Genomic DNA, 72,089 nt, shown 5'->3' with positions numbered 1-72,089 from the left:
ACAGAAATATAGTTGGTGTGAAGCAAATATCAAGCTACTGCTGAGCAAAAAACTTAGTTATAAATCAGTCAATAAATAAGTGTTATCTCTGTTGTCCCATTCTGGTTTGTCACCAGGCCCTACCTGATCATCTTTAGCTGTTAAACTTCCTAGGTTCTCACTGTCTAACTCACTACATGGTTTGATAGCTTTATGAATGACTTCTTGTTCAGTGAAGTTTGAGTAGAATATATAAAGAGAAAATAAAATGTGTTTTTAACAGTTTTGATAGGCTTATCATTGTTAATATTGTTGTTTTTCCATTACCTTTGAAACTTTGAGGTCATTGCCCCAATTTTTCATTCAAGGCTGGTTTTTGAGTCATTCAGCTTCTTCATATGCTTGAACAAGAGGCACTAGACTGTTTCTCTCAGCTGCAAACATTTCCTGTTATGCAGCTCTGATTTTTCCTACTGTTGTCACCCATGTCCATGTATTCTGGTGTTTTTCCAGACAGCAAGGCTGCTTTTTGGCTCCTTCATTTCCTTTCCATGTGTCCTTAATTAACAGTGACACCCACAGAAGTAGCTAGAGTCCTTTATGCAGAGCACTTAAAATCTTGGGCTTTAAAAGTCACATGTAATGGAGCAGGGGAGTCTGAATAGTTGTCTGGAGAGTAGAGTCCTGGATGGAAAGTAACAGAAGTGCAAATGAAAAGTTTTTCTGTTTGTTTTAGTAATTTATAGTGTGGAGTCAAACCCAAGAGATGGATTTAAACTTTAGCGGTAGGACATCTGTGGTCTGGTTTCCAACTGTAGTAGCAAGTCGTTGTGGCCAACTGACATCCAAAAAGTTAAAAATACTATTGCAATATTTTTGCATGTGGTAAAGAAAAGCACACTGGTTTAAAACCTAATCTTACCATCTGTGATACTTCAACACGGAGGGCATCAATTATAAATTTCTGTATGTTCGTTAAAGGTCTGATTTTTTCTTTCTCTCTCCTGAATTTTCTGCAGCTGTTTCTACCAATACAGAGTAAGTCTAAGTGAGAGTAAAATACTGGCAAATCAGAATGGAGGAGTTCCAAATCCACTTTTTACAAATGTAGTAAATTACACAGGGCAAAAGTGCATCCACCCCCTTTCCTTATCTGCGTTATCTTTTAAACGCATAATTTAAACTTGCACAAATCGTAAAAGTCAGTACTGCTCCAGTGAGTAGAAGACAATAAGGCATGCCTGTTCTTCTGTCTGGTAAACAATTCTGGAAAAAATAGCAGTTGAGAGAGGAGATGATAAGATGCTTTCAGAGGCAACATACACAGTAGTCCTGGCAGAGTTCTGACTGCTACTGCTTCTGGTTTTGGTAAAAATAGATAATTACAGTAGGTGATACTGGATCACAGAGCTCTTCAGGAAGGCTAATTGCTAGGTGTCTGATTTGGAATATGAAAGAACTGTATTTAGAATAAAAAGTTCAAGATATTTCTTGCATTTTTCTCTTGTTGCATTCAGAATGTTTCCATGTTTAGTGTGATCTCATTTTCTTTAACTGTATTGCCTTGTTGGATGCAGGAGGATGAAAACTCAGAAAAGAAGTGGTGAAGAAAAAATAGCTGAGGAAATCATACTGTCCATTTTAGATTGTGAAGAGTGATCTACATTTTTCAAGTGGTGAAGTTTTTTAAAATTTTCGTCAATGTTAGTGTTCCCCACCCAGAAATTTATGACTTTTATATGTCCCTAATGGCTTATAGATATTTAGCTGAATGACAATTAGTAAGGGAGCTGTGTTGATCTGTTTGTGTTCTTTTTGACATATCAGTCAATAGTAATAAAAAACCAGTAAGATCAATTTCAAAACCTCTTAGCAACCACATAAAAAATAGGAACTGTATTGATTTCTTTGATAATTGTCCTGGAAGAACGGTAGGAGCTTAATGGTATGAATGTAATGAAATGCATTTATCAATAGACTATGTGTTGGCTATACTGCATTAGAAGCCTACAGTAAGATGCTGTCAGTGAGAGGTCTAGATGTAAACTTTCATGGCATCTTTCACAGACTGATGAAAGTGCAGAAATCATGAAAACAGGAGAGATAACAAATATTGCAGAATACCTGTAGCAAAAGGCAGACATTTGAAAGGAAATGCAAGAGTAATGTCCTCTTCATTAATCTAGAAAGTTCCTTAAAAGGACGTGAAACATAGTCTGTTGTACATATGTTCTAGATTTTATAGAAGAGACTTTGTGAGAAATATTTTCAGAGCCTGCTGGGATATAGTCAGGATTATGGCAATTTCCCATAAGAACATGTGTTTACCAGCTCCAGCTTCCTTTTGAAACACTGTAAAGAATTGCTTTCATGAATACTTTTTTTTTTTTTTTTTTTCTGTTTGAACAGCAGGAACAAACAGGATATCTTGGTCATAATGAGCAGCATAATGAAATGATAAGTACATCCTAATTGCAGCTTGTTTGTATCATGATTACACAAACAATTATTTTGATAGGTATTTCTGTTTCCACACACCCTAAAAAGTCCTTAAACAGTATTGTCTCTTTTTTGTTCTTTTCTCTGTTAAATACTTCACTATATAAGAAGGACACTAAAATGACAAAGCATTGAAACCATGCCTACCTTTAAAAATGTATATAAAATACAAAATTAGTCTTCATCTCTGCCTTGGGTTTAGGTCTCAATGTTGGATATCCTACATTACTAGCATTATGATATCCGGTGTTTGAAATGTAAACTTCCTTTTATTTAGTTTCACACAAATTTGTAAGCTAGCAAAATAATAGAAAATAACTGCTTAGAGAAAGAAGTCATTGTTAACGTAACAGCCACCAATACTAGTCCATACACCTCTTCAGAGATCTGCTTGGAAGAATCCCGTGGGTTACAGCTCTGGAAAGAAGAGTCTGAAAGCACTTGTTGATACACAAGGATCACCTCCAAGCTCAAGAAAAGTCCATCCCAACAAGCAGGAAATCAAACAAAGGTTGTAGGAGTCAGTCCTGCTTAGTGCACAGATGAGGCAGGAGCTCCTGACTGAACTCAGACATGAAACGTACAAGAGGTGGAAATAGGCGCAGGTGACCCAGGAGCAGTGTAGAGTTGTTGTCTGATCTTGCATGAATAGTTAGGAAAGCCAGGGCTGACCTCGATCTGAATCTGGCAAAGGATGTGAAGGGTAACAGGAAAGACTTCTACAAGTACATAAACAGCAAAAGAAAGACTAGGGAAAACATCAACATGCTGCTGAATGGGGCAGGGGAACTAGTGACAAAGGACACAGAAAAGGTTAAGGCACTCAATGTCTTATGTCAGTCTTTACCAGTATGACAGGCTGCAGGAATTGCAGGCACCTGAGATTAGAGGGAAGGTCTGGAGCAAGGAATGAGGAGGACAAGGTGAAGGACAAGGTTAGGGACCACTTAAACTGGACACACATAAATCCATGGTACCTGACAGGCTGCACCTGTGAGTGCTGAGTGAGGTGGCTGACATCATTGCGTGACCGCTCTCGATTACCTTTGAAAGGTCATGGTGATTGAAGACTGTAAGAGACCAAATGTCACTCCTGTCTTCAGTAAGGGCAAGAGGGAAAACCTGGGGAAAAACACACTGATTAACCTCACCTCAGTCTCTAGTAAGGCGATGGAGAGAATCTTCCTGCAAAGCACTTCCAAACACATGAAGTGCAAGAAAGTAATCTAGAGTAGTCAGCATTGATTTATGAAAGTGAAACAATGCATAAACAACCTGACAGCATTCTGCAGTTAGGTGACTAGCTTGGTGGATGACGAGAGAGCAGTGGATGTTGTTTACTAAGGATTTTGACACTGTCTCCCATAACATCCTTATAGACAAGCTGACAAAGGTTGGGTGAAATAAGTGGACAGGGAGATGGATTCAAAACTGAGTGGCTGGGGTGGTCTACCGCAGCGGTTAGTACTGCTGCTACTACTGCTTAAAATCTTCATATTAGCAGTTAAACAGACCTGGACAATGGGACAGAGTGCAGCCTCATTGAGTTTGCAGATGATACAAAACTGGGAGGAGTTGTGCTGCCATTCAGAGGGACCTGAACAGGCTGATGACCTGGGAGAGAAGAATCACACAAAGTTCAACAAAAGGAAATCAAACGCCTGCATCTGGGAAGGAATAACCCCTCGCACCAGTACATGCTGGGGGCCAACCAGCTGGAAATGAGCTCTGCAGAGAAGGACCTGGGGGTCCTCATGGACACCAAGCTGACCATGAGCCAGCAATATGCCCCTGTGGCAAAGGCAGCCAGCACCCTTCTGGGCTGCTTTCGGCAGAGTGTTGCCAGGAAGTCAAGAGAGGTGGTCCTTCCTTTCTATTCAGCCCTGATGAGGCCACACCTGGAGTACTGGGTCCACTTCTGGGCTCCCCAGCACAAGACAGATATGGACTTACTGGAGCAAGTCCAGCACAGAGACACAAAGATGATTAAGGGACGGAAGCCTCTTCACATGAACAGAGGCTGAGAGAGCTGAAACTGTTGAGCCTGGAGAAGAGAAGGGTCAGGAGGAATCTTACCCATGTGTATAAATACCTGATGTGATAGAATGAGGATGAGGGAACAAAGCTTTTCTCCACGGTGCCCACTGACAGGACAAGAGGCAATGGGCACAAATTGAAACATATGAAATTCCATCTGAACACAAGATAACACTTTTTTGCTGTGAGGCTGGTCAAACACTGGTGCAGGTCACCCAGAGATATTGTGGAGTCTCCATCCTTGGAGATACTCAGAGTCCAGCTGGACACAGTCCTGGGCTTAACCTGCTATAGCTGACCCTGCATGAGCAGAGGTGTTGGACTAAATGATCTCAGGTGGACCCTTCAAGCCTGAGACATTCTGTGCTTTAACCTCAACAACTCTGTGCTATTTTGGGAAGTAATGTTGATCTATCTGTGAGTTATTTCTGAGGATATATGAAGCTGTCAGAAATGTCTTTGCTCATTTTTTCACTTTTTCCTTTGAGAAAATGGATTTTCCTTTAAGAAAATTAATTTTCCTTTTCTGAAAATTGATTTTTGTTGATGGATAAATATTTTTTTAAATCCAGTCTTTGCTGTTAATAGTTCTGCTTGTAACTAAACTGTTTGCCTCAGCTGTCCATTTTTTTGAAACCATTGGAACATATGAGAAAATCAAGTCTATTTCATGGGGAAAATGCTGATCTTTTTTGTGAGTGGAAAAAGTGGCCCTTTCATACTTGAATGATAAGAATGTCACACTTTAAATAGCTTTCTTTTCTTTGTGACTATTTCATATACGGGGTTTTAAATTTACAAGTAGATAATTCTAAATGGACATTAATATTTCCCCTGTAACAGAGATTTGAGAACTACTACTCTACTTTAAGCAGAAACATTTTGCCATTTTAGAGTCATGCTGTCAAAAAATTTTTAGTGGGAAGACTGAACAAAGTCATTTTGAGAACGAGCTGTAACTGAAGATAACATGAGGTTAAATACATATTCATAGAACAGTTTAAAGGAAGAAGCAGAAACTCGTTACCATTTAAAGACCCTTTTTAAACAAGCAAAGGGAGCAGCTGTCATGCCCAAATAGGGTCAGTGGCTGGCAGGAAGTAGTACTCCACAGCTTAGGTAAGTGGGATGCAAGTAGCAGTGGAAATAAGTAGAACTACAGGGTATTTTCCACACTCGACTAGTTTAATGCCCTTTAACAAAAAATGGCTAGCAAGAATGGACATTGTTTCATTTTATCTTCCCTCAGAGGTAAAATTTCTTTTTTATATGGAAAATTACTAAATAAGGAATGAGCTTATAGAAATTAATGGTTAATGTTACTTTGTGGTCCCTGTGTGCGGGAAGTATAGCAACATGTCACAGTGGAGAGGCAAGGATGCTGCTGCAGTGTGCACTCAGTCAGTAGAAACTGTACCTCTGTGCGTGGTACCTCAGTTAAAGCACTGCTTTTCTTAAAAGCACAAGTTGGCAAGTGGGTAAGTGGCAGAGCCAGACCAGGTTCCACTTCTAATGCAAAAGTTAAGATGTTAGAAGTTGGAGTAAATCCCACCACCTCCTTTTCTTACAGTTTGGCTGTGGATTGCATCCAAGGCAGCAACCGTATGTTCCACTCCAAATGCACACAGAGCATCCAGTACAGCTACTCTCCTAATCTGGCTTCTGTTGTCACTAGAGCACTACAAACAGTGGCATTATAGAAATAAGTTACGGTAATGGAACAGCATGTATTCTTGCTGTGTGTTCTAGTAAGGTTTATCTCCGGTCTTTCCCTCTATTTATACATATATTTACATATGTCATTTACAGAGGGGGGTTGTTTGATCTGGTTTTGATCTGCATGTCGGTGAGTCCTAATGCCCATAGAATTAGCTGGTGTGAAATAAGAGAAACAGTTGCCATATAAGCTAGAGTACAATGAAGTAAGCATATTAATATTGTATGACTGTAGGGTATTTCATAATAAGAGCAAATGGCCTTGTAGTAGTTCGAAGGGAATAAAACCATAAATTAATCAAATACAGCCAATGAAATACCTCTTTTTCAACAGATGAGTTGACCTCTTATTTGTTTTGATCCTGTCATTATAGTTAAGCAGACACTGCATTAGCTTTTGTACAGTGCTTGAATCACGTATGCTGTTTCAGTTTTAAAATAACAGCTATTAATTTCCAACTCCAAAGGTTTCTCCTTCAACACTAATTGAAACAAACAAGTTTAATTTTCTAGGCCTCATTCCAGAATGCTCAAGTGCATATATTCCAGCTGAATACTTGGAGTCCAGTTTTCTTTATGCTTGAATCTTGAAGGAAATACAAAACTGTGGGGTGGAAAGGATGGTTTTATTATGAGAAATCTGGGGTGGTTTGCAGCGAGCACGTCTTTCAAGTTGTGCTACAGTAAAAACAACTCTTCAGCTAGTCAGATCACTCAGTAGCCTGAATATTGATTTCTTTTTGGTAGGTTGCTGTTTCCTTTTGAGAATGAAGAAGTAGAATCACTGTCTTCTAATACTAAATGTAGTGGTTATTCATGAGAGCACTAAATGAAGTAGTATTTAGAAAAGCAAGAAGGAAGTACTTCCTAACAGCCAAATAGACACTCCTTGCCTTAAGGTGGGTGATATCTTAGTTACACAGATATTAATGGCAAAGGTTGCTTGTACTTTAATGGAGCTCAGATGTCGTCTTTGGAGTAACACTTTGCTTTTGCAGTAAGTTATGTGAAGTACTATACAGTGTGCTAAAAAACCCCAACAAACATGACAAACTGTTTCTTAATAAGCATACTTTATCTTCACTCTGTGCATCCTGACACACACGTTACTTACAAACTACATAGTGTCAGTCATTGTAATTGTTAAAAATACTTCATGTTAAAATGCCTCAAGTTGTGATGAATTTTCCATGCAATTCATGGGGGTAGAAGACAGTAGGTGAACATACAGTATTACCTACCTCCACATGACTTCTTTCAAATCATCTCCCTTAAGACTCCATAGGATTGCTTTATATGCAAGCAATATGGACGAATATGTGATCTTGAGGTCTAGGTAGATGACTAGGAGAAGTTCGATTATGTTTGGCCAGAAACAAATACATTTGTTCTTATCTAAAACCAGTGCTGAATGTGCATTGACTTCATTAGCAACAGAACTGGGCTCAGTATTTGTGCCTCTTCAGGGCTGCAGGTGGATTGTTTCTGGATGTCTAGAATGCAGAATTTTTCTGAAGTTAGATTTTAAAAATAGCATGTTTTGGTCTTGGAAAATTGTTGTGCTTAGCTGCATTCCTTCTTCCTGTCCTATCAGCGTAGCTTGTGCACTGATGGTACTTGCATGGTGATTAAAAGCAGTGCTTTTATTTTGACTTGCTTTAGAAGTATCATACTATTACGAATTGCTGCTCTGAACTTTTAAACTCAGGAAAACTTCTGACCAAATGTGATAAGGGATAAGGTAATCCTGGTCTCAGAATTCATTCCTTCACTGAAATAAATCACATAATTTTTCAGCCTCACTGTTTACTTTACTTTTTTTTTTTTTTTTTACAATAAATTGTTACTTAAAATTCATCTGTACTCTTTAAAATCTCCTGCTGCTCCTATTGAACCTTCCCTTTATATTTTTATATTTTAAATCTGACTGGACAGATAGATAATTTCCTTTGCATGATATATTTTTCTTGGCTTACATAGAAGGAAGAAAAGTGAATAAAACAAACTAGTACAAGAGAGGTGCTCAGTCAGTAAGAGACAATCTGGACACTGAACATGACAAGTAATAGAAAAAATGTTATTTCACATAATTAGAAAAAACACATTGGGAGCCCTAGAAGGTAACAAAAATTTGTTGCACAATGTACTTCAAACTGCATTATAATATCACAAACCCTTATCTGACTTAACAGTGTCAACATAGTCTAACCATATGTCAGGTTGTCATTTTATTTGAATGCATGAAGCTAAAGTGGTATGCTTGAAAAGCAAATGAACCTCCATTTGAGCTGCAGTGTAGCTTTTTACATTCTTAAAGTCATGTGCTTGAATATTTATTGATTATATCCAAGTAATTTCCCCTTTCAAGGTAATGAAGAGAATGTAAATGTAAATGAGAAGCTGGGGTCTTCTAAGAGTGCATGTATGTATAGTATTAAATTTAAAGTATTGCTCACAACTAGATGATAATTGTAGGTTCCTTCCAACTGAAATATTCTATTCTATTCTATCCTATTCTGTTCTGTTCTGTTCTATAAAGATGAAACTGCAAGCAACTTTGATGCTTTCTCCTTGTGTTCTTCATTTATCACCTGCAGAGGCACCATCAGTATTTGGTGAATAAAGATTTTCAGTTGTCCTGGGGATCTCCTACAAAGCTTCAAATATGACCTCTTCCAGGGTCCATTGCAGTGTATTCACATCATGTTTATTATTTAATTGGATTACTCTCGTGCCATGGAGCTCTGTTAATAGACAAGGATACCGGCTATCCAAAAAGCCAGACAAATGTAGAGTGACTACACAATACCCATCTCAAAAAACATGTAGTCTTTAATATGAGACAACACACAGCTAGGCACCAGGGAGCATAAGAAGCAGTAAGAGGTGTGATAGCTGTAGAGGCAGTAGTGCTAGGCCAGACTAGTTTTGTCAGGATCCAGTGGCCAGCTTTCTTGCTTTCATTCAACAGTGCAACTCCCATATCCCCTAATTATGGCAATGCTCCTGAACATACCATAGTGCTTTCCTTATACTGTGTAGTAAATAGGGTTACAAGTCCCAGTTATTTTTTGGTAGGACTTCACTGTTACAGTGGAATATGAGGATGGAGGAACTGAATTCAAAGTTCTGGCTATTTCCTACTGCTGACAGATGATGTGCCTTCCTGAACTGGAGGTTTTAATTGGGTGCTGGGCTTTTCACTGCATGCTAAATAGATTTAACATAATGTAGCATTGCACTGTTCTATTTGTTTGAAAGTGAAGAAACTTGGTTTTAAGCTCTTGGTATTTCTTAATGTTAGGGAATAAAATTCAGATGCTTGCCAGATTTCAAGCATTACTTGAAACACATACTGTGTGCTTAAATTAAAGATGTAAAGGCTTTCCTTTCTGCCCATGAATCTTGTTCATCTTGAGCTACTATAGCCTCTGATGCTTAAGAAAGGGCAATATGTTTATTTTGTTATCTCAGACCTATAATTGTAAAATGTAACCTTATCCCCTAATTAAAAAGCAACCATCGTGGCATTCTGGCATTTAAGGCCTAAATCTTTAATATTAACTGTGCTTAAGAAAGCAGCCTTTTGCCAACCACTATAGAAGTATTTACATCTGATTTACTTTATATTTGATTGAAAGTTTAAGTAAATCCCCAAATATTTTGGTATAGTAGTTCTGAGATGTAGAAAACAAAATCTCATGTGGCATTTAGTAGGATTTCTTAGAGTTACAACTGAAGTAGACATTTAATTGACAGCAGATCTTTTTATTGTTATTTGTTCTTGTTATTTCTGTATCCATAAATAATTAAAATGATGCATTCTCAATTACGTGTTTTGTTTTGGCTCAATAAAGGACATTTCCCCTGTGCTCCCTCTTGGATTTAGTCTTTCATATGCATCACTGAGAGTGTTTTTGGCTGAGGTACTGGATCAGATTCCTTTCCGAAGCTACCGAATTTGTTACAACCTTCTTGTAAAGGGGTCACTACAAATCAGTTATGCTTTTTTACTCCATGCAAACAGAACAAGAAACTGAACCTGATGCTTGCTTACTTTCTGCCTGCCCTACCAATCTCTTCTTTCACTCTGTTAATTGACAGACAGCAAATGCTCACTTGTATGGCCTTGTTCATGCCTGATGTACATCAGTGTGGATAAGGCAGTGGCCATTGGCTTCACAATACAGTCAGCAGCAGAACTGACTTGTAAAGCATTCCTGCCGTTCTCACATTGAGTCTTCTTCATCCTCAAAAGGTACACCAGCCCCTAGGGATTGTTGTTGGTTTGACTGTTTTTTGCGGCTGTGTGGTGAGACAAATCCAAGGCTTAATCTAGCTTAAAAAAGAAATCTGTGAACAATGTAAGCATTTCACCTGTAGGTAATGCATGCCATCTGTCTAGAGTGGAGTTTTAGTGTTTGCAGAAATTGATGGATTTGTTACCTGTATCTAATGCTTCATTGCCTTTTTTTTTAATTATTATTTTACTGGGAATTGCTTTCTTTGCCCCATTTTTAACTCATTCACCTAATTGTATTGAATGTGTGTCAGCACCAGGATTTGAGTTGAGACAACTAGTTTTAGCTGAGAAGGACAACAGCACAGGAAATCTGTGTTTCTCAAAAACACTAAAGATTGTTGCTGTTGTTTGAAAAGGAGAAGGATGATTGGGGGTTTTTTTGCTTTATTTTACAACCTAATCACTGTTTAGTATCTGTTGCAATGCAACATATGCAATATGTTATTATACCAATACTACTATTACCACATTTCTGTGTGGTAATTTTTAGCTGGATGATTTCTCCTGGTGGAACTGTTTCATGAAATGATGAAAAGCACTTTTTCTTGAGTACATATGGGTGATGTTTATGTGGTTTTCTTCTTTTAGCTGTGAATTCTGAGAGCAGGCAGGATTTCTTTTACCTGTATAAAATGTATATGTATGTATGTGTGTGTCTCTCTGCAAGCCGAATTGCCAGACAAGAAACGCCCTTTTTTTCAGTTAAAATGTTGTGGAATATTTAATGACTAGCTTCCAAAATATAGTTAGGAAAATTGATCAGTTAAATGTCAGACATTTCTGCTGGCACGCTAGAGACAATCATCTGTATTGCTTTGGTGTTGGTGCTGGAAATACATTGTTCATCTCATGTCATCCATTGCTGGCAGTTGCAATTTTGGTTGCAATTATTTTTACCTTGAGTTTGACTAGTTGTGCTTATGTTCTGCTTGTGAATGCTATTCAGATTGTTTATATTTCTGGTAATAGGCTGGATTCAGCCATTGCAAAGGTCTCAAAATAGCCACAACTCGAGTACTCTCCTTACCATATGGTTTGCATTATACATGGTGTAGTTCTACTATGCTAAATTGTTTCAAAAAAGTGCACCTCTTGAATAAGACTCTTAAGTATAATCATGGGAAATCTTATTTGGTCATAGTATTTGTCCTGAGTTACTGTCCAGTTTTACCTCATCAAGAAAAAAATGTAAATCTTATAACAAACAGAATGTGTGAGTGTCTTGCCCTTTCTTTACATATAACTGAATACAATCTTCAGAAAGATAAATTCTCCATAGAGAAAATGAGTTTGTTTTGGTTACCAACTTTCTCTTTAACCTTTGTGTGTTTCATATTCTTTATGTTTTGAGAAGATAGAAGATAGCATTTTGGGGAAGTAATGTTGCAAGACTGTGGACTGGCATGATAAGTTTTGTGTATCTCTAAGTGAAATGCAGTCCTTCTATCAGCTGTGCATGGACGCAGCATTTTTTTGCCTCAATGGCTTCTTGCAATTTAGAACTAAAAAATAAGTTTGAAAAGTTGAGATCTTTTTGTTCTAAAATCTTGAGATATGTGGTAACCAGGAATAGTAGTTCTTTTATTAAAGCTATGGAGTTTTTTTACCTGAATAAATCAGTTTTAATTGCAAAATAAAATCGTTAGGTCACTTCTGGATTCTGGCTTATTATGTGGCATGTTTAGGGTAGCTTTATTTATCTCTCCCATTGATTTTTAAACATACTAGGGGGAAGAGGGGGCTAATCCATTTAATTCCAGTGAAAAAACTGAAACTCAGTGAAGCTTTAGTTTGTTTTTAGGCTATTTGTATGTAATATGGTCCATGCATCTTTAACCTTTAAACTTTTATATTTTAATTCTCATTCTTACTTCATACATGTATCACCTTATGGAATGATACTGAATAGATTCTACAATCCTGTAATTTGTGTAGGATAGTACATGTACAGTTGGCATTTATCTTGCTTCTAAAACTGACTTAATAATTTAATTTGAGCTGGTATCAATAATCACAGTGATAAAATGACAGCTAGTCTTTACCACTGTGGAGGGACACTGTGATGGGTTGACCTTGGGTGGCTGTCAGGTGCCCATCCAGCTGCTCTCTCATTACCCCTCCTGAAGGGGAGAAAATAAGATTAAAAAGTTCATGGGTTGAGATCAAAACAGGGAGATCACTCACCAGTTAACACTGCAGGCAAACCAGACTCAAATTGGGGAAAACTAATTTAATTTATTGCCAATTAAAAATAGATTAGGATAGTGAGAAACTAACACAAAAACTAAAACATCTTTCCCCCACCCCACCCTTCCCAGGTTCAACTTCAATCCTTTGTTCCTGACTCCTCCACATCCTCCTCCCTCAGTGGCACAGGGGGATGGGGAATGGGGGTTACGGTCAGTTCATCACATGTTGTCTCTGCCGCTCCTTCCTCCTCACGCTCTTCCCCTGCTCCAGCTTGGGGTCCCACGCACAGGAGACAGTCCTCCATGAAATTCTCCAACATGGGTCCTTCCCACAGGCTGCAGTTCTTCACGAACTGCTCCAGCATGGGTCCCTTCCATGGGGTGCAGTCCTTCAGGAACAGACTGCTCCAGCATGGGTCCCCCAGGGGGTCACAAGTCCTGCCAGCAAACATGCTCCAGCGTGGGCTTCTGTCTCCACAGGTCCATAGGTCCTGCCAGGAGCCTGCTCCAGCACGGGTTTCCCACAGGGTCACAGCCTCCTTCGGGCATCCACCTGCTCTGGCATGGGGTCCTCCATGGGCTGCAGGTGGGTATCTGCTCCACCGTGGACCTCTGTGGGCTGCAGGGGGACATCCTGCCTCACCATGGTCTTCACCACAGGCTGCAGGGGAATCTCTGCTCTGGCACCTGGAGCACCTCCTTCCCCTCCTTTGTCACCGACCTTGGCCTCTGCAGAGTTGTTTCTCTCACATATTCTCACTTTTCTCTCCCAGCTGCTGTTGCACAGCAGTTTTTTCCCCTTCTTAAATATGTTATCCCAGAGGCACTACCACTGTCACTGACAGGCTCAGCTTTGGCCAGCAGTGGGTCTATCTTGGAGCCGGTTGGCACTGGCTCTGTTAGACATGGGGACAGCTTCTGCCATCTTCTCACAGGAACCACCCCTGTAAGCCCCCTGCTACCAAAACCTTGCCATGCCAACCTAATAGAGAGACAGTGCACTTTGCCACAAGTAAGCTGCAATGTCACACAAATGCAACACAGTAAGGCATAAACCTTAAAAACATGTTTCTGTTAAGAAAGCAAAATCTCTAATGTGGAAAAGAATCTGTAGACTTGAATGTGTCACACCTTTTCACAACAGCTAATTCCTTTCACTGCAAGGATTTTGTCTGATTTTGGTTGTTCCCTCTAAGAATAAACTTAGCATTTGGGAATTGTGCAAAATGAAAAGCTTCCAATTAGTTTCACATTATAGTTACTTCTGTTTCCTCATATCAAGTTGGACTGAGGGCTTTATACTGTTTTTACCTTTTTGTAACCATCTCCTTTCCCACTGCTTCACTCAAGTCTAACAGCCACAGTGAGAGCCAATAATAGGTAGCTGAGGTTGTTCTTACATGCTGCCTTCCTCTCCAGTTTGTCCTTCCCAGGAGTTCCTTCCTTCTCATATTGCAAGGAGCAGAAGTATCCTAATACAGTAAAGAAAATCCATACTTTTTTTTTTCTTTTAAAGAGAAAATGATGCTGAATAGTCCTTTACCTTCAGTAACTTGATGAGAAATAAAAATTTGCTTTTCCAGCTCTTTCAGCTTAAAACTGTAAATTTGCCTGGTGGTTCTTCTTCTAATAAGTTTTCAAGAACAGATGTCTTAAGATCAGCTTCATGCTCGGGTGGCGTGTTATGAAGGAGATTAATGACAGAGGTTTTGTTTGCCAATAAGTATAACACCTGCAGAAAAGCATTTTCTTCAAACCCCTTACCCTAGGACATTCTTAACTGCATATGAATGTTTCACACAGTGATTTTATTTAGACTTACACAGCTGACTTCATTATTCATAAACATATTTCTTGGCAGTTGTCATATGAATAAACTGGGCTTGTATTTTTTTCCTTCAGGCATTTCCTTTTGTTATGTACTAGAAGGGTTTAATATGCTTCCATAATAATACTTAACGGTTATGTACTGCATCACATTATTTAAAAATGCATAATCGCTTTTCTTTTTCAGCTTCCTTTAAAATAGCTTCCTTTTCCACTTTTACTTCTGTTGTACTTGTCTGTAGTGATAATGCACACCTTCACTCTAGTTAGGATTAAGAAAGTAATGCGGGTTTTATTGTCTTTGGTCTTCTGGTTGTTTAAGCTCCAGTTTATTCAGAATTACATGTTGAATTTTGCAACCAAATTTCTTGCTTTGCAAGAGAGTTTCCTCTGCTTTTTCCCTTGCTGTAGGGAAACGGTTAAGGCCCCTGATAACCAGTGCACATTGATATAATTCTGGTTCTGTGTTGGTTACTGTTTTGGGGGAAGTGCACTTTCAGGCTGAGGAGAGCTAAATCATCCATCTGTAAAGAACCGACTGCATCGTGTTAGTCTGCTTGTACAGAGAAGTGGAGATAACGTGTGATAGGATTTTGTTTTCTGCGCACAGCATGACTCTCAGTTCTTTTCTGCCTTCTTGAGCAGAGGACAACTATAGTAACAGAAGTTGCTGTGTTCAGGCCAGTAAAATAACAGCATCCTTAAGAGAAGATGATACATCATTAGCGCAGCTATGGTTGCAGGGTCATGAGGGTGCTGAACAGCTTAGGTCTTTTCACGTATATTGAACTTCTGGAAGGACTGAGTGACGCTTAATCAAGTATTTTTGACTTCAAGTACAACTTAGCTATTCTTCCTAAAAATTGAAATGGCTTCTCAATGCAGAGTAGAGATGGCAAATTATATTTAGCTTTTAGGATTAAGTTACGAAAGACTTTATTATGCAAGTTAAATGTTTTCAGTAATCTAGCAAATATGTTAAACCATTTCTGTGTGCTTTTGACTCTTTAGTAGACAATCCGTTTTTCTTCTCTTAATTAGGTCTTTACTGCTGTGCTGACTCACCCAAAATGTCCATAGAAGAATAATGGAAGCCCCTGAATACCTTGATTTGGATGAAATAGATTTTAGTGATGATATATCGGTAAGTACAAGCCTTATTTTATTCACTCAAGGTGAGACAATCTTAGATATCTCAATCCTAATATAACAAACAACACTGTTGTTAGAAGCCACACTCCTTTTTACCTCATATACAGGAATGTTTAAATAGGTTGAATCTAGAATAAAATAAGGTGTTTTGTAAGGGAAATCTCTAATAAGCTTGGAAGGAAAACTTGATTCCTCTCCTTCATGTAGTAAAAATAACTTGCAAATCAAATTAATAAATGAATTTTATTTCTGGGTTGCTTTTCTACTCTATTGTCTTGGATGAGTTATATGCTCTCTAGTGCTAGCCTTAGACACCAAAATCAAAAGTTTATCCTTTTCTTAATTGAATGTATTTCAGTTGTAAAAAAACTCCTGCCTCTCTCACCTCTGAATTGCTCCTTTTTCATGTAAGTTGTTACTCTGTCCTTTCCACCAGTAGCCATCTCCAAATACAGCAAAATCTTATCAACCGGTGTGATGTAGCTACCTGTGACATGATAGAGTACAAAAAGCCAGGAAGACTTCCAGGGACTGATAGACAGCACTGATACTTAGTGTCACAACTAAAACAACTGCAGCTGTAATTGCAAGCAAAAATACTGTTCATCTATATTGTTAGTGGTTCTTATCGGAAGCACTGATACAGTATATTCTATTACTCATAATAATACTCCTATTGCCAGTGTTTCTGCTTTTTGTGTAAAAGAGTTGCTAACATGTTGAATGTCTGATTAACAATGGACTTGAATACATAAATTAAATCCACTATAAGAAAATTTTTAATTCAATTTTTAGATCAAAGAAAGTGTGCTGCCATCTCCTTCCACTTCTTCATAATTTTACAGTTTTATTTCTTTTTTTTTTACAAAGGCCCTGGTTTTCCCTTTAGCATTTGGGACTCTTGATTCATTTTAAAACATCCCAGATGCTTTATTTGCAGACAGATTCCTTTTGGACAGGATTTTATTTTTACCTATTGTAACGTTGAATTTTTATTAAAGAAGAATATGGCAAATGCCCAAAATATTATGAGAAAACGAGCCAATCTTGAGCGAATACCTTATTCTGGGCAACTTTCTTTTTGTTACTATTATATGCTAGATCATGTCCTGGTATCTGTTTCTGTACTCAGTTTTGTAAAACTGTAAAACATAATAGATGTAACCTCTCCGTGTCTCTCCCATTGTGGCTGTTGCTGCATACTGGTGGGTTAGGTTACTCACTTTTCCGCTGAACAGCTCAGGCTGCCTGTTTTAATAGGCTGTTCTTTCATTGGACACTGAGCCTTGAATAAAAAACCAGCACAAATTATAGAGGTAGCAGTTTTACTCCCTGCTTTAGCAGGTAAGAGAACAAAGGATTTGTTGCCAGAATCCAGATTAATAAGAGAATTCATGGTTATTCTAGTGCTCTACTCATATCTCACCATATACCTTTTTAGAGATACCTGACCTTCACATTTTATCATTAGCCTGCTGTGGAAAGAGCAGCTGCACAGCATCAGTGTTAGCAATTTATATTGTTCCTGTTAGCCCTCTGGTTCTAATCCAGTGCAGAAAAATACTGACTAAAAATAATGGCAGCAAGAAGGCTGTTAAAACAATGCACTTATAAAAGTACCTGATTTAGAAAGCCACTGTGTATAGTCCCGATCCTTGTAGAGAATTTCAGCCAAAATGGCCAGAATGTATTATTAGACATAGAAAATAGACAGGAATTTGTTTTAAAAGGCAAATAGATATGTAAGTGGGTTTGGTTTCTTTTTTTTTTATTTACGTTGCATTTATACATAAGAAAATGAAACTGTACATTTCTCCAAAATCATAGACCCATAGAATGGTTTTGGTTGGAAAGGGCCTACAAAGGTCATCTAGTTCCAACCCCCCTGCCATAGACAGGGACATCTTTCACTAGATCAGGTTGCTCAAAGCCCCGTTGTGGTGGGTTGACCGTGGCTGGCCACCAGGTCCCCACCTAGCCACTCTTATCACTCCCTTCCATCAATAAGATATGGAGAAATATATGACGAAAAGCTCATGGGTCAAGATAAGGACAGGGAGATCACTCATGAATTACTGTCACGGGCAAAACAGACTAGACTTGGGGATATTAATTTAATTTATTGCCAGTCAAACAGCGTAGGATAATGAGAAATAAGAACAAATCTAAAAACAACTTCCCTCCACCCCTCCCTTCTTCCCAGGTTCAACTTCACTCCTGACTTCTCTAACTCGCTGCCCCGATCACCGCAGGGGTACGGTGAGAATGGGCATTGTGGTCAGTTCATAACGCTTCGTCTCTGCTGCTCCTTCCTCATCACACTGTTTTCCTGCTCCAGCATGGGGTCCCTCCCATGGGATAGTGTCCTTCACGAAATGCTCCAGAGCGGGTCCTTCCCATGGGCTGCAGTCGAGAATGGACTGCTCCAGTGTGGATCCCCCATGGGGGCACAGGTCCTGCCAGAAAACCTGCTGCTGTGTGCGCTCCTCTCTACAGGCCACAGTTTCTGCCAGGAGCCTGCTCCAGCATGGGCTCTCCACAGGCTGCAGGTTCCTTCAGGGCACATCCATCTGCTCCAGCATGAGGTCCTCCACGGGCTGGAGAGGAACCTCTGCTCCAATGCTTGGAGCACCTCCTCCTCCTCCTTCAATGACCTTGTTATCTGCACAGTTGTTTCTCTCACATTTTCTCACTCCTCTCTCACAGCTGCTGTTGTGCAGTGTTTTTTACCCTTTCTTAGATTTGTTATCTCAGACGTGCTAACAGCATCACAGATGGGCTCAGCTTTGGCCAGCAGCGGGTCCATCTTGGAGCCAGCTAGCACTGGCTCTGTCCCACATAGGGGCAGCCCCGGTGTGTTCTCACAGAAGCCACCTCTGCACACGCCCCACTAGTTTGCCATGTAAACCCAATAAAGTTGTCAATGATGGGCATCCACCACATGGGCAACCTGTTCCAGTGTCTCACCACCCTCATCGTAAAAAATTCCTTCCTTATATTTGATCTAAATTGAACCTCTTTCAGTTGCCCCTTGTCCTGTCACTACAGGCCTTAGTAAATAGTCTTTCTCTATTTTTCTTATAAGCCCCCTTTATATATGGAAAGACCACAAGAAGATCTCCCTTCAGCTTTCTGTTCTCCAGGCTGAACAACCCCAACTTTCTCAGCCTTTCTTCATAGCAGAAGTGTTCCAGCCCTCTGACCATTACCATGGCCCTCCTCTGGACCCACTCAACATGTCCATGTCTTTCTTCTACTGGGGGCCCCACAGCTGGATGCAGTACTCCAGGTGGGGTCTCCTGAGAGTGCAGTCGAGGGGGAGAATCACCTCCCTCACCCTGCTGACCATACTTCTTTTTATGCAGCCCAGCATATGATGGGCTTTCTAGTCTGCAGGTGCACATCACCAGCTTATGTCCATTTTTTCATCCACCAGTATCTCAAAGTCCTTCTCTGCAGGGAGATATGAGTTGGATGGATGGATGGTTAGATGGATAAGGATGAGGTACAGTCAATGGCTCAATCTCCAAGTGGAAACCAGTAATGGGTGGTTTCCCTCAAGAGTGCTTAATGGAACCAATACTTACATCCAATTTAGACAGCAGAATAGGTTTCTGGGACTCTATTAATATTCTAGTAATATTCTGTCTACAATGACTTTACGCAACCAAGCTGAATATTTTCATTTATTTCTTCATAAATAACACTGACAAGGAAGAAAAAAAATTATGACCTTTAAATTGCATTAAATGATAGATACACTATAAAATTAAAAGTATGTTTTAAACTTTCCCCTTTTTCCTATTAGTACTCTTGATTTTGCCCATAAATTTATTCCTGCTTGCAAGTTGCATGCTATTGTTACGGTTACCTGAAGGTTTCCTAATCCTTTAATTAAAATGCAGGATTTCTGTTGTACTGGCAAATTGTGCAAATTGCAACTATTTTATTTGTTGGTTTACAGAAATAATACCAAATAACCTAGCCATAACCACGGGTCCTGGTGCTAGATACTTGTAAACTATTTGGGATTCAGTGTATGGATTATTGCTCTGATCATTCAAATAGCTCTGTATGAATAAAAGCCTGGCTCAGTGGTGCCAGTGAAGTACTGAGCCTAATTTGAAAGTTTGTGAAATGTGAGTGCAGTAAGTGAATTCAAACATAATTAAGCAGCTGTTGAATTGTCAGATATTTTGAAACAGCTTGAAAAAACTTCATGTCAATCCTCACCTGGCAGGGCAGATGTAAACTATGTATGGTCAGGAGTATGGCTGATCTCCTGGCCTCCCGTTTACTTGGCAAGGGGCACGTCCTGAGCCTGCTGTCACCCTTCCTTGGCCATGGAAGGAGCTGGGTCACCCCACAGGCTCATACAGGTGTACAGGCAGCACACAGCCAGACTTTGCCTACCCAGTGAACCAGGACTTCAGGGCTGAGCATGGAGGGTCCTACATAGCTGTGCAGGCACGGTCACTAACTGCAGCAGGTTGATTTATTTCCCATCCAGATGATGAACTCATTGATAATTCTCTTTTTTTCCTTCTCTCGCTTTTCAGAATGAAACATAATGCACATGGCCACTAAAATGTTCATAGAAAGTGTTAGATTCAGACAGACATTTTGTACCTTTAACAGTGTTAGTGTCTATACAGGTCTCCTTTAAAGTTAAAGGGAAGAATAACATATGAAGTGTCTGTATAAGCTGCTATAAACAATACATAGCACGAATAACCTAACAAGTACTCCAAACATGCTGATCACAGACATTAATTAAAAAGTTTATTCTGGGGAGATGTTATTTCTCACAGGCACTGTGTCAGCCTAATTTCTTTCCTCCACTTTTTTGCTCTGGAGCTGCTTAAATTGACACTACTATTGAGAAAAATCTTCCTGCAGCCTCAGGCCAAGTATTATTGCTTTACTTGTTCTCAATGTAGCTTGCTTCTCACAAATAAATGTCTAGGAAAAGGGGTAGTGTTCCACAGTTATAAATGATTAAACAAATGTAATATAAAGGTATTAATTTAATGGGATTTGAATATTAATGAAACAGTTTATTTTCCACTATAGCAAATAAACTGAAATGAGACTGTTAAACGGCTTCCAGTAATAGTAACACCTGGAGACAAATTAGGTATAATGAAGGAAGGTGTCTGTCTTCTCTATCTAAATAAAAACAAGGAGCTGTGCATTTAGGAACGGGACACAGTCACTAGTGTCTTGATCCAGTGGAGGTGAATTTGTTGAGTTTTGATACTGACTCCAGTTGCAGCAGGACATGGGCCTTAGTGTTTTGAGGGTGTCATGGTTCTGATGACATGGTCTGAGAGTCACACTATGTGTCCAGCTTTGCCCTTTGACTCCATTTCAGGAGACATTAAAGGTATTCTTCACAACAGAATGTTAAAAAACAACTTCTGCATTTTAATTTACAATTTTTTCACTATTTTCTGTATACATTTCTGTGCTACTACTCATGATCCAGTATTTCTTCTTTCTGATACTTCTCCGACACAAGTGCGTCTGCAAGTGGCAGACAAGTGGCACAGGACAGAACAGCTTTACTAGAAGTTTTTTTTCCTCATGTGTTGGGTTTAAAATTCATTGCATTAAAATTTGAGAACCATGTGAAATTTAAAAGGTTAACATTTGCATTAATTCAAAATCTGTAGTGCAGTTTTACATAATGAACAAATGCTTTGTATGGTAAGGGAGGTTCTGTTAGCCCCTGAATTAACAGTGTCTGTTGATGAAAATTGGGAATTTCTTGCATTTGCTTGGAATACTTGTTACTGCTTCTTGTCTCTTGTTTGCTGTTGATACTGTTCTTCCATCTTCCAAAGTTCTTATGGGGTTTACTGAAATTCACTATTTCAGGTTGGACATAGGCATGCCTTAAATGCAGAAAAAGAACCCCAGCCTCAAACACCAATCAAAAATGCCATTACATGCATTATCTTGGAAAGAAGCCCTTAGTTTTTTTACTGAATTTCACTGCCAACCACAACACACTTTGATTAAATACCAAAGATCACAGTAAGCATTGACTAACGAAGTGATCTGATGTGCTTAGCTCTCACATTGTCACTTATGCCTTTGGGCATGGCCCTCAACTCTGGTTGACTTGGTTACTCTAATGGTGAAATGTGAGAAATGTTGTTTAATTTTTTATGTAAACCAATTTAAAATTATTGAATGGAAAGTGGGAAATAATTAATTTTAGATGCCATGGAATAAGAATTAAGTCTAAAATTCTGTTCCAGGGAAGGGTTGAAATCTCAACATCTTTTGCTGTTCCTCTGTGACATCACTAGTAACCTTGAAATTTTTGGTTGAAGAAAAGTTAACAAACATTGCTAATGATAAGAGCTGGAGCTAGAGTATGAGAGAAAGTGGTTCTAAAGGGAAGAGCTGGCAATGGATTGTTCTTATGGCTGGGAAAGGTCCACTTTAAAGGGTAATTTTAGTTACTTCCTGGACCAAAAGACAGTTCTCCACATCTTGACCACAAAATACAGATGACAGAAACATGAATGCACAGAGGACAGAGGTGAGTGGGAGGAAATCTGTTAATGAAATCAAACCAATATGATTAAAATGCACAATCAAATTTATAACATTTAGTAGATTTGTGGTGGTGGAAGGTGGTAAATGAATACATTTTAGTGCAATGTTGAAACAGAAAGAAAATCTGTTCTTCCAGGAAAGAACAGAAAGAAAGACAAAAAGAAAAATGGCTTTCTGTTTTTGAGGTTGCCTGACGAAACACATAGCGATGGAATACAAAAGGCCTCATTCTAATTGGATTACAAACTGTGTAATAGTTTAAACTGCACCAGCTGGTCTGGTGAAGCTACCATATTCCTTGGAGACATGTTCCTTGGATTCTCTTAAGAATCTTACTAGACCAGTTCAACATTGCCTTCTGAGTCTTTGTGCTGAAATAGCAATATGTATAGCTTAACAGCTCAGTCTTTATTAAATAATAACTAGAGTGAAGCACAGCACATGGTGTTTGTGCACATGTGTGTTTAACTTGTGTTAATTTGTATTTAGTACCATCTTTCTCCCTGTCTCTGTTCTTCTGCTCTTTGTTGCTTTAGGCTGTCACATCCTGGAGCAGTCACAGCCTTATAGACAACACCTTGTTTAATGGGGATTGGAGTCACTGGGTAGTTCTGTGGAGTGCTGCTACACATTTTAATTAAGAAGTTCAGTGTTGATCCTGGGAATACTTATGAGAGATTCTTGTTGTAGTTGAGGTTTCTCGATACACCCCTGAATCAGGTCAGCAAAGGAAAAAGTAAGGCATGGGAGGGTTTTGAGGCTTAGTAGAGTAACTACAGTCAATTGAGCAACAGTCTTAAACTTACACCAGAGAAGCAAATTAATTCTGCAGTTGGTCACATGAGGTCGACTTTAGATTATTTTGAAGTAGATTGCCAGCTGTGCATCAGAAGCACATCAAACTTTGAATGACGAACTGTCAGCAAAAAACAGGACAATGTATGACCATTTCTTTTTTGTGTGGAAAGCTCATGTGGTTTTATATGTAGTTGTTTTCCCTCATTGGTCAATAGCACACCAGCTAAAAATATCCGTTTCTTTGAAAACATATGGTGTTTATATATTCTTTAAAATCTTTCAGTTGTGCTAATCCTAAATGCTTTTTTCTCTTTTAGTTTCCAAAATACTGCTTTTAATAGGTTTTTTTATATGAGCAAAGCCATTGATCTTTCACAGACATAATGATTTTCATTTGTTTAAGTGAAGATTCCTGTAACATTTAAGCATTTGATTAAGGAAGGCTTGCTATTAAGTAACTTAATTTCTGCATGTCAGAATGTGTAGTTTTATAACACTGGATCATGTGTCTTACCAAGGGTGTTCCACAAGTTCATAAGAAAAAGATTTCTGTTTAGCAAGACACATAAGTCATCCCTGTTTTTTTCCTTTTTAATGCTGAATTCAGAGAATAACATACTGATTAATATCAGGCATATCCTTCCACCTCAAAGTAATAATGCAAGTTTGCTTTAATAAAGCCTAGGCTAGAGAAATGAGCCTGTTGTCTGATATGTGTACGTACATGCATCCATCTCTGAAATCACATCTCTGAGGTACAAATATTCTTCATTACTTTTACATATTGGTATGTGAAAGGTTGAATTCTAATTTTTAAGCATGAAGTATATTGCAGTATAATCACCATAATAGATGCCCAGGTGGGCAAAGTGAGACCCTCGACATTTGCTCTGAAGCCTAGATCTATTCTCACCTTTGATGTATCTTGCATCCCATGAAAAGGATGGATATATAAAGTGTATCTGTGACTTGAATAATGGTGATCTGCAGGAAGGAGAAATCTGAGGTGGGGAGATGCTTTGCTGTAGCTTTGAAAGTCTGATATCTCTCGAGGTGGAACACAAAAGCAGATGCCATCTGCTTTTCTCATGCAACCTGAGAAGACCATCAAACTGCCAGAAGTACCCTTGGGTTGGTAGACTTAGGCTGTGCCCATGACACCAGGACCTCTTGAAAGTCTTACTTTTTATCTTTGTAAATTAATTACTTCACATACATTTTTTTCCTTTTTTACAGTATTCTGTAACTTCTCTCAAGACCATCCCAGAATTATGTAGAAGGTGTGATTCACAAAATGAAGACAGATCAGGTATGTTGCCCAGTTCTGTCCACCCATCATTTTCTAGGCTGCTTTTTATCATGTACAACTTGGCAACAATAGCTTCTTGGCAGTGTTCTGTTGTTTTGTTTTCTCTCATTTTTGTACAGCTTTCTGGAAACATGGCTTTTTTTTTTTCAACAGATGTTAGTTCATTAGAAGGAAAAAAAGTTCCAAAAAAGGATTTGGCTGTATACAGATAAATGTAGGGCTTCATCTCAGCAGCTCCAAACCACAGTATATGCAACAATTTACTTGAAAACCCGAGAAACCATTGGTGACAAGACGTAATAATGTAGGCGCCAATGAAAAAATGTTGGATACATTTACTACCCATATGGCCATGACCAGTTTGAGGGATGATATTTTGCCAGAGTCTGAAACTGTATCAAGGATGCTACATGATAGAATCTACTCTAAGGCATACTGTAATAGTTAAGATTAAAGCCGAGTTTTTTAGTTTAATAGTGTAAACTAAATGAAGAATCATGGCGTATAGATGAGAACCAGCTGGAGACCTTCCCCCTGCCCCCCTGACAAAAAGTGCACTCAGTGTTGTTTTTCACTCTGTAAATGAGATTAATCCCCTTTTGTTTTTCTCTTCCTGATGGAGGAAAAATGAATTGGTGATAGGAGCATTTTTGTTGAGCTATGAAAAGTTTATTGTGCTTTCTGATGCTTTAATTGGACTTTCATTAATGTTGTTTCATTAAATGCTTTTATAGCAGAAATGGGACACCTGGAATTTGTGGGATGGTAGAAGGCTTTAAGAACTGTGCCATACTTCGACAGCTTTTATTTCTATATTTCCTTTCAGAGAGTTGTAAATTTCTGAGGTGTGCAACTAAGTCAAAACTTTCCGAGAGCTATGTCATCTACTGCAGTCATTAAAGGCCAGGTCATCACAGCCATATGCCAGTGCCCTTGGCAAAAAAAGGGAAACAAAGCTCTCCTTACTATACCTGCTTGCCATGCTACTGCCCACACAGGGCACAGCAGCGATTGCGCACACAGTATTACCTGCTGCAAGCAGAGGCAAGGAAGAAGTGGAAAGGGAGAAGACCCCTGATTCACCCGCCTCAATTTGCCCTATCTCATTCTACTCCAGTCTTCCCCTGTCTGGCCCCATCCTTCACCATCTTCCTCTCCATATTCCTCCCATCCTCCCCCATTACACCCTTCTGTCCTTGCCCTGCCTTGCCTCCATCCCTCTTCTTCTCTCTTCTTCCTACCTTCTTGCTCCTTCTTCCCCCCTTCTTCATCCCTTTCTTCCTCCCTTTTTCCCCTTTTGTCCCCCTCCTTCCCCCTTCTTCCCCCCTCCTTCTCTCTTTCTTACCCATTCTTAACCCTGTTCTCTCCACTCTCTCCCCATTCTTCCACCTATTCTTCCCTTATTCCTCTTCCCTCCTCCTTCCCTCTTTCTTCCCCACTTCTTCCCCCCTTCTATTCCTCATTGTTCCCTGCCATTCTCCTTACCATTTATCCCCTCATTCCTCCCCACACTCCTTCCACCATTCTTCCCCCATTCCTCTTCCCATTCTTCTTCCCCCATTCTCCCCACCACTCTCTCTGCCATTCTCCCCACTGTTTTCCCACCTGTTCTCCCTACCATTCCTCCTCACCATTCTTCATCCCCATTCTCCCCAATATTCACCCCACCATTCTTTCCCCCCTGTTTCCGCAGAGCTTACCTTTTCTTTCCTCTCCAGTCTTTCCCACTATTCTTCCCCATGAGTCTTTTCCCTGTTTTTCCCCCCAGTCTTTCCCCCAGGTCTTTCCCAATATTCTGCCCACCATTCTTCTAGACCCTTCTTCCCATTCTTCTCACCATTCTCCTCCCCACTATTCACTGCCCCTCATTGTCACCCCTTTAATTCCCCACCCAGTACTGCCCTCATTGCTTTCACCCTCCCTTCCCCCCTTTTTTCTCCCCACTGCCATTTTCCCCCCTCTCTCTGCCTATCAGTGTTAGCAGCTGATCATGTGGCGCCAAGGCATTAGCTCGTCTTGTCATAAAAAGGGTTAAATTCACTCAGCTGCTCCAAGAGCAAGGTGAACCAGAGAAGGAGTGCAAGAATAGCCCCTAAGACATATTGTACTGGGTGGTCTGTTCATGAGGACTTCTCAGCCACAGTGGCAGCATCAGTATCTGTTTTCAGGAAGAAGAGTATATTCTTTTTCAGATAGTAGTCTTAAAGTAAAATGCAGACCAATAGCAAGGATGAAGCACTAGTTATGAGCTCTTCCTTAAGACTGTGCAATATAGACAACTTATTGTGTAGCTCGGTTGTTTCATGGTCGCTTCTGCAGTCAGACGTTTTTCAATGATGATTTTAATTACATCTGTACTCATCTGTTGCCTTGAAAAGGAGTTGACAGAAGCAAGTACAGGCATTGCTGGAAGACAGTAGTAGCACTGGGGAGTCTGCCAGTGGAAATTAATTCACAGCTTTGTTTAAAAGTCTTGAGTCAAAAAAGAGGTCTTTAGTACTGATAATAGTATTGGCAAACTGGAAACAGTACTAAAATCTGTTTTTTCTCTCTACTTATCACTTACAAGTTTTGATGAATTGGAAATAGTACTAAAATCTATTTTATTTTTACTCTGCTTAGTCACTGAGTAAACCTATAGTGCTGAACAGGAAGCTATCACTTTACATCCCTGTACAGACTTCAATATTTGAAGTATCTTGAAATATCAACAGAGCTGCATCAGTCAACATTGTGTAAGGCCCTATCTGTTGATTTTCGTAGTTGCTTTTGATGCAGTCTTTCCTTCCTCATGTTGTAGACTGTTAAAAAATGTTCCCCAAATTATTGTTGCTATATGCTATTTCTTATGAAGACAGATATTATATCATAAATCGTTAGTATGCATGACATTCATGCTATTTTATATCTGTATTCCATTGGCAATTTAAGTAATTACACATAGAAAAACTCAGAGGTTCTACAAAGAGCTGATCCAGCTTTCTACCTCCTACTGACTCCTGCTCAGTTAGAGGTTGCATTTCTACTTTAAAACAGAGAAGAATGAGGAAGTAGAACTATCCAAGAATTATTTTTTAAAAGAACTAAAAGTTAAGCATAAGTTAGCCATAGGATGAGATATGTCAGGACCCTAATAATCTAAAAAATAATCCTCAGCCAGCTTTGTCTCAGAAAAATATTTAGTTCACTAAGACAGTTAAGACAAAAGTGTAGAGAAAATAAGATTCAACTTTGTACTTAAGAATATGTATAAATATGCAGACAACCATTTTTGCCAACAAGATTGTTAGAACAGATTTAAACCAGACAGTTCCTCTTTGTAGCATTACTTTTTTTAATTATATGGCTGATATTATGAAAGTGTTACTAGTCATTGTTTGCAGATAAGTTTAGTAAATAGCCCTGTAAATCCCATTTTCTTTCCCCATTTCATGTAAACATTGGATAATATGTTAGTAACATATGAAAGTGTTTGGTTACATTTTGGTTTTCAAATTACTCTAAGCACTTTTAATCCTAGGCAAAGATACTGGTGCTTACCAGTCAGTGTGCTTTCTCAAGCATTTCACATAGACATTTCAACAGATTTTTTTTTTTTTACTATTTTTGTCTGCCTGTAACTTTTGCATAAATTACTTGTTCTTTCAGACAAGGAGAGATTAGAAAGTCTGAGAAAGGACTATGTGTAATTTTTCCTCCCTGAATTCCAGCTGTCACCTCCCTTTGTTGGACAGCACTAGCTGGTGATCTGTACTGGTGGGAAGGTCCTGTGGTTTATTCCTCACCCTTTTGCATGATGTGCATGAAAGTCATGCAGTCAGTACAGTCTCAGTCGTGACTCCTCTATGTCCTTCCTTGGATTTAGAGAATTCTGACTCAGGAAAATTCCAAGGGATCCTTGGAGTCAAAGTATGTGTGTCAGTACCCCCAGATTACAAGGTAAAAGATATATAGGATTGGAGAAAAGGTGTAGGGCAAATCCTGGTTTATCCACAATAAAGAGTGATTAAGGGTAATTGTTTTCTCTACCATCATGCTTCAAGAGGATGATCTTTGTAGCTAGCACAATAACCACTAGGATGGGCATTGTTTTTCTTCAAAGATCGAAAATTAAAGAGTGCAGTTTGAAAATGGATCTAGCCAACTCCATTTTCTGAAATCAAGTGTTAGCCAGCCTGCCCATTGATTTCTGGCATTGTCTAATGTAGAATGATGAATTGAAACAGAAATCAGTCCTTTATGCTTTTGTTATTAACCATGAAATTGGTTGCTTTCTTTCTGGGCAGATTTTCTAAGGCCACTTGAGCAAATGGTTCAAGACATCTGTGTTCAACAAGCTTCACTGAGCCATGTCATTGTTCAAGTATATTCTGTCAGCTATGATGACTTTTGGTTGTCATTAAATGTATGTCTCAAATGAGGACAATATCCTAATCTAGATCTTTATTCACAAGTTGATAAAAGCAAGTTCATCTTCAGTCTCCAGCAGTTACCCTTCTGCACTGCTTTATTCATTCCCAAAGTAACTGTCATTCACAAAATTATTTGGAAGATTAGTTTCCTATTTGAGAAGAAGAAATAAATCAGTTAATATAAAATTGTACAAGCTTTCTGTCTCAAGGTAGTTTTTTAGCTGTAAGAGAAATTAAAGTAAAATTTGATTTGGAGGCAGTGTTATATGGCATTAAATTCAGAGAGTCTGTTGTGCTCCAAATGCCTCCCAGGTAAATATGTCTGAAACAATACAGAATTGATTGGATAATTCCTTGGTGGAATACTGAAGAATTTTCTCAGAAAAAACAGTAATTAGTCTGCAGTGACACTTGTGATAGCTATATATAAGCTCTTTTCCTACCTCATTTTCACATCCTCCCTCTTCCTGTTTTACACACTTTGTGCTGGAATGACCTCTTCTGATTTTTCAGTAGAACTTTACTTGCTACCTCCCTTTTATATCCTTAGATCAGTCTGGACAAGGGTAAATCCAATTTATTAATTTTGAAAATTTCTTTACCTCTTCTATATTCGCTACTTTAGAAATGACAGCTTTTGTAGTGTTCTTCCTCAAGCCAAGATAAGGAAACTTATTCATTCGCTGAGGCTTGTGTTAATGTTTGAATTACCATGCATTGTTATTTAAAAGGATTAATTATTATTTACCCTGTTTACCCTTTCTTTCTTCTTTAGAGTGGCTTCAAATTCCACTTAAATGAGAACAAACCCTCTCTGTTCTTATCTGTGCAGGGTTGTTTTTTAATTCACGTTCTCATGCTATAGAGCTTACATTAATGAGCCCTAAAATGTACTCCTGGAACTTATTAATATATTAAAACTGTAAAACAGTGCCATCTTCAGTTAAAATTGTTAAATATGATTTCAGTGATATTAATAAAACAGTAAATAGATGTTCAGAACTGGTTTTGATTGTACATCGATATGTAAGGGACATCCCTTCCTCCATCTCTTGGAGACCCAATATTGCTGCCAGTGTTGGAGATAAATTGGTGTTAAAAACCATGAGGAATTTTCTAAAAGTGTCCTTAGCGTAGACAAAACCTCGGTGTCTGTATACAAAGTCAGAATCACAGTGCTCTAAATGGACCTGGAATGAGTACAAGTCTTAATTGATTCAAGAGTCTCTGCTGAAGTCGTATCACAAGGAAGAAGTTCAGGCATTTCTTTCAGAGGACAGTAAAACTCCAAATGTGAAACTTTGTATATACTTACTGCAGGACCCCAAATGATTATATAGTACATGAGCAATATGGTGAAATGCTGCATTTGAAAAAATATTTAATAGGTATGGGCAGTTGTCAATGCTAATCCCAGGCTACCTTAATGATGGAAATGATGGAAAGTAGAGTAAACTCCACAGTAAGTGAATGTTTAAAGCAAGGAGGAAGAGTTTCAGATGAACTAAAGTCATCTGAATGCATTCATCCTTTGGTAGCAACAGGGTCAACCTAACAGAGTTTGTTCTCATTTATAGAATCAGAGAATCCTAGAATGGTTTGGGTTGGGAGGGACCTTGAAAGATCATCTAGCCCAACACCCCTGCCATGGGCAGGGACAACTTTCACTAGATGAGGTTGCTCAAAGCCCCATTCAGCTTGACCTTTGAACATTTCCAGGGATGGGACATCCACAACTTCTCTGGGCAACGTGTTCCAGTGTCTCACCACCATAATCATAAGGGTGCAAGACCTTGCACTTGGCCTTGTTGAAGTTCATGAGGTTCACATGGGCCCAGTCCTCAAGCCTGGTCAAGGTCCCTCTGGACAGCATCCCTTCCTTCAAGTGAACCACCTGCACCACTCAACTTGGTGTCATCTGCAGATTTGCTGAGAGTGCACTCAATCCCACTCTCTATGTCATTAATAAAGATACCGAACAGTACCAGTCCCAGTACAAACCCCTGAGGAACACCACTTGTTACTAATCTCCATTTGGACATTGAGCTGTTGACTGCAACTCTTTGGACATAGCCATCCAGCCAATTCCTTTTCCATCAAACAGTCATCCGTCAAACCTATCTCTCCAAATTAGAGGCAACAATATTGTGGGGGACCATGTCAAAGGCCTTACAGAAGTCAAGATAGATGACATCCATAGCCCTTCCCTTGTCCACTGATGCAGTCACTCCATTGTAGAAGGCCACTAAGATTAGTCAGGCATGATTTTCCCTTGGTAAAGCCATGTTGGCTGTCTCTACTCACCTTTCTGTCATGCATATGCCTTAACGTAGCTTCCAGGAGGATCTGTTCCCTGATCTTCTCAAGCACAGAGGTGAAGCTGACTGGTCAGTAGTTCCCAAGGTTCTCCTCTTTACCCTTTTTAGAGGGTAAACAATTGAAGCCTAAATGGTAAGGAAGCTTCTTGTGTTGCCAGCAAGGGCAGAGGGTACCTCCCAGTATTGTGTGCTGGGAGTTTTCCAAGTACATGCTGACAAGGTCTTGAGGTAAAAGCCTCCAAACAGAGTCTTCTTTTGTCTGTCAGTTTTTCACTTTGTTTCCAGGCTTGCTACGACCTGCAGGCAGGTAGCGGTATTTCAGGGTTTTTATGTCTTCATCATAGCATAACTTAAGTAAGAAGGCACCTCTGAAGGCCATCTTGTCCACCTCCCTGTGCTCAGAGCAGTTCCAGTTACATCACATTGCTCAAGGACCTATTCTCCATATGCATGCTGCAATAAAGAACATTGCAATCGAGTTACTTTGGGAAAGTGTTATTAGGGAAACAACCATAGTGCTCCCACTTCTTTGTCAGCAAGAAATAACCGTGATTCAACCTCAGAGGTTCATAGACCATTGAAAGATCTATTAGGCATGACAAAATCAGCAGATTGTCTTACCATAGTCCAGGACTATCAGCTCCAGGGCCCAATCAGTATATTATTCTCCATTATTCACAGTTTTACTGTGGTTTGTGACTGCACAGGTATGGAGTTCATAGAAAACAAAGGTTGAAATACAGAGAATTTAGAGTTAGCGCAGTCTGGATGCAGGTCAGGTCAGGCAGAAGCATTAATGGCACTGATGACTGATAACTGTTTGGATAAAGGAAAGTCATCCAGTTTTTCTCCTGGACAGTGGTTCAGTGGAGTTGACTATGAGATAGTGCTCTCCATCCTGAGCAGAAACAGAGACAGCAAGCTAAAAAGGCTCAAAGATTTCATTGAGGGATGTAGCCTACTAATGGGCATCACTGGTTGCCACCTATGGAAGAACAGGAGTGAAGTGATACTCTTTTTCATTTCTGTTAAACCAGGGTGTAGGTGTCAAGTGACCTACTACAGCAACATGGACTCAATTGCCAGCTGATCTGCAATTGACTCAGATCTTTACATCCATTTTCCTGCTTGCCTGCATCACTGCCTGTTTTATGTCCCAGATGCTCAACAGCAGCATTTGTGACTACACAACATTGGTCAAAGCATAAACCTAAATGAGTCCATGGTGATGGTGACAGAAACACACTGTTAAGAGTTTGACCATTTCCTCAGTCAGTCAGTGCTCTTTGAATGTGAGTCATTCTGGGTTCATGAAGATCCGCCATAGCAACATCTACAAATACCACTCTGCAGTATGGTCAGTTCATTTTGTAATGGTACTGATGTGTGATATACGCCTTTTGCCACCTCCTATTTGTGTCACCAGTGCTGTAAACTTCATTTGATGAATGTTACTGTACCCATATGCCAGGGAGACAGGCTCTTGCACGCACATCAGAAATGAATTTCAGTAGTAGTTCCCTGAGGTAAAAGCTGAGTTCTTTGTTATTTTCATTATACTCAGGACAATTTAAAGGTATTCTGATGTTTGGCATTAGATTGTAAGTATCACAGAAACTGTCTGTCAGAAGAGTAAAGTTTCATCTGTGCATGAAGTAGTCTTGATGGTTGGACAAAACTCAAATAGTTAGCCTATAATTCTACAGCTGCTCGTATATCAGATAAAACTTCCCCTCTCACCTCCCCATACCCTAGATACAGAGATGATGTTGAAAAATGCTGTGAAGTCAACAGATGCTTCCAATTGGAAACATGTTATAAGGATCTTTTTTAGGAAGTTCAAGGTAAATTTTGATTCCTAAAATAAAATCTGATGAAGTGATTAAATTGCAAGAGAAGTTGCTTCCTAATTGTCCCGTTTTCTGATTATTGGCCCACAGTAGTTCTAGGATATCTATAAATAAATAAATAAATAAGTGAAACGATAAATAAGACTACAGGCCTCTTCATTCACATTTTGCATTTTCTCTTCCTCAAGAAGACCATAGAGCACACTATATGCTGAAGAACTACTTTTGCAAATTTGACCCTTGAAGGTTTTCATCAGATACTATTTTCTTTAGTGCCAAGGAAATGCTTTGGCACCTCAGGTCTATCAGGCAGCACGACATTTCTTTACTGATATCAGTGAAATCTCCCCTGTTTTTGTGTTCCTCTCTCTTTTTACTTCAGCAACACAACAATGGGATTGTCCAAATCTCTCATATTAATGAATAAAAGTTAAAGAAATAATTTTGACAACACGGAAAAAAAATGTTGTCATCACTTTTTTACATTTGCGATACTGATGCACAGAAGAGATATGGCTTATCCAAGATTATACTGGAATTATTTGTCAGATTCTGGAATCAAGTTAGCTTGACCCAGAGTTTTGATGGTGCCTGCCTGAGTTCATAAGTATGGAGAGATGAGCAAGAGGCTTTTCTCCTGGAGCAGTTCTTGAAGACTACTCACATAACTCCTGCTGTGCTGTTGCTTTGGAGAATATAGGCAACACCTGCTTTTGCTTCTTCGGGGAACAAGCATCTGAAAACAGAACAGAAGAGATTCAAGCCATGCCCTGGTCCACTCTGGCCTATGGTTTCAGTGTTGTGTAGGGGAAACCATGCTGTAATTGCCTAAGCACTGATACAGCCTGTACAGCACTCAAGTAGAAAATAGCACAAAGAAGGATTGTGTCTACCAGTCTGACTTGCTTTCTTCCCTACTGCTATGTGGTTAAATGCTATATTCTAATCCTTTATTTTATGCAGTGTAAATTCATTGTCCCAGTTAAGTGAAGAGTAAGTTCATAAGTCAGTAAGTCAGTAAAAATATTGCTAACTGTTCTCGGTGTTCCAGTTTGTTTTCTGGAAAAACAGTGTTTGTAAAGAGGTGTTGGAAAGAAAAACAATGAAAAAATGAAAGTACCTTACTCTGCTCTAACTGTAATGAAAGAAAAGAGAAATACATGACTTCACAATGATTCCAGACAGATTTGTAACAAAGGTCATTGCTTCTTCGCAGTGTCCGATTTTACAATTTTATCGTCAGTAATTTATGTAAATGTGTGTCATTAAGGTTAGAAAGTGGAGAAAGCCAAGCAACAAAATAAATGTAAGCTTAAATAAAGTAACGACAAACAAAATGTTGGTGCCTTTTCCTCTGTCTAGACCCCTCTGTTGAAAGCAGTGTTTTCATAAAACTCAGACAGAATTCATTTCCATACTGAGTGCTTAATAGTTCCTGTCAGAACAAAACAGCTGGGAAACATATGGTATCCATTTCCCTGTATCACTTGGAAAAAATTTCACATGTAAATAAAACCAACATAAAAGTGTAGGCCTTTGAACCTAGAATCTTATACAATACATAAATAAGTCAGTACAGTGCGTTCTTTGTATTGGCCCACTAAGTTACATGCCTTTTCATTATTGTTATTTTTATTTCTTCTTCAGAAATGTATTCCTAAGCGCTTCCAAAAGTATTAAGGTAATTTTCAGACATCCATAGCTACTAAGCTATACTAATCTTTCACTTCAGACAGTAATGTTGCACTGAAAGTGTATATATCTGTTTCCTTAGGAAGGTGTTCATGGCAAATTGTGTGTTTTGACCACAAATTAGATCCCACTGATACGCGGTTAGCACATGTAATAAATCTGCTTGTTTAAAAGTATTCTTGACTTTCAGAATGCATTAACTCTTAGTGTACATTGAAAGGGGTATAGAAACTGCCTGAAGACTTTAGTGGTTTTAGTGCTGTCCCTCAACTGAAAATAACAAAATAAGGAAAACTCTTTGCCAGAGTTCCAATGATTATGGAGATCATAAATATCACCAGCTGGGACTGTGTGAAATAGTGCAAGTTCTGTAGGATTGAGTTCAATTTCATTAGGATTAAGAGTTCAGGTACCTTGAGCTCCCTTTCTTATCTACAAGTCAGATTCACTGGTCAAACTCCATATGCTGCAGTGCACTGCAATAGTGGTCTGGAAGCTCCAGAGCTATATATGTTTCTCTGTGTGTGTGTATGTCTACAGGTTATATATATAAGGGATGGAAAGTTTGACAGAGAAGCCTAACATACAGAGGAGAAATGGAAAAGGAAACATCATACCTGAAGAAGTAGACTTAATTTTCAGATCAGAGAATCACAAAGTCATTTAAGTTGGTAGGGACCACTTGAGATCATCTAGTCCAACAGCCCTGCTTAAGCAGGGTCAGCTAGAGCAGGTTAAGCCCAGGACTGTGTCTAGTCAGATTTTGAATATCTCCACCGGTGGAGACTCCACAATGTCTCTGAGCAACCTGCGCCAGTGTTTGACCAGCCTCACAGTAAAAAAGTGTTTTCTTGTGTTCAGATGGAATTTCATGTGTTTCACTTTGTGCCCATTGCCTCTTGTCATGGAGAAGAGCCCTACTCCCACTTCTTCATTGCTTCCTATCATGTAATTATACACAAGGATAAAATTCCTCCTGACCTTCTCTTCTCCAGGCTGAAGAGTCCCAGCTCTCAGTCACTGTTCATATGAATTTCCAGTTCTTGTATGAAAAACACATCTGCCAGACATAACAGGCCTTAAAAATTAAATTGTTGTTACTGTTGTTAAAACAAATCCACTAAAAAGTTTTGACTAACCCTTTTGTTGACCTCCCAGAAAATCATCCTACTCGTGGGATGCACCTCTGTGCAATAAAAAAAGCAGAGTGCAAACTAGCGTTGTTGGGCAGGACCACTGTAAATGCCACGAGGCTCTTATTGATGTCCGTTGCTTGATTAAAACCACTTTGTTTCTAAGTGATTACAATGTATGTCCTGTTTGAAGAAAGTTTCTGGAGTGTCAAATTCTTCAGCTGTTTTGATAGAGATGCCATTAAATCTGCTTAGATGTTAATGTGGCGTGTTATCATATAATTCTTGTTTCCAGCCTTTGGCCAGGTATGTCTTTAAAGCATTCTGTATCATGTCACGCATTGGTAGTAATCACTTCTAAATCACATTCCTCTATTTCTCTAGTTTCCAGCAGCAGCTGGAACTGTGGAGTCTCAACTCTTATCGGAAATGCACAGAAACCAACAGGAATTGCAGATGTGTGCAATAAATTCAGACCAGTGAAGAGGGTTTCCCCATTAAAGCACCAGCCAGAAAGCTCTGAGAACAATGAAAGTGATGACCAGAAGAACCAGAAGGGAGAATACCAGAAAGGCAGCGATTCTCAGTCTGCACCTCCAAATGATGACCAGAGCCCAGGAGAAGGAGAGAGCCTTAAAAGCAAAAACATCGAGCCCGTTGTTCTGCTTGGGGAGCTGGAGCACTATGACCTGGATATGGATGAAATTTTGGATGTGCCTTATATTAAATCAAGCCAGCAACTTGTTCCTTTTACAAAGGTAGCTCCTGAGAAAAAACTTTTGGATGTATGTTCAACAGTGAATGGTCTTAGTGGCAAGACCTGCTCTGCAGGGAACACAGAGAGCTCGCCTGCTGGCGGGACGCAGTTCTGTGTGCTGTCTCCTGTGAAAGGCTCTCAGCTGAGAAAAACGCAGCCCATTGTCCTTGATCAGCACAAGCATTTAACAGAAGAATTAGAGCTTTCCCAGCCTTTAGTTAAGTGTAGCTCAGTCCATGAATCTGAAGCCCAGGGCAAGGGCTTCCTCAGCAGGACATTTGTTGATCCTCATGCACACAAAACTGAGAAGACTATGCCAAACTGCCACCTGAGGACTTTCCACCTGCAGACGGCAGTGGTAGAAAGCAAGCAACTAGAAGAACTGAGTATGAACTGGAGCAGCGGAGGGGGCCCAGAAGAGAGGAGTGAAGAGGTGAAAAAAATTAAGAGCATCTTAAACATTGTAAAGGAAGGCCAAATATCTTTATTGGTAAGTATCATCTTTTTCATAAAACACATAGAATCAGGGCGATCTCTGATGTGGTTTACTAAGCCAGCAAAGCTGATGAGGTGTGTATTTTGAACCACTGCCCTTTTTATCTTGTACGCTCCTTAGAAATTGAGCATATGGGCTTTCAAATGGAAAGTTTTAATCTTTAAATCAAACATGTAGCAAAACCAAGATACTAGTTTTATGTAAACATGGCCAAGATTGCTTGTTTACGCAGTACACTGAAATCATGTAGAAGGCAGGCTTTTTAACTGTTGAGATCACTTAAATATCGAATTTAAATCTTAATTGAGTTTTGCCTTTCACAACATTTGTGGGTTGCTTTGTTCTATTATTGCTGGTTTACCTCGGTTGTTATTTAGAGGCTGATGATGGGAACAGAGGGGCTTCTGTTGTATTCTAATTATTATTCAGGAGTGTTTATGCTGTCTTGTTGCAGCAGCATTCTCAGGCAGGAGGTTTCTCTAAAGCCTTGTTGGCCTCTTGACCCATATGATGTTTTTTAGTAAATTCTAGCACTGTGATCAGGCACCATCAATGATGGTTTCCAGAGTAACTAGATGCAAGTTAACACAATGATACAGCACATGTGATCTCCACTCAGAACGGCTGGTGGAGGCACAGTGTATGTATAAGAACTGTTTTTGTTAGATTTTTGCTTAGCTTCTCTGTTTACCAGTCTAGCTCAAGCACAAAGGCATGCGATTAACATAGCAGCAAGAACAAAGGCAGATATTCAAAGATTAGACAGAGGCAGAAGAGAATATTGGATTGCTCAGTAAGAAATAAAAGCAAATTACATTCACTCTGAAATAGGAAGGGGGGAGGGAGGGGGGGAAGGGGTCATCATAGGTAGGTAGATGGAAAGAAAATGCATATTTTTTCCAAAAAGGGTGAAACCTCTGAATGAAGTAGACTCATCAAGCAGTACTCTGGCAAGTCTGCACAACTTTAGGAACTTATCATTACTACTCCTTAACTCTGTCTTCCTTCTTCCATTTTCCTTCTGGAGTTTCTCAATCCACTTGTTTTGTCTCAAAATTAGATTTGAGCAGAAATAATGTATTAGGTCATGGTTGTGTAGTACTTCGGGTAAACATTCCAACAATTTTTTTCGTGGAAACAAGCCATCAAATAAAAGTCTTCTGTCATATGTTTTAACTACATTCTTGTGCTTAACACAAGCTGCCACTTTTGTGATGAGCAAAATGAATCAGGAACATTTTATAGTAGTCATGGATGGTTTCTGTTCCGTTACTCATCAATATAATACCAAAAAAAAAAAAAAAAGGAAAAAGGAGAGAAACCAAACGCAAAATAGACAGAAATTATGAAAATGTGGGTATTTTTGCAGCTACTTCATTGATCGAACTAGTACAAAGACTTAAAGCTACTCAAGACCTTGCACTGTTGTATAACAATTGCATGAGAAGGAGAGAAACTACACAGTGAATCAAGCGAATCAGCATCCTGCCTCTATCCTTTTGCTAATAGTAGCCAGGTTCTGTATAGTGAAGTGAAAAGCTCCTGCTTTTGAGCTATAAAAGAACATGCCTATGGGGAAACATCTTTGTATTTGGCTTGTGTCTTGGGCTGTGAGGCTTAATGTCCTGTCTATCTTTTTATCCTTAGTTGTAACTAACATAATGCCTTTTTTAACAGCCACATTTAGCAGCAGATAATCTGGATAAGATCCATGATGAATGTGACAACAATCTGTTGCATGTAGCAGCATCAAAGGGACATGCAGAATGCCTGCAGCATCTCACTTCTTTGATGGGTGAAGACTGTTTGAATGAACGAAACATTGAGCAGCTAACTCCAGCGGGATTAGCGATAAAGGTAACTTAGTCTCTGTCTCTACTGTAATGTGACATTTAGTTTCTTTCTGTGATGGCAGCAAGTAATACATCCAGCAGGATGTTATTTTTCAAGCATTTTGTTAAGTGAGAGCAAAAAGAACTGTTGGCTGGTACCACATAAGCAAATAAAAAGGGATTACTATGCAGGATACAATATCAGCTGTATAACACTGACATTTTATTCGTTGTTGTCAATGCATATACATTCATTTTTAAATCAGTTAACTGACTCTGAAAAAAATTGTTTTATTTTAAGGAACTTTCATTTGACTCAGACTCAGTTTTTTCTTTAGAGAGCATAACAGTTTCTTGGTTTTTTACAAATATAGGTATAATCTCGTAAAACAAGTGTGAGAACATGTTTGCAAAGCATAAAAAAACTTTGATCCACATCCAGAGGTGAAACTTCTTGATTGTCTAGAACAATTGAATCAAAGTTAAAATGTACATGTTACAGAACAAACTGTCAGAAACTGCAAAAATTTATGTCAAAGCTTACAGGAAAACCTATTATCTAGGAAAATGTGAAAATTATTGGTATTGCTGCACTAAAATAAAACAGCGCTGTACAGGAAGGCTCATAATTTAACCATACTGATTCTGGTTCTTTAGTAAGTGAGACTGAATGGTTGAATGCCATTCCTTTTAGCCACTAAGTACCTTAAGAAGAAACAAGGAAAGGAATGAAATATAATACATGAGTTTGTCTCTTCTGAGGTTTTATTGTTATTTTCTTCTTGGGAAAACTTTAGAAACTGACAAAGGACTGATGGATTCCAGCCTGCAGGTTTGCATCTTTGAGATGTCATTTCAATGACCTAAGTCCGTAGTGTAGGTTTCAGGGCTGGGTTTTTTTGATTTTTCTGGGACAAGCCATGTGAATATAAAATTAAACTGGTATCTAGTTGTACTAATGAAATGCTATTATAAAAGTAAGGTATTTAGCTTCAATACCTTGGCCTGTGTCCAAACTGAATAGTTAGTCTGCCAATTTAGTCTTTCAATTTTAGTTGGAAATTGTTTCCTTTCTTGTTTTTCCAACCTAGATATATATGTTTATAAGCCAATAAAACCTTTTGTCTTTTTCTCCAGAAAGGTTGGCTTTTTAAGTAATTGGTTCCTTTAATTTCTATAATACTTGAGCATGCTTCGAGATTCACAGAAAAGTGTGTAAATGTAATGGAGTTCTTCATGTAAGTGAGCATGCTGAGGCTCAAGTGTTTCTCATGATGACCTGCATGACTGGACTTGTCCTGGATCATTCCTAAGTTTTGTGAGAGCCTTAAAGTAATCTGGCATAGCTAAACTTCGTAGCCCTTGATCCGTACTCCCAAAGTGTTTTTGCACACTGATAGAATGGACTTTATTCTTCTTGCTCTTTCTTTATACCATTGTGACTCCCATAATGTTATGCCATGTGGGATGTGCACCTGTGTTCCACAAGAATGTATGTATCATATGTATCAGAATGGAAGAAAACTTGTATGCAAGAACATAAATTTCCACGGAAGGGAATTTCAACAATTTAGTGATAATGCATAACATTTCCCAGTAAGGAATTAATTAATTAAAACTAATTCTTTCGATTCATGACTTCTTTCTGACCTTGGGCTAGAGAATGAAAATGGAGTGATGATTTATGGCCAGTCACACTGTCATATTGATAGTTTATTTTAACTAACTGTGGAGAAATCTTTTCCACATTAGCAAAGTTATCTTATGTAGAAGGTACTTAATTTTATTAATTCTTTACCTTAATTTTAAAAATACAAAAACATTTTACTCTGTTGTGATACAAAGGAAGACAAAATACAAAATTATTAGTTAGTCATGCTTACTAATATTTGAACCCAAATATGATGAGGAGGATTTTTCTAGAGTAAAGAGAATACAAGTAGTTTCATTGTTTTACTTCCTTACTGAAATTGAGAGATATACAGGAAAGTAAGTAAGGTAAAATGGTGCGCATTTTTGTTTATATACATACATTAAAAAAGGAAGGAATAAGGCAAATATCAAATTCATTTTATTCCAATTTTTCTTTCTCCCATATAATTTTAAAAGGGCTAATATTTATTACATTCCTCTCCTTGTTTTTATAAAAATAAAACTGAAACTTGAAAGGGATATTTCTTTCCTTCTCATGATAGCCTTTTCCATTTTATGCACACAAACAGCTTTTTATGTTATGTATGTTGACCTCTGTGAGGTTTTGACTGAGCAATTGAAATACTTGTTTCAGCTATAAAGAATATAATAGCCTTTATGAACATGAGAGTTGAAAAATGAAGTAAGAGCAGGCCAGAATGTAGGTCATGCCAAACTGCGTTGCCAAGGTACCATCGCTGAAAAGGGGCTGCAGCAAGAGAAGCTACTAAAAACTCTTGCCTTTACACTGGGCCACAAGCATGCTCTGAAGAAAATGTTCATCTGTTTCCACAGCATCTACATCCCACTTCACAGTAACTTGCAAGCTACTGGGAGTGTGCATAGCAGCTTGGGAATCTTGAGACTAGGCTGTAAGAGGTGTTCAGGGCAAGAACCACCTCCTTGTTTGTGTTTGAACAGTATCTGTTACAGATAGATCCTAATCCATGAGGATTAGGTGTTCAGATACTACATACATAGGAATAACTTAGGAAGCATGCATTTAATTAGTGATCAATGAAGACTTGAGTTTGTAGGGAAACTGTTCACTCTGCTCCAGCAAATCATCTCATTTAGTCGTTAAGCCTTACTGTATGAGTTATGGAAAAAGAACTATGGTTTTGCTCTGAACAATCTGAGAGTAGGGGCTAGATTGTGTATGTAAGACTATTTGACTGCCACTTTCACATTTCCCATTTCACTGTAATCAATAGCCAAACTATAATTGATCCAGGACAGCAAGATAAACAAGTGCATTACATGAGAGTAGATTAAAAAAACACATTTTCGAACAAACTGGAATTTCATAACATTTTAATAATTCTGATAACCTTTTCCCTGTTTGTAGATATGTTTAGAACTGAAAGAACTGGAATTTACATTTTTTTTTTTTTAATTTGTTTAGAATGGTCAGCTGGAGTGCGTTCGGTGGATGGTAAGCGAAACAGAAGCTATTGCAGAATTAAGTTGCTCAAAAGACCACCCAAGCCTTATTCATTATGCAGGTTGCTATGGCCAGGTATGACTTTCACTTACTTTTTCAAATAGATTATTTAGATGCTTATACAAGAATTTCAATTTTAAGCATCTTTATCATTTTGTGGCTTTTAATTACAGGTGTTCTTAATTAGTTCAAATATAGCAAAGTCTTTTCCCGCTTAATCTGTGTATTTTTTTCAGTATTTTCCCTCTTAAGTCTTTTTTTTTTTTTTTTAAAAGCTTTAAGTTATGGCTAAGAGAAGATTAGATGGCATATTAGGCCAGCCTATCAGTCCCAAGAACATCTAGGGAGATTGGCTGTCATGATCCCTAGGGGACTCCTAAGACACATCAGAAAATCATCAAACATTTTGGGATAGTTCACATTCTCTTTCCAGGAGAGACTAATCTCAAAAAATTTTGGCAAATTGTGACAATTCAGGAATTCAGTATATTGGCAGTGAAGTGTGGTGAAACTTGAACATCATCTGTCTAGCTCTAGCCAGTTTTATTGAGAATTACATACAAAAATATGTTGTAAACCAATCCTGTTCAACACCTAACTTATCTATAAATCTTATGATGAGAAACCACAGAAGTACAGCATTTTGGTGCTTTGCTAATGTCTGGGGAAACATATACCACTTAATCACACCACATTCTCTTCCCACAAAGTCTGTTTTTCCTAGATAGACCTTGCAATAACCCCTCTTCAAAGGACCTTCTCCAGGATCTGCTACACAAGGAAGAGTGATCAGTTATTCTTCTCTAATCTCTTTGGCAGATGGGCCACTTTATCACTCAGTTTCTTCAACAGACATTAAGGATAAATGCAGAAAACCCACTATTTTTGTGCTAATGCTTTTTTTCTTGTACTTGTTAAGAGAGAACAAGCAAAATGTACCCACTAACAAAATTATCTTTCTCTTTCCTGTACAAGTGTGGTTGTCTCATTCCATGCCATACAATTATTGTGGCGTATTTCTGCTGTTAACTGATCCTGTCCAAGCATGAATTTAGTGGAGAGGGAGGGAAAGAGAGAGGGCAGGTTTGGAAGGCTATGGAGCTGAAGTCTACCCTTTCTCCTGCTGTTTCCATAGGCACACAGACACCCTTGTTTTCATACTATGTAAAGACCTCCATTGCCTTTTCTCCACTCACCTACTATATTACTCGTGCAAGTTAGGACCCTGCTGGATATACTGATTGATTGTGTCCCGCTTTCCGTAGCAAGCTTGGCATGTAAACCTAGCACTGAATACAGGGAGGCTGGGAGCCAGATCAGAACTGGATTCAAGAAAGGCATGTTTGATACTGGGAAGAAAAAGTTTGGAAGAGAAAGTTTCATGTGAACTTACATTCGTATCGTCAGTTCATTAGCCTAATTTTTTCCTCATCTCTAAAGATATTTTTACAAACTAAATCCAGTGAAGCTTTGGTTTTTTTCAGTGAACTATGCTGTCTACTGCCAGGAACAGATCTGGCACACTTTATCTAGATTCTTTTCAGAGCAGGACGGAAGCTCTACCAGTTAAGAAACACTGGCTACAATCAGCCACTCATGAAATTTAAAAAGGTGATATTTAAATTGCAGCCAAATTTTCTTAGTTAGCTGAATGCCAAAGAAAGTTCACATGTAATGTCAATTATCTTTTTTTTTTAATAATCCATAAACATCTTGCAAACACGAGGGAATGTTGAGGTTGAAGGGATGCCAGACTATCTTACCCAACTGTGTTAAGAAGAAAAAAGTTTTGAGAAATTCAAATGCATCGTTGGCGCTATCCTCGAAGCTTTAATTTGTTTTACCATTACTTACACGAGAGATAATCCATGTAAACACTGGTCTTGGCAGAATTACAAGAGTAATATTTTTACAAGGAAGACCTGTTATTGAATCATTTTCTAAAAGAGTCAGTCCATCCATTGTTTCCCCAGGCATTAAGCATGCGCACCATATTTTTCTTCAATAAATATAATTTAGAATGGGCAGCAAAAGGGAGTTTGTAGCAAAGCTCCTATGCCACAGTCATGGCATGACTCCAGAGACATCTCAACGATATTATATTTGTCCAATGAGAGAGGGCCCACGTAAGTTCATCTGATGGAAGAGGAGAAAAGCTTAAAGTTAACCTGTATCCTGGTCAGCATACCTCCTAGCAAGGGCTTCTTTAAACATGGGATTATGCAAGAAGCAACCATGGTTGTTGGCAGGCCTCTCCATGCCAAGGATAAGTCATGCGTACATGGGAGATTGTGTACCAGCTGTGTCTGGCACAGTCACCATTTGACAGGAAGGAGATGGTGGTGCATTCCAAGGTGCACTTAGTAGGTTCTCACTAAAAGCTTCACAGGGCTGTAATTTCTTCACAACACAGATGCTATGGTAGCACGGACTGCACAGGTAAGAGGCAGAGGGTGGGGAATGCCAAGGATTTGTTGCCTCTGAGCTCCAGAATGTCTAGGGAGACTTTGGGGAACCAGAGCTACAGCATGACTGAGGACCTGGAAGGGGTTCTGTGCACCACTTGGCAGTGGTGTAGTGCCGGAGAGCGCAGTGGGGAGGAGTGTGTGACATTCAGATATGCAAATGCCTAACAGCACACCTTTTTTGCACCTCAGGATGTTTGCCTTCCTGTCTAACATCATTTTTGCAAGGATAATGTGTTGTTTTCACTCACTCCTACTCCTCTACTGTGAAGGGATACTGGGAATTTAATTAATATCAAGTGATGGGGCTAGGATTAGTTGTAGAGTCAGTACTCTTCACCATGCTAATCCTTCCATTTGTAGTCCATTTAATGATTTAACTGGTCTTTGTTAGTTGTTCTTTCTGCTCCAAAAGCCAGCTGATGGAGCCAGAGTCTGCAGCCTGTCCCAAAACAGAAATTACGTATTGTGACATTTTCCCAGAATCTTTTTTTAGGGAGGTTTGAATTATTTTAGGTCTAGAATATGCCAGAGGGATGTTAACCACTGCTACAACATAAGACCATGGTAGGTCTTAAAATTAGCAGATATACTGAATAATTCGTCAGTTTGTGATACATAAAAAATATGAGATGATTTTCCATTATCTTAATCTCATTAATTTTTTTATTACCCTTTATTTTGTGTGTGTAAGTTGAGCTGATAACTATAAACCTATCGCTAAGAACACTTTTCTTCCAAATACGTAATGTGAGTGTTACTAAAGTGATATAAGATATATTTTTATTTATGTTTTCATTTTTCCTAGATGTAAGTGAAGAAAATAATTGTTTTCTTTTTTTTTTTTTTTTTTTGTCAAGGATACATTTGTTAAAAAACATAGTCATTTGAGAGAAACACGAACTGTTTGAGTAGGCCCCTTGTGCCTGTGATTAGTTGATGCACAGACAGTGTTAAGTACAGATGATTGCATTTAACCATCCAGACACTTGATTTCCGTGTTGATAAGATAAATGACTAGAAAGCATCATTTGCTCCATGCTGATTGCAATCATAAAATTACAGAACATGCTTCACATTCTGGTCCCTATTATGTTCCAAAGAAATATATCATTTCAAAGCTATAGTTGTCTTCCAGTGCTGCAGAGGAGTTTTGCTAAAATATTTTTCTTTTAATTATTAAAACATAAGGGCAATTCATAGGAGTAGTGTAATCCTTCTTCACTGCTGGCCAACACCACAGGCATCTCAAGAAACTGCTGAAAAGTATTTTAAAAGGGATATGTGATCTGAAGTCATCTCTCCATGCTGGCTGTCAGCTGGCTTGGGCATTCAGCCAAGAAGAAGTAAAAATACCTATCCCTTCACCCTGTAATAAAAACAAAACTGGTGTTAAAGTGGAAATATGAAAAAGATAAGTTCCAGACAGACTAGCCCTCTGAAGTAGTAAGCAGAGATCCAGGTGCTTGAATGCACAGAATCGTTTGGAGGACACCTAAAAGAGTCTGAGGATCCATCTCCTTTTCCTTGACATTAAAATTTCTGTGGTACTTTTATACAAAAAAAAGGTTTATACCCAAGGTTCCTAGCTAGAATTTCCTTTCCTCCTTTTTATGAGGAAAGGACATGCTTTCAGTACTGATATATTTAGGTACACTTCACTCTTACAGACCCACATATCTAACTGTGGGCGATTATGTACTTTTGTATCACTGAAACTACTGAAGTACTGCAGGTTAAGTCTGTGCATCGGTGTTTGCCACACCAGTGCTAGAATCTACAAAGCCCTTTTGAACTAGAGCTCCTAGCCAGTATAATGCATGATAGATATCAATGGAAGATAATAAAAAATACATGTTTAAATAAAAAAGTTTTAAGGTAGAAAGTAATTTATTCTTTTCAGCTATCAGATGCAAAAACTGGGAGTACAGCTATAGTCAGCTATCCTTTAATGGACCTCACTTTTTTATGTAATCTATAGATTTATTCTAGATTTTCAATATGCATCACATTCAGCAGGGCACAATGAAATTTATGAGAGGCATGGAAGGTTTCTAGAGAGAAGAAAAATTTTGTAAATAAACCTTCTGGGGAAAATAAGAAATAAAATAAGCTTAGTGCATATATATAAACTCTCCATTGTTAGAAAACAATACCCATATAAATGTGTATTACACCTGCATACACACACAAAAAGCAATGTTAAAAAGAATTAAGTTGGCGCCTCAGTTTTGGCTTCCAGACTTTCACTTGCAAGTTTTGTGGTCCAGGTCTCCCCATCCTTCCCAACACGCCTGCACACATACAAATGGTCCATTAGTTAATACACTGAGAGCTCAGGATAGAGAGATTTCCCAGTTTTAGTTGTGTTGCTTCTCCTCTTGCACAACAGCCCAGAGCCGGGGCATGATGATAGATCTGAAGAATCTAACTGCTCAGCTCTGTGATCTGCACATACTCCTGTTTTAATTTTCCAAAGAGGGTTGTGAAGTTTCACCAAATTTCACAAGCTTTTCAGATTGACACACAGGCTGTTTTGCCTCAAGTCTACTCTCCAACATACAGCCATGCATGCTTTTTAATGTACAATTTCTCAGAATGTGTTACAGAACTCATATTTTTCCTATTATGTCTTTTTTATAAAACAAGTAAAATATATCGGCTTATCTCCTTGAAAAAAAAAAGACAGAGGCAGACCCGTGATACACTAAGACCTACAAAGTCAAGAGAAACTGAAAACGAGGAACTATTGGACAGTATTAGTAACAGATGACAGTACCAGTGTTCCTCTAGTACATTTAGCTTTTCATTATTTCTTATCTTTTGTGACATCTCTTTCCCCCTCCCCCAGGAGAAAATACTTCTGTGGCTTCTTCAGTTTATGCAGGAACAAGGGATTTCACTGGATGAAGTTGACCAGGATGGAAATACTGCTGTTCACATAGCTGCTCAACATGGCTATCTAGGATGCATACAGGTAGAGTGTTAGCTATATCAGAAACCTCTTTACATCAAACTTGAATGACAACAACCATTAAAATGATTACAGAAACAAGTGGGATTAATTATTGATACATTAAAATATACTAGAAGGAAGAATTTTAAACCAGTCGGACTCAGAATGAAATACTGAAAAGCTCTGGGGTTTGGGTTCTATTCTCAATTATGCTATTGTTAGCCTCAAGTAACTGTTGTATTGCAAGAAGAAAGCATGATTATATTGTTTATACATCAGCAGCTAATGTATATGTTTTTGCATTACAGAAGGGCAGCCAATGTAGATACGCATACTCTTCTTACTGTTCTGGTATTTTCCTTCTGTTTCTTTTTCCAATGAATAGTTGTAGCTCTCCAGTTTAGGGGAAGTCTAATAGATAAGTTTCTTCTATGCTGAAGGATTTCTGCCTTGAGTAAACCATCCTTTCCAGACTTGTAATCTTTGAATGTATCTATCTATGCTAAACAATCCAGCATGATGGTGATTTCTAACTAGTTCTTAATGAGTCAGCTTAGCCACTGAAAGCAATATAGTTCTGTTGTATAGAGCTGCTGAAAAGGGTAGTTTGTTCTGCTGAGAAGGCTTACACAGCTACACTACTTTTGTGAGCCAGATCTGAATAACTCAGTTTGGATACCTCTGTACAGTACCAGTGTTCAATGCAGACATACCAAAAAGCTGTAGGGTTGAACTGGATGGCTAGGTGAAGCATCTGAACTTCGCGTTGAATTGCAGGTGTACCCTCTGTCCATCAAAGTTACTAGAAACATTAGTCACAGGAGTGCATTTCAGTATTTGGTGTTGTCGTCACTTTGAGTGAAAGCTGTTTGGAGAAGAAATAATGATAAAATTATTCCAAGAGGTAGCAGAAAGGTATTTAAGAAATAAATGAGTCATTGGAGAAGAACAGATAAAAGAATAAATAACCACATGGCAGAAAGGCAAGAAATAGAAATCAAAGTGATCAAGTCAAGTAGGGGAGGAAAAGATGCCTAAGAAGGAGTAGTACTTCTCAGAGGCTAAGGACTCATATATATATATCATTAAACATGTTAATCCTGTTACCACACATGATCCACAGCACCTCTTAGGCCACTGCAAATACAGAAGATTTGTATTAATTCAACCTTAAAAGAAAAACAGCTAGTCAATTCTCATTAGCTAACCTCTTCAGAGGGCTAAATATATTTGTGCACACTGCTATGTTGAATCAGATGCATAGCTGCTTATTATTATTATAGCAGTGTATTTATATATCTGGACACAGAGAAGACATAACTCCATAAAAGCCAGTTTGAGAGTCTCACACAATAAAAAACAGATGACGGTTGAGCTGAATGAATAGACTTGAAAAGAACACAGTCAAATAAATTTGGAGGACATGACCGTCTCTGCATTTTCTCATTGATAGGGCATGTCTTTCTGTTAAAGATGTCAGGAATGGACAAACTCTTGTGACAATAAAAGAAACAAATCATCACATCCATGTTAATATTTTTTTTATTATTTATTTTTTTATTATTTTCTTTTTATTATTCTATTGTAGATAATTGCTATGATCAGCTGGAAAAAAGTTGATAGAAGAAACGCTTATGACTTACTAGTGGGGAGAACCATTGTGGTAGGGTGTGTGCTTAGGGTTGCTAACTCAACAGTGCCTCATCAAGATGTACAATGCATTTGAAGGAGAAATGAGAGCAGATGATTTTGAACAGAGTGGTGACATCTGCAGGCTTTTTTCATGGACAAAACTGAACCAAAAAGAGAATAGCCCTGCTTTCCCCATGAAGAATGAAACTCAATAAATGGCTTAGAATTTTCAAGATTATTTTGTTGTAGATAAATGAAAAAATCAACAAGTAAGTGTTTTTTGTTGAAGTGAAGCCATGAGAAATAAATCATGAAAATATCTAATGACAACAAAAATATACAATGTTAGTAATGTCACCTCATTAACATCTCATAGTCTTAAGTGCAGTTGATGTTTTGTTGTGCTGTGAAAAAAAATAAGCCCTCTGCCCAGGGAGCTTATAGTCTAATTTAAAACAATGTACAGTGAATGATCTGGTAAAAAGAAAGAAGTGATAAAGGAGGCAGGGAGATTATAAATAATAGTACAAAAGATGGTGGGTCACAAGCTGTCAGTGATTCCCCAGCCCTCTGATTCACTGTGGTTATGAGCAAGTGACACTCCTATCATGTTCCAAATGATAAGATTGCTTTCTGCAGGGTCATAACTCTCCCTTCTTGATCTTCTTTATTGGCAAATTATACCAAATTTATTGACATGAGATGCAGTGCAAGACTATTCATAAGTTTCCTTTCTGTATAGATTTAGCAGACCAGACAGACCACTGTTCCTCTTTTCTGTCAGCAGATGCAGAGGTCTCTGTGCCTGTTGTTCTGAGTCAACAAGGCCACTCCAGTCCTTGGTGGCTTACCAGCTCTGCTTGGATAAGTCAACCAAGAGCTCAGCCACGCAATTCCTCTTCTCTGTGTGTATGTGTAATGTTAACAATACTGTAGTTTTTGGATGCATTATGATTTTGTTCAGAATTTTTTCCAAAGTGCTATCAGCAATGTATGTCTGAACATTGCTGAGAATATTTTGGTCCTATTCTAGGCTCTCCAGTAAAGCGAATCATGCATAACACTATCACAAACAGATCAGAAGGAGTGAAGGTTTGGTCTCAATTCTTGCTCCAGTTATTGGATGTCTTAAGGTCAACCTGACACAACTTCTTTTGCCCTTATAACACTATGGATTCAAGTCCCAGAGGTAACTCAAGTGTCATGCTCACAACCTGGACAGTTCTCCAGCAACAAGCTAGGGTTCTCTGCTAGTGCTGTGAGTAACACGGGGGTGTACATCAGAGTATGAGCCATTATTTTTCTTAAAGAGTAAAAGCTGACACATATTTGAGTATCTCTTTAAAAGAAAATAGGAAGTAACCAAGCAAGTGCAAAGCAATGAGACTTCTTTCAGCATTAAAAAAAACAAACGAACAAAAAAACCAAATCCCCAAAAAACTCAACCAGATTGAAAAAGTCATTGTACAGATTTCTTTCTGCAAAAAGAAATTTGTGCCTGTCTGACCTAAAGGAGTTGTTGGAAAGTATCTTCCATACTTTTCATATCCAAACATCACTTCGCTAAGGAATCAGGACATTGAGACTGCTGCATTGAGTGTTTTAAACTCAGGGATTCTGCTGTGGTAGCAAATTGAGAGCTAAACCACAAAAAGAGTCAGCAAATATTGTAGCAAAGACATTCCTAAAATGAGATTCTAAGGGTGTATTGCAATGCCTTGCAGTGCGGAGATCGCAAGAACAGCAGATACCAGACCTGGTAAGCCATCACAGCTCGTCACCACACCCTATAAACTGGCTAGCAATGTGTTCATGCTGCCCTGGACCCTGACATTATCTAGCACAGATGTCCTTTGAATTGCACTTGCTTGTGTCTTCTTTTCTAGGTCTACCATACGCAAAGTTAGCACAATGTTCAGTAATGCATAGACAGGTGCATCTGCAAAGGTTTATTACTGTGGCTCAATAGATGCCTAAATGTAAGTCCTCTGTTTTCATTTGGTGGTCTCACTCACTGTTTGAATGCTACAAGTCATGCTATGTTGTACAAACAAATGAACAGAAAACAAATTAATTAAGTAGAACTGCAAGGGAAGTTCAACAGGAAAGAAGAATATAGTCTTTTTATAGTTCTTCTGAATGACAGCTCACTCTTGTGTGTTATCCTTGCATGTGAGTGACAGATTTTAGTGGTATGTGTTTTGAGTTCAAACTGCATACAGACTTGTCAGTGACTGATTTTTAAAAATGATTGGCTTAGACCAGCATTTTCAAGCATTTTATTCAGGGGTCCTTTGCATCCAGCCATTCTTGTGGTTGACCAGAAGTCACAGCAGAGACTTACACTTCCAGGTGTCAATGTTTTCTTTTTGTGTTTTTACAGACATTGGTTGAATATGGAGCAAATGTCACCATGCAAAACCACATGGGAGAGAAACCCTCACAAAGTGCTGAGCGACACGGGCACACCATGTGTTCCCGCTACTTAGTGGTTGTGGAGACATGTATGTCATTGGCCTCTCAGGTTGTGAAACTAACTAAGCAGCTGAAAGAGTAAGTGTTTCATTATTAGCAAAGGGGTCATTCTTAAAACAACACCCTACTTTGTCTTCAATTTATTAGCAGTGTCTGTTTTCTGCTTCCTATATATGATATTTTCAAGTCATATTGCTACCTTATTTCTCCACTCTTTCCTGCTCTCAAGCATTTGACTCTTCACCTTTAGCAGCTCAGTTTATGGCAGTTTGCTGTGAACATAGATGAAGGGAGTGGGAGTGGAAAAGGGTATGTATGAAGCGATCCGGTCCCATTCCCCTTTGCATACCTTGGGATCACATCATTGCTGATCATAATTTCTGTTATCATAGCATGCTTTTATATACAGTGAGTGGCTCTTCCCAGTTACAGTGCTGGGTGTTGATGTTGGGAGGAATAATGGAAATAGTAGTTGGAGCGGGTTTTTTGGACTTGGAAGGTCACCAAAGCCCACAGTGGCTACTCAGGAAATATCTTACATTCTGTTCTTTCTTCATAGGAGCAGGTTTTAATATTTTAGTATGGTGTGCTGGTTTTGGCTGGGATAGAGTTAATTTTTTTATAGTAGCTAGTATGGGGCTATGTTTTGGATTTGTTCTGAAAACAGTGTTGATAACACAGGGATGTTTTAGGTACTGCTGAGCAGTGCTTACACAGAGTCAAGGCCTTTTCTGCTTCTCACCCCACCGCACCAGCGAGTAGGCTGGGAGTGCACAAGAATTTGGGAGGGGACACAGCTGGGACAGCTGACCCCAATTGACCAAAGGGCTGTTCCATACCGTATGACATCATGCTCAGGATATTAAGCTAGGGGAGGAAGAAGGAAAAGGGAGACGTTCAGAGTGATAGCATTTGTCTTCCATACGTGATGGAGCCCTGCTTTCCTGGGGATGGCTGAACACCTGCCTGCCGATGGGAAGTAGTGAATAAAATCCTTGTTTTGCTTTGCTTGCATGCACGGCTTTTGCTTTACCTATTAAACTGTCTTTATCTCAACCCACAAGTTTTCTCACTTTTACTCTTCTGATTCTCTCCCCCATACCACCAGGGAGGATTGAGTGAGTGGCTGTGTGGTGCTTAGTTGCTGGCTGGGGCTAAACCGAGATATATGTGTTTTAATAAAGGTTCTGTAAAGACCCTGTTATTTTGAAACATGAATTTGTGCCATTGCTGGCTTTTATTGTAGGTGCAGTTACTGTGACTTAGCATGTCAATAGGCTCATAATACCAGACTCTTAGAAACCATCAGCACTGACCTAACGTTGTTCTATGATCAAGAGCTTGTCAGCTACCACAAGCCATGAAAATGGCTTCTAACAATCCCATGTTTAGAGGATACCATATCATTTTATGCAAGCAGCATGTGGGTAATTGTACTGGGTATAAATTACAAGACTCTGTTATCAGGCAAGCTGCAGGGATGGCCTCTGTGAGAACAGGTGCCCTTTGCCAGACACAACTAGTTCCAGCCAGCTCTGCAACAGACCCACTGCAGGACACAGCTAAGCCCATCAACCAAGTTGGTCACACCTCTGTGAAAACATTTGAGAAAGGGCATAAAATGCCAGAGAGGAGGAGGGAACAGAAGAGTGACAAACAGAGGGAACAGCAAGGTCAGAAGAGCAGGAAGTGCACGATGCAGGCATGCGCCCAAAGGGACTGTGGCCCATGGAGTACCCATGCTAGAACAGGTAAGCCCCTTGAAAGGACTGCAGCCCGTGGATAAGCTCACACCAGAGCTGGTGCTTCCTGCAATGGACTGCAGCCTGTAAAGGACCCACACTAGAGCACAGGAAAAAGTGAAAAGGAAGGAGCAGTAGAAGGAAACTGCTATGCACGAACCCTGACCTGTGCTGCTCATTGCCTCGCTGAAAAGACTGGGTGTAACCTGCAGTGGTGACAAGAGGGGAAGAGAGGTGTCTGGAGTGAAGCCTGAGAATGGGGGAGAAGAGAGGCTTGGAGTGCAGATGAACCTGGTAGTGAAGTTGAGCCTGGAAAAGGGGAGGATAGGTGTTTTAAATGTCTGTCCTTTTTTGTTTCCCAATACATGAATCAATAATGAAATATTTATGCTAATTGGCAATGAATTAAGTTAAATTCCTCAAGTGGAGTCTCTTTTGCCCATGACAGTAATTGATAAGTGATCTCCCTGTCTTTATCTTGACCAACAAGCTTTTTTGCCTTTGCTCTTCCTATTTTCTGCCCCCATCCCACTGAGGAATAGGGGGAGTGAGAGACTGGCTGTGTGGGTGCTTGGCTGCCAGCTGGGGCCAACCCATTACAGTGATGATACAATTTTTAGTTTCAAACTGGATGTCTTGAAAATAAGGGTAAAAATTATCTGTATTGTTAATTCACCTTTTTGGTATAATCCGGTATCTATTTCATACTGTTTTTACAGCAAAAGGAGTGTGTAGTAGCAGTCCTCTCTGTCATTACAGAGTAACTTCCTGCATTTGAAGTATGCTTATTTTTATGTTTGTACCTCTAAGTTTTATATTATAAAGGCATTTTCTTTTTGTGATATCTTCACTCTTCTTTTACATTTATACTCTCATAAATACAAACAGTGAACCAAGGATTATAATTTTGACAGTTTTCATAATTTTACAGTCTAACACTGTTCACTGGACATTTCAAAGTACCAGGTGTTTTGTAGTTGGTTCATTTGCTGAGGAATACTAAAATACATAAATCAGCTGATATAAAGGAAAAAAAAACGCAGAATGTAGGGTATTTCCCGAGTAGCCTGCATTGGTACCTGGGTCATCTCAATATATAGTGAAATTTATTTTCCCCATAACTCGGCAAAAAAGAATGCACACACACCAGCAAGTAGAAATGGCAACCATAGATTCTCCATGTTTCCGGTCTCTTCAGTGCTCACCCAGTACTTGATATAAATGTTACCTGTCATATGGAAAAGAATGACTTGTTATGTCAGTCAGCAGGCTGTTTACCCCCATAGAAATGGTCTAGTTCTGACTTTCATGACAAAAGCATTAACACTTTCCCAAGTCTCCCCACTGTGATCTCACAGACTGCATGCATAGGAAGTCATTTAAATGATTCTTATCTAGCTCCTGATGGGTTCCTTTACTTGTCTCAGCTGGAATGAAATCTGCTTCCCTTCAGCAGCCTATTTTTTCAGGCTTCAGATTTAGCTCCAGTAAGCGCAGCAGCAGCCTTTTCTTCCTCTCCTACACAGAAGACTCTTCTTCCTCTTGTGCAACCCTGTTGCAGTTTACTGAGGCAGTGAAATATTCTATTTTCTGCTTGAAAGAAGAGCTTCTGCATGGCTATTTGGTCTGCAAGCCTCAGGCTGTGAGTGGCTCTGATATAGAAGCAATGGACCATGTTCAGAAGCCCATGCTCAGGAGCCAGAGGGGATGATGGAAGACTTGCCCTGTTTTGCAGCCCCAACCTGCATAAAAATCCAAGGATGGTATGAAGTATGTGCCTGGGGCAGCTTCTCAAGGGGCCTTACCTCTAGCATAGCAAGAGAATTCATTGCCTAAAACACCTCTGAAGATCCTGAAAGCATGGGGCAACAGATGGCAACAGATGGAAGTCCAGATTACAGTCTAAGTCACTTCAAACTGCTATTACATAGGAATAGCTCCAACTTGGGCAGCTGAGTTGGCTTTCCTGTATTTTCTCCACCTACTTCTGCTGGTGTTAATGGACATTGTTCTAGAGACAGAGGAGTTGTGATTACATCATGATGGATTACTTGAATGGTCCATATCAACACAGAAAGCCCTTATGTGCTTCCCAGCCTTCCCTCAGCTGCTGTAAACATGAGTTGATCATGCAATCTTCTTTTATTCTGGGTCCTTTATTAGCCTGGGATAAGAGCCTCTCTCTGATAACACTGTATGTCCCTAACCACAGGAAGATTGGAATGGTTGATATTGTGCAAGAACAGCAGTGCAGAAACTGTCTTAGACTAGCACCTAGCAAGACCTATCTTCAGAAGTACTTAAGCCAAAGAGGAAGTACCACCTTTCATTCTCTTTTCATGTGCTCTTCCAGTCATCAAGGCAACACAGAGCAGTTCTAGAGAGAAGTTATCCCAATCTGTCACACTCTTTGGAGCCATTCCTGAAAAAAAGGCACAAAACCAAAACAATAAAATCGCATTTTGCCAGTCTTCACATCTTTCAGCTCTTTGATCCAAAGTAGCTCAGATGACAGAGTACATCAATACCTTTTGAGTTGGGTCTAAGTCTCCATTCAGAGAAAAAATCCTTTCTATTTGAAAGAAGGAAATAAGTGATAACTACAAATGTTCCATCGAATCTTCACAAGAGGATTAACCGAGACTTTTCCCCAAAAGGGGGAAGGAACCAAGCAATTCTTTCTATAGGTAAAAAGGAAAGCGGCCCACAAAAACTGCTGTTACTGGCTTCAGAAATGTATGCTTTTGTTTGTATCTCTTGCTAATTATAGAAGTTGTGTCAATCCAGTAGGACTTTCTGAACTAAACAAAATGCTTAGGACAGTCACAAAAGTTTCTCGCAGAGTCTACACAAAATATTGGCTTTCATGTCACTTCCCGAGGTCTCTATGAGTCTTACAGTCTTAGTTATTCCCTCACTGATGTCATCCGTCTAAAAAAAACTTAGTTGCCAGTGTAGAAAATTCTTACCTGCACAAATACATGGTTTCTAGCACTGATGACATTAGCAGTAATGACTTGTATTGTTTGGACTTTCCTGGCCTGAAGAGACCAAGTCAGAACTAATGACATAAAATGAATGCTTCCCTAGACTTCTTTTACAATGCTGCTTGACAACAGACCATTCTACCTGCATTCCTAAAGGGTTGCACTGTCCTATGTTTATGAACCTGGATCATAGAATCATAGAATCGTTTAGGTTGGAATAGACCTTTAAGATCATCAAGTCCAACCGTTAAGCTAGCACTGCCAAGTCCACCACTAAACCATGTCCCTAAGCACCACATCTACAAGTCTTCTGAATACCTCCAGGGATGGTACCCCCAGCTGGTACCCCCAGCTTCCCTGGGCAGCCTGTTCCAGTGCCTGACTACCCTTTCAGTGGAGAAATTTTTCCTAACATCCAATCTAAGCCTCTCCTGGCACAACTTGAGGCCATTTCCTCTCGTCCTATCACTTGCTACTTGGCAGAAGAGACCAACTCCTACCTCGCTACAACCTCCTTTTGGGTAGTTGTAGAGAGCAATAAGGTTGGTCTCTCCTCAGCCGCCTTTTCTGCAGGCTAAACAACCCCAGATCCCTCAGACGTTTCTCATAACACTTGTGCTCTAGACCCTTCACCAGCTTCATTGCCCTTCTTTGGACACGCTCCAGCACCTCAATGTCCTTTTTGTAGTGAGGGGCCCAAAACTGAGCACAGTACTCGAGGTGCGGCCTCACCAGTGCCCAGTACAGGGAGACAATCACTTCCCTAGTCCTGCTGGCCACACTATTTCTGATACAAGCCAGGATGCTGTTGACCCTCATGGCCACCTGGGCACACTGCCAGCTCATATTCAGCCAGCTGTCGACCAGCACCCTCAGGTCCTTTTCCGCTCTCCAGCCACTCTTCCCCAAGCCTGTAGCATTGCATGGGGTTGTTGTGACCCAAGTGCAGGATGTGAAAATCAATTAATGAATGAGACACTTGTTGATCTTTTTGATACACTATCAAGCCAAAATCTCTGGCAAGGCAAAGATCAAAGCAAACCATGAGTCAAAAGATGAAGATGAGAAAGTAGTGAGTATCCTCTGTTGCCACCAGTTTTCTGTGTTCTGTAAACAAAATCCATAATTTTCCTGAAACTTCATAGGAATAGCAGTAAGAATAGCTGAATAAAAAATTATTGTAGTGGTATGGTAAGGTCTGTGCAAGTTGCTGTTTGGGTTTTTTTGGGGGGGTGGTGGTGGTTTGGGGTTTTTTTTTGTTGTTGGTTTGGTTTATTTTGTGGTAGTAAGTGTTATATAGATGTATAGCAAGAAACTGAGTATAAACTTTACAATGTTCATCTCTTTTTTACTTAGTTAAGCTGTTCCATTTTCTGCTTTGTAGAGTGGCCATTCTTGTTTTATTTGAAACAAAATGGAGAAGTAAGGCAACATAGTATGAAAGATAACTTCAGTAGAGCCCAGGGCCTGAGCCTGTTCCCTGTTCAGTTGCTGAGCTCCCTGATTTCATTAGGAGGTAGCTGCGGTCCACAATTGTCTAAGTAAACAGAGAAGGGTCCTTACCTATTACTTACTGGGAACATTGTCTAAACTAAGACCTTCAGAATTTGGGCATTAAATATAATAAAGTAAGTAGACCCTCTTACCCTGGAAGCTACAGTGATTTTGTCTCCTAAATCAATCTGGTTTTAATACTTAACAATATTGTTATGCCAAGAAGTTCTGATCCCTTGTTTTCAATGTTATCTTAGATATATATGTGTGCATTATGTATCTTTAGGGATAGTGCTGGCAAGATGTGTGCGTTTCTGTGAGCTATTTACTAATTAGTTAAACCGTAAAAATGGAGGAAACTTTAATTCTTTCAGCACAATAAAATGTTTAAGTGGAATGAGAACATTAACTCAGCAGAAGAGGTGTCAGAGATTTCCATTAAATCTAAAAGCATAAGAAGCTGTTAGCTACATTATTTAGATATTTAGAAATAGAAGCTGAAGGAAGCATAAAAGGCAAATAAAACAGATACATTGCATCACAATCTTAATCTCAAATGAAAATTTCCCTGGCTCTTAAAAGAGAGTATCTGGGGAGTCGCAAAATAAGCCAATGTTGACAGATGGTAGGAGTAATTTTAAAATAGTCTAAGGAAGTGTGTAGGCAAGAGGAAGAAAGATGGAAAATTAAAAGAAGAAAGGATCTACATAAAGCATGGTTGTATTGTAAAATGCGATGGCAAGGCAGTATGTCAAGACCCCACCTTTATTTCTGTAGCACTTTTCAGATCCACTCTGATATGGTAAAAGTAAAACGTTTGTTTTCTGCCAGCCCTGCAAGTACAACCCTTAGTCTAAAAAGTCATCTGGATTCTTTCTGGCTTTGACATTGCCAGTTGTAAAGACTGCATTTGGAACTCAGCTAACTCTTCTGCTGATGGCATGCAAGCTAGGAAAGAGTCCAGCTCACTGGCAGAGAACTGTATTAGTTCTGCAGATCCAATAAGAATAAAAGTACTAAAAACATATTACTTCTACAGCAACAGAAGCAGAGCCTGAGAGAAACAGATAAAAAGTCATTTTCACATGGTCATTTGATCAGGACCAGGAAATAAAACCAAATGCACTAATTGTATTCCAGCTGAAAGATAGCCTATGCACAGTAACAAAAGCAGTGTAGCTCACAACACCACACTGAAAGTGATAGACTGTAGTAGGTTCAGCAGTACTGAGTATAAGGTGGGTGCAGAGCACAGGTAGGACCTTTGGTAAGGTTTGGCAGCAAGCAGGCCTCTCCCCTGAATACATCAGAGGTCATATTTAGCTCCATCCTGCAGCTGAAGAAGATTGGACCAATTCTTCCCAGTGGGCAAAGGCTCCTCTTTGAGTTCATTTGCAGACAGAAAAGGAGAGAGCAGTTGTCTGAGCTATCGTTTAGCTGAGTAAAAGCCATCCACCAAATGTAGGAAATGGTTTCTTAATCCATACTTTTCCTCTTCCTTTACACAAACAAGTAAAAACAAAGTGGCCCTAAGTTTGCTCTGCCATAGCTTTGTTTCTGGACTATTATTTCCTGTGACTCACTCAGTTCCAAAGAACTGCTGCTTATGATCCCACACTTGTCCTTATATGAAGTGGTGTCCCTCAGGGGCCCGTACTGGGGCCAGTGCTGTTTAATATCTTCATCAATGACATAGACAGCGGGATTGAGTGCACCCTCAGCAAGTTTGCAGATGACACCAAGCTGAGCAGTGCAGCTGACACGCCTGAGGGATGGGATGCCATCCAGAGGGACCTGGACAAGCTTCAGAAGTGGACCTGTGTGAACCTCATGAGGTTCAACAAGGCCAAGTGCAAGGTCCTGCACCTGGGTCGGGGCAATCCCAGGTATCAGTACAGGCTGGGGGATGAAGGGATTGAGAGCAGCCCTGAGGAGAAGGACTTGGGGATACTGGTAGATGAAAAGCTGGACATGAGCCAACAATGTGCTCTCGCAGCCCAGAAAGCCAACTGTATCCTAGGCTGCATCAAAAGAAGCGTGGCCAGCAGGTTGAGGGAGGTGATTCTGCCCCTCTACTCTGCTCTGGTGAGACCCTACCTGCAGTACTGTGTCCAGCTCTGGAGCCCTCAGCACAGGAAGGACATGGAGCTGTTGGAGCGGGTCCAGAGGAGGGCCACAAAAATGATGAGAGGGATGGAACACCTCTGATATGAAGAAAGGCTGAAAGAGCTGGGGTTGTTCAGCCTGGAGAAGAGAAGGCTTCAGGGATACCTTATTGCAGCCTTTCAATACTTAAAGGGGGCCTACAAGAAAGATCGGGATAGTGGTTTTAGCAAGGCCTGCTGCTACAGGACAAGGGGTAATGGTTTTAAACTAAAGGAAGGTAGATTTAGACTAAACACAAGGAAGAAATTTTTCACGATGAGGGTGGTGAAACACTGGAATAGGTTGCCCGGAGAGGTGGTAGATGCCCCATCCTTGGAAACATTCAAGGACAGGCTGGATGGGGCTCTGAGCAACCTGATCTAGTTGAAGATGTCCCTGCCAATTGCAGGGGGATTGGACTAGGTGACCTTTAAAGGTCCCTTCCATCCCAAACCATTCTATGATTCTATGATTCTATGACGCTATAAAGTATTATACTTTATAATCTCTATATAATTATAAATTATAAATTAGAAATTATAATTATAATTATATATAGTATGTATTATATTATTATATATATTATATATTATATATTATATTATATATAATTATAATTATAATTATATATAAATATACAATTATATATAAATATAATTTATATATAAATTATAATTTATAATTATAATTTATAATTATACTTTATAATTTATTAATCTATCTTAATAATCTCTGACAAGTAAGCATCTCTCAGTTGGACTTGTACAGTGATCACAGAATGCTCACAGGGATTCAGAGACAAGTACGGACTCCCTTTTTATGCTATTATTTATAATTTCTCTTTTTATTTACTATGTAAGATATAGGTGAAGTATATTCTTTTTTGAATATAAAGTTGAATGGGTAGTATCAGTTATCCTGTAGCTTACTAATGCTGACAGTTTTACAATTCAAGGTAAACGGTCTTATATTTTCTTGCAGGCAGACAGTGGAACGTGTGACATTACAGAACCAACTCCAGCAGCTTTTAGAGGTCCAGCGGTCAGAGGGCAAGTCACTGCCCACATCCCCTAGGTAAGGTGACTGGGATTGTGCTGCAGTCTGGATTTGCACAGTTTCATGGTACACTGGTTATCAGGAGAAGCTGTGACCTGTCTAAATAGTAGATGTGTTCTGTAAAGTAAATGTGTTTTTCTACCTTGTGGGCTTGAGGCTGAGCTTCTAGAATTTGACAGTGTGTAATGTTGTATAAATATTGGAAGTTTTGAGTATGAAAAAAATAGTCCCTGTTTCCCAACAGAGTGAAAATCAGATTTACAGTGGAATAGAATATATTTTGTATTAGATGAATAGCAGAGGATCCTAGAAACTCCTGGGAAAGTTGTAAAGTTTGACCTTATGGTGGTCCACCGTACATTACTGTCAGCAGGAATTCATAAAGCTAGTTACCAACAAAACCTGCTTTCAGATTAATAAGACTCCTTACACTCATTAAATCTTTTGCCTGCAGTAGCTTGCATAAAAAGTCAAAACTCCAGAAATTTTATGATTGTTTACATATTGTGTCAGAAGTCCCAGAAATAGACACATACTGAGTAACATTAAAGAGGAGGAAAGTAAAGACAGAGGACTGGATTTGGAGTCTCCTCTCTGACTTCTGCCATGGACTTCCAGTGTGATGCATGGAAGTCAAGCAAACAAATGAGTTCTCTCTGAAGAAGACTTGGAAAGGAATTAAGTAACTCACATGCAAATAGGACTTGGTTTATCCTGACCCTGTAATTCAGTTTCCTCTCTGGAACACATATACAGCGCTTCTCATTGTTTCAGAGTTGTTAGGGAGCTACATATGCATTAAAGTATAAAGCCAGCATAAAAGCTTCTGCAGGCATTGATGGTCAGAACTTTGGGTCATCAAGTATGAACTTGTAGGATCAGTGACTGCTTTTTTTCCATTCTCACAGAATCTCAAGTGCTTTTCTGGACAAGCATTCCGTGTCCCTGAGTTTCATGTGTCAGTGTTTCAAACAAGTGCAAATAGTTACAGAAGTAGATAACAAAGACATTGGGATTGGAGATGCATTTGTGTAAAGGAACTTCAGCTAAGAAAGGCAGTTAACTCCAAACTCCTGCTGAAGTAGAAAACCACACTGGAAAGAGTTGTTTTGTCCTTTTTTTAAGAATCATGGTCTTTGTCTTCCCTGTCTGCCAGCTCAACAGGGAAATGGGACCAAAAGCTGTCTTTCAGCTCATTTGGTTTCTGGGATATTTGCTAACTGGTCTTTTGAAGTGGTCTCGCATCTGAGTACTGGTGAGCACCAGGACTGTTTTACTTTCATTATCAGATAAGATCAGGTGAGATCATATCTCTCATCATTCATTATTCCTGTAAAAGGGTAGGTTTCAAAATGTTTTTAGTTAAGTGAGCAAGTCTGAAAAGGATACTCTATTATGTAAAATTTTATTTAATTGTTGGCTATTACCTTTCCTTCCAGCTGGAACTCACTTGTGGATATTATCATCCTCCAAGGAGCCAGCAGCTGATCTACGAGAACCTATTCCTTTTACTAGGAATGTCTATTGTAGATACATGCATATTCTTCAGTGTCTCTTTCAGTTTGCCACAGGAGAAAAAGTGCAAAATGAATTGAAGATGAGGTGGCTAGTACAGGCATGTGAATTTTGTACACTGTGAGAACTATGGACTCATCAGAGTAGAAGTTGCTTGCAAAAAAAGAAATGAAATTTATGAATTCACTGATTCACGCTAACCTTAATTTTGTCACTTTACCCTTGGTTAAAGGAAAAGTGGTTTAAAATAAGAACGTGGAGTATTATGAGCTCTGGCATGTGTCACAGGGAAAGAAATGGTCTCTGTAATTTACATTATTTGCAAATCAGAGTTACTTGAGGTTGCTGTTTCCTCACTATATAACATTTGGAGTTCTAAATTTAATTTATTATTCTAATAGTATTGAAATAAATTCATATCACCTTTCTCATGCTTTTCAGTATTTCATATCTGAAAAGGTTTTGAGTGGAAATGGCACTGACTTTTTATGAGGTCTTATATGGCTATTATTAATACCAGATGAAGTTTAGATTTGTGAAATCATTGCTACGCAGAGAGCTGGTACTTTCACAGTATTTAGAATAAGCTACTTTTGTATTATTATGTGACTTGGATAGTAGGTATTTGGCCTCACAAGGTTTTTTCACCTTTTAAAACATGTCAACTCCCACAAATAGGAAACAGTAGTTTCTCTAAAGTTTTCCTCAGAAAGTCATCTTTGGCATTGAAATAACCATTCTAAGTTTTGATTTTAAGGAGTTTTCTTTGTAAGAGAAAGTGAAGAGACTCAAATCCTAATTAGGAGTGGAAGCAGGGTTACATCCTGCTCTGTGTAGTCTTCACTGTGGCATCATAGTAATAAATTCCATGTGAGTAGCAATGAAGAGGCTAAGTAACATTAAGCTGAGACAGACACGTACACTGGAAATGGCAGTTTCACATTTTATATGTGCATTAATTTGGCTGTGGTATTTCCTCCTCTTTTTTGCTTTAAGCTCACCATCATCTCCTGCTTCTGGCAAACCCCAGTGGAAACCATCTGAAGCAGATGAATTGTCTCCACCAAAAAGTAAATTGAACACCCAAGATGGGATTCAAATTCTTGGCAGCTTGGGAACTGCTAGTCGAACTCGAGCCAAGATAAAAGATGAGGACTCAGATAAAATCTTGCGCCAGTTGTTGGGGAAGGAAATCTCTGAAAATGTCTGTATGCAGGAAAAGCTGACTTTGGAATTTCAGGATGCTCATGCATCCTCCAAGAATGTGAAGAAGATTTTGCCAGAGAAAAGGGAGCTGAAGTTAGCGAGACTGAGGCAACTGATGCAGAGGTCGCTCAGCGAGTCTGACACAGACTCAGCTAATTCTGAGGACCACAAGAACACCCCTGTGAAAAGAACTGATAAACCAAGGCCTCAGCCCATAGTGGAGAGTGTTGAGAGCACAGAGAGTTTGCACCTGATGATTAAGAAACACGCTTCTGCAGGAGGACGACGCTTCCCTTTTGGTATCAGAGTCTCTAAGTCTGTGGATGGCCACAGTCCTTCCACTACTTCAGAGAGCAGTGATCCAGATAATGAAGCCCCATATCAGTCTGGTACTGTACCTCAGAGCCAGTTTTGTGGAGACAACTCTCCATCCAGCACAGACAGTGCCACTGCTCAAAAGGTAGCCACCAGCCCTAAGAGTGCTCTCAAGTCTCCATCTTCAAAGCGCAGAACCTCCCAAAATTTGAAACTCCGAGTAACTTTTGAGGAGCCTGTCGTGCAGGTGGAGCTAGCAGAGTCAGAACTAAACGAGGAAAAGGATAAAGACCGGGGCAAAGGACTTGTGCGTGCCCCACCTGGCTCTGGGGAGCCAGCAGGGGACCAGCTGAAAAGGCCTTTTGGAACCTTTCGTTCCATAATGGAGACGCTGAGTGGCAACCAAAATAACAACAACAACTGTCAAACAGCAAACCTAATCAAAACCTCATCGACGCTGCCTTTTACCTCATTAGGAAGGAAGACGGCAGACAGCAAGGGAAATCCAGCAGCTCTCACAAAAGGAAGAAACAAGCCAGTGAGTGCACTGAAAGGGGGAAGGGCCTTTTTTTTCTCTTGTCTCTTTAAGTAATGAATAAGTTTGACAGCTTCTTCTTCCTGCCTTTCTATAGCAAAACGCTACACACAAATACTGTATTTGACCTGTAGGAAGCCCATCCAGTGTTTTAATTTTGGAAGGTTTTTCCAAGGAGTGGCAGGTATTGCTTGTGAACAGAGTCCATACTCTTAGTGCACATGGTTCACGTCTTCTGTGTTGAAAGCTTTCCACAGAGACGTGATTCACCTGGAAATGATGTTTGATGTTGCCCTGAGTGACAAGTCGTACAATGAGAATGCCACGCTTGAATCCATGGGATTTCTGAGGAGTAAAGAACTGAAGGACTAGCCCTGTCCTGTCCTATAGCCAAGACTGATGAGGCCAACAGGATAAAAATAAGTGGTAGAATATAAAGAGGAAAAATAGCAGAAATGGTCCTTCCTGCTTGTGTGGGAGCTACAGCTATCCCCTAGGTGTTGAAGCTGTCAGTACTCAGCCGCCTTTGCCCACCCTCTCCTCATAGCACAGAGTCTCCTTGTGGTGGAGCATATGGTTGGTCTGTAGCAAAGTGTACTGGATCCTCTCTGCGGTCAACAGAGTGCCCTTTCTGGGATCCCAACAGAAAGAGGGGTGTCTCCAGGTAGGAGGCTGGCTCTCTTGTTCAAAAGGAAGGAGAAAATACTTTGAACAAATGTATCTTCCAAGAGAAAGGAAGAGGCATTGAATGAAAGAGACAGAGGTAGGAAATATGTGAGTGCAGTGTGTTTGCAGAGCAGAGACGAGAAGTGCGAGCATCTGGAGATACAATAAAGAGTTGAGCAAAAGGGAATGGTAGATGATTTAATCCTCTGTGAAAGACAGGGTGGGAGGGAAAGGGTGGATGGAAAGACATGAGCTGAAAGAATAATTTCAAGATGAAAAAAAGAACATAAAGCAGGCCAAGAGGAGGAGGAGGAATAGTGAATTATATACTGTAAAAAGTATGACAAGGTAATGGGAGAAAAACACAGGAAAATCTTAGGCATAGAGGAGGTAAAATGAGTATGGAAAAGAAACAGTGGAAAGAGAGAACTGGGAAACAGTGAGCAGTCCATATTAGTGGGTAGTGCTAGAGCAGTAGTGCTATAGCAGTGAAATGAAATGAAGAATTCAAAGGAGACCTAATAGGCTACATTGAAGTGGAACTGCATTTATTAAAGTTTACTCAGAATCACAGTATGAACTACTGATTTGAGCCTTTAAAGACATGCACCATCTGGTCAAACAGCTGATTTAACATAGAATTATTTTCATAACACAATGGAAATTTTTTTCAAAAGAGTGATTCAGATTTTCTGGTGACAGAGGAAAAGATAGTCTGTCTCCAAAGATGTTCTGGCAAATTGCAAGGTCATGAGCAGTTTCCATAGTTACCTAAGAAATTTAAAGAGTTGGATAAGGTAATTCTAACAGTATTGACACTTGCACTGTAAAATGCATGTTGTCTGTGAAAAGGCCATGTTTGCATGTCATTGTTGCCAACATCAAAATTGTGGAAAGAATACCTTTTCATACCAGCCCAAAGGACCACAGCACACATCTCAAAGAGGTAACAGATTCAGCCCTATTTACTAACTCAAAAAGAAATCTGTTGAAATGTTATTGTGGCTATTTGACTGCATGTTTTTGTAGACTTCCATGTTATGCATGTGGTAAGCTCAGTGCATGTTTTTAACTGATATAATGTTGTACTTCCTTAGGGTCCTTACTTCAGCTACACCAGTCTTTCCTCTAGCACACTGAATGAAGAACTTCTGTGTAACTATGCTTGGTATGTGCTTATGCATGGTGATATTTAGCATCTCTGTTGCTTTGTTTTCTCAAATTGCATGTGTTTGCTAACATTATTTGTAACTGAAATACTGGAATTGATTGATGCACAAGAAGGGAAAGAGGCAAACAGATGAATATCTAAATTCCTAGAAAAGCAGAAATTTATGATGGATTTCTGCTGATGTCACCATTGAACTGGCTACAGGATTTCAGTTCCAAGCAAGTATAGAAAGTATTCATACTCGTAAATCCACCAGGGAGTATAGCGCACTTTGGCTGAGTATTCAGCCTCTGTTGAATGAAAGTCAAGTACCAGATGAGAATGAAAATTAAATTTCCTCTCATGAGGAGAGCAAAAAGACCACAGTTCATCTCTAAATGGGGAGTAGAGAGAACATGAGGCAGAATGCTGTACTTTAAGTCTAGTTCTCTCCTATTTTCACCCATTTTTCTTAGTCTCCCTCAGACTTTGAAGTTAAATCTGTTTTTTAAAAGTCTGGTAACTTTGACTGTGTTCGAACTCCTTAATTTAGATGTATTCCATCAGGACTATTCAGGCAGATAGAGACCAGTCCCTCAAGATCCCATGTTGGGAAAAACAACATTTGACAAAATGTGTGTTTATTCTATAAGCAAATGCTTTATAAAAATTACCTGTCATTTTTATTCAACTCTTAACACTCACAAATTGTTGTGGTGATATTTTTTTTCTGTTAAACTGAGATGTAAATCCTTTTGCTAGGCCTGGAAATTATTGCTATTCACACCAAAATTATACATTTGAAGATACTTCTGGGAAGATTATAAATTAGTCATTCTGCAGTTCAGAAGCCTCAATTACTTTCAAGTTACTCTTTTCTAAATGTCTAATAATTTTTTTTTGTTTGCTTGTTTTCTAATGCCAGGACCTTCCCATACTTAAAAACTCAATTTCCGTAATGGAAATGGGAGTCTTGTTCTGAAGTCATTGGCACAGTGTATGTGAAACCAGAAACAACTGTAAGGTTTCCAAGAGGCTTCATTCTCTCCTGAAAACAAAGAGGGAAATTCCAGTGCAGAAAACTGACTGCACAGCATCAGTTTCAGGGACCATCAGTGGGCAGCATCCAGTCAAAACACCCAGCTGCCTGTCCAGACCATGGAGTAATACAAAACCATTAATCTCATCCTTATGTTAGAGCCATCTCCTGGATGTAGCCAGTTGTTGTAATTTGGTATTGCCTTGTGTAAATGTTCTTGTGTGAGAAATCCCTGGCAACATGGTGTTTCCCCAGAAGCAGCGAGAGAAAGGGAAGGTCTGGTTGCCACTACAGAGCTGCAGTCACCTGCTGGGAGGGTGAAGGTTGGGCCTGAACTCCTGGCTATCCCTCTAGGCACTGCTGATCCAGGCACCGTGTCCCGAAGCTGCCCCCGTGGAGGTGGGCATATTTCCAAAAATCACATAAGAATGGAAGATGTATTGTGCTTTTCAGAAATCAGAACACATACCTGAAGGCTCTCAGAGCTTCTAAGCCAGCCTTCATGATGTCTTTTAGCATGTGTTGTGATTTTTGAATGGCAAAATGGGTGCCTGTTGTTAGTCCACTGCATGCTGCCCTGTAGCCTGTGAAATTTAAATAATAGAAGAACATAACCATCACGTGCACTACAAGCCCCTGGACACTGTCTGAATTTTCCCTGGATGGTCTGGGGAGACTGTGTAATTACCATTTCAGAGCTATTTTGAAGAAGAACCTTTCTGGAAAACAGTGCAGTCTTCGGTGTTTTAAACCTTTGTAGATTGTTATATTGGGGGGGTTATATTTCTGGACACAGTCCCAAACCCGTTTTAACTGTAGATCCTCATATAGGGGATTTTATTAGCATCCTCTGAAATCTGAAGTCATTATACAAATTCTACCTTCAGTCAGATGACACTCCTGTCCACCAGTTTTCAGCTTCTTTTTCTTCAGCATCTGTTTATTTTGTTTGCTTTATCTTTTCATTCAAAATACCCAAGTACATCAAGGCTCTGTAGTTTACTTTTTCAGACTGGTCACAGCTTAACAGTAGAAGATTGTATTAAATTTTCTAGTGTTCTTTTACAATTTGATACGCCCTATTTTTCCTAAGGCCCTAGAGTAAATTTTGGATGTGCAGGATAGGTTGGGATACTTTTTCCCCTTTTGGAAGGATTGGCTAGTTTTGTGTGTATTACAACTCCAAGCAAATGCTTGTAGTTTTTTCCATCTTACATGTATGCCAATGAACAGTTTTTTCCCACACTTTAAATCATGTGAGATCTGCAGTACATTAAAGTAAACACTAACTCACCGTATCAATACAAAACCCTGTATTAGCTACAGCTATCAACAGCAAAAATTGCTTCATATGTCAGATTCAATCAGCAGAATCTCCCATCAAGTTCCTGTCAGATAGTAAACTCGGCATGCTTCGAAAATAGTAAGTGGATCTAACGTAACAGATATCCCACTGCCAGACCTAGTGCTGGATAAATTACAACTTCAAATACATACTCTAGAAAAAGGGTGCTTATCTGTATGTCTAATAAAATAGTTACAATTTAAACTAGTACAGTATAAAATCAATATGAAAGTAATTTAGGCCTTGTCCCAGACAATTTACAGTTGTTCCGTTGTGAACTCTAATGATCATGCATCAGTGGCTGTTGCATGAGGAGATGTTTAGTATTTCTGTGGTGACACAGGCACCAGAAGATATTAGAAATTTGGTTAGTAATATTGGTAATACGCTTCCTTCAGGTCAGCAGGCACAGTTGTAAAAGGCATGTCTGTTCAGCATTGTCACCTGCAGAGACATCTATATTGCTAAAAATGATCCTCTTTGAGGTCACAGCGCAACTGTAGAGCTGCAAAATGGGCTCTTTGAAGTGCCTAGTGAGCCTCTACACAGGGGACACCCACAGGGTCTTTCAGCACTGCAAGTCTAAGCTAATGCAGTAGTTAATTGAAGCAAATTATCTTAGCCTTAGAAAGCACCCTTTAATAAAGCTTCATGGTTAACACTAAACATACTGTTGATAACAGCAATGCTTGTTAAGTGCCAGAAAGCGGTTATGGCAAAAAAACAGGTGCTCCTCTTTTACCTCCTCAAACTCAGTCCTACAAATTCTACCTCTCCTAGCTCAATTCTATGTCTTTTGCTCTTGCTTTGGGTAGGTGGTAACAGTAATTTAGATGAATGAAGGGGATTTTAAAATAAAATGATCCCTTATGCCCTCTTATTAGGACCCACAACTGTGGTCCCTGAGAGGGTAAGCTTCTATTAGATCCTGAAGTAACCGCAAGGTTATCTAAGCATCATAAGTATCAGTCTCTTAGGGATATGTTGCTCTTTGTGGTGATTGTAGACTAGAATAAAGCTATTCTGGTTTATAAGAATCAGGTTCAAAAATATGTGAGTTTAAGGCAAACTTTTTATACACATACTCTTGCCCTTTGCTGTGGGTTTTTAACCTCCTGCCAGTATTTCTCCTTTGCAGCAACAAAACAGCCAGTCATGATTATATTGTAGGAGTTTTACTGTTCAGCAGTAATAACTAAAAATGAGCCTTTTAACCTGTTTGGAAGTTGCTGTGGGCTGGATGCTTAATCAAAAATCCTTCAGCTGAAAGGTTAATTGAAGAGATAGGGAACATATTGGGGATTCAGAATAAGAACATATGAAAGGAAGTGAAGAAACTGTTACAAATATTTAGTGTTTATTTTTTCTACTTTACTTGGAAAGTTATCATTGAGTCCCATACACAATAGATAGATAGATTTTTTTTTTTTCATTTATTTAAGTTTACTTAGTATGGAAATGAAGACACACTATAGAGAAATTATCCTTATCTGGGTATCTAATAAAATCTTAACGATCTGAATTGAGATTTTACCTAAATTACAATGTTAAAAGAGACATAGGCCCCATGTCAGAAACAGAATTACTGCTTGCTGTATTTCCTATGGCCTTTGCCACCATCTTCTACTTAAGCGGACACATAAAGTAAGTCCGATGAATCACCTTCAGAAAGTGTTTATTTCTCTCTAGTGATTATTAATGGGGATTAGATGATTCCCTTACAGGTAGAGTCAGAAACAAACAGGGTATGTCTAATGTTTGCTGTAGTGGATCTTTTTATCACTATGGTACTTTTCCCTCAAGGATGAGGAATTTTTGGACATTCTGTCCCTTATTACCAGAACATTATGAGAGTGTACTAATAAATACCATGACTTAAAAAGCTACTCATTGTCCCATTAGTTTCCAGTTTTGATTTCAGAATAGGAGCTACAAGAAAGTCAGTAAGAATCCACAGTATTAAAAAGTATTTTGTGTAGTACAAGTCTGGAGAAATAAGCCCAGAGAGAAAGATTAATTCAGAGTTCAATACTTGCAAATAGAATAAAGCAGGGTAAACAAACACAAGGCAAATCCCTCTATATTGTTAGTGTTACCATGAGTAATTGTCTTCTTTTTCTCTCCAGGCATGATGACATCAATAGGAAAAGCTGGAAATCCGATGGTCAAAAGAGTACTGAAGAGACAGAGCTGCAGGAATTCTTCCTCTAAACCACATCTCATGATGTCTCACTTTGTTTGAAATACCTGAAATGTATCCTTTTGAAACACTAATATGAGACATACCCCTCACCAGCAAAACAGCAGCTGTTAGGATGCCTTAATTTGTAGCAGTTAGACCATATACAAAACTTTTTTATGATATATGTGTATATGTAACTTGTTTGTAAGCTGTGCTGTGTAAAGGCATGGGTGAGCAAAAGTAACAATTTGAAAATTGTTATGACACGGGCAACCTCCAAAGTGTTTGTTGGGCCACAGAACACATTTTGTACTTTGTGTCTTGCATGGATATATTGTCATATATCTTTATTTCCCTTTGTCAATGGCATATACTGTCAAAGTTTCAGCCAGGACTCTGCCTGCTCAGCTCCGCAGTGAGATCAAGGCAAAAGCATTGATTTTTTTTTTGAGTATGTTTTGTCTGTTGTTATTTCTATTTTTTGTAAAAAGGAAATAAAGATGGTGTTAATAGGACACACTGAGTGCAGATACTTCTCATGCTTCACTGTTTCATCTTTTGAGCTTTAAGTGTTTTATTGGTCTTTTTGGTGTTCATTTGATAATGAGACAATGTCCAGTACCAGGATTTCAGTTCCGTCAGTCAGTTGAGTCAAGAATGACTTTAATGTTTAGTGGTCCCTTTTCAGCTTTAAAATGTGTAGAAATAAAAAGAAAGCATAAATGCACTTTTAAATTACCATTTATTGTTACTTGCCAAACACTGGCAATGTGCTCAGCTCTGCTCAAATTACCAAGTATTCTGCTAAGACCTAGTCCATATTCTCTCACAGCTGTCATGATCCTTTGATTGAACGTTCTTTGAGTCTTTCAGAGAAAATGCAATCTCTCACTGAATTCAGTTTGTTTCTGGTAAACTGTGAGTACATTCTGCAAATATGTCATACAGCACAACATCCAAAACCAGACTACTAGGTAATCTTTACTTGACACATTTATTTGTATCAAGTATGTATGTACATATTTGCTTTATTTTTATTATATTGATCTATTTCCATTTGAAGACTGCTACGGTTTGATGAGAAAGATCCAAATACATGAGTATTTATTTTAGTGACCGTTCTAATAGAACATAGGGAAGTCATTGGAAGTTTGCCAAAGAAATTTTTTATCACAAAGA

General features: G+C 39.2%; 1 protein-coding gene across 2 annotated transcripts; it reads left to right on the top strand.

Annotated features, from left to right (window-relative positions):
* Positions 1-15,637: 15,637 nt before the first annotated feature.
* SNCAIP (synuclein alpha interacting protein) lies at positions 15,638-70,970 on the top strand (the record flags this gene model as incomplete). 2 transcript variants are annotated; one of them, XM_082335445.1, is made up of 11 exons in its annotated part: positions 15,638-15,694; positions 24,307-24,379; positions 36,169-37,031; positions 38,715-38,894; positions 41,967-42,080; positions 47,322-47,447; positions 51,442-51,611; positions 60,883-60,975; positions 63,469-64,531; positions 66,074-66,140; positions 70,855-70,970. In XM_082335445.1, the coding sequence occupies 11 exons, from the start codon at positions 15,638-15,640 to the stop codon at positions 70,968-70,970; spliced, it is 2,922 nt and encodes a 973-aa protein (XP_082191571.1). The 2 variants fall into 2 exon arrangements, with proteins under 2 accessions (XP_082191571.1, XP_082191572.1); XM_082335446.1 differs by lacking the exon at positions 66,074-66,140 and adding an exon at positions 66,292-66,362 and having other exon boundaries at positions 70,855-70,939.
* Positions 70,971-72,089: the final 1,119 nt, after the last annotated feature.

The sequence above is a fragment of the Platalea leucorodia genome (assembly GCF_965183815.1).
Source record: "Platalea leucorodia genome assembly, chromosome: Z".
Lineage (NCBI taxonomy): Eukaryota > Metazoa > Chordata > Aves > Pelecaniformes > Threskiornithidae > Platalea > Platalea leucorodia.
The sequence above is the reverse complement of the archived record's forward strand: the minus strand, read 5'-3'. Positions and strand labels throughout refer to the sequence as shown.